Source organism: Prinia subflava (assembly GCF_021018805.1).
Source record: "Prinia subflava isolate CZ2003 ecotype Zambia chromosome W unlocalized genomic scaffold, Cam_Psub_1.2 scaffold_22_NEW, whole genome shotgun sequence".
Classification (NCBI taxonomy): domain Eukaryota; kingdom Metazoa; phylum Chordata; class Aves; order Passeriformes; family Cisticolidae; genus Prinia; species Prinia subflava.
In genome coordinates, this window is record NW_026960606.1 from 6,075,157 (window position 1) to 6,147,245 (window position 72,089).

General features: G+C 44.2%; 1 long non-coding RNA gene across 2 annotated transcripts; it reads right to left on the bottom strand.

Annotated features, from left to right (window-relative positions):
• Positions 1-940: 940 nt before the first annotated feature.
• Positions 941-32,023, bottom strand: LOC134564888 (uncharacterized). 2 transcript variants are annotated; one of them, XR_010083694.1, is made up of 4 exons: positions 31,727-32,023; positions 9,252-9,388; positions 7,974-8,395; positions 941-4,457 (listed from the first exon to the last, which is right to left on the bottom strand). It is a non-coding gene; the product is annotated as an uncharacterized LOC134564888 (long non-coding RNA). The 2 variants fall into 2 exon arrangements; XR_010083693.1 differs by lacking the exon at positions 7,974-8,395.
• Between the last annotated feature and the right edge of the window lie 40,066 nt (positions 32,024-72,089).

Genomic DNA, 72,089 nt, shown 5'->3' on the forward strand with positions numbered 1-72,089 from the left:
GGGAAAGGGAAGGGACGGGACCCCAGGGCCCTGATCACAAGCGACAAAGACCACAATAGATGGTACCTTTAGAATCCCATTTCAGCTCCCTGGCAGGGCTCCTTCCTCAGGCTGCAGAAGGTGGAGGTTGGATCGATAGATCGGGTTGATCAATCTATACCTTCACTTCTAACCCAGAGGCTTTTTATCCATAAGTTACAAATGCATATTCATATCTTTATCTACACACTACCCAATCTAGGTGCAATTTTCTAAGTTCGTAAAACTACGAAAAACTACGAAAAGCAGCATCAAAAACCTACGCATATAGCATATCTATCAGTGCAAAAACTCTATCTTACTAGTGTAAAAGTTCTATCTTATTGTGCATAAAAATTCTATCTTGTTATGTGAAAAACTCTATCTTAACATACGTAAAAAACTTTATCTTATTTGCACAAAATTCATACCAAAAATTATAAACAGTACTCTACTTTTGTTGTGTCTAAACCCTATCACTAGGCCTGAAGCTCTGTACTTCTACACTAACAACTAGGCACTTAGGGCATGTGAAGCTTAAAACTGAGGCTTAGATTTCTACTTTATGTGTGTGTGGCTTTATATATTCTAATTTTTCTAAAGGTTTTAATTCAATCCCTGCACTTCTCACTCTCTGTGAAGGATCCATGGAAACATGGACTCCAACAGGTGGGGAACAACTCAGCTTTCTAGAACATCCCAGAACAAAACCCATTCTAGCTGGGTTTGGCTATTCTAAGATGCTCCCTAAATCACTTGGTAGTGAATTATTACAGCCTTTAGTCCCATATCATAGCACTGAAAATGACTGTCTTTGTAGTTCTAAAAAGTATCTAGATTAGATGCCAGTATTAACTGTCATTAAAACATGTGCTCAAATATGGCAGTTTTTACAGAATGTTTTTCAAGGAAAGGCTAGGTAGGCTTTTTTTTTTTTTTTTTTTTTTTTTTTTTTTTTTTTGCCAGCAGGATCTGATTGAAGATTGGATTTGCTATGGAAATACATTTATCCAATGTTGCATCTGAGGTGGGAAGAATTATAGTGTGACTGAAGAGCAGCACTGAAAGTCTTATCTTTGTTCTATAACCAGAGGAGCCAAGCTACAACTCTTCATTGCCCTTGTTTTCTTATCTTCTCTCATCTGTCACGCATCACAGTTTCTGACTGATTACTCATTTTATTCGTACATTAAGCATGCAAACTAGCACCAATAATTTTTGAATCTCTGTGTTTACAGCTCCTGCTGCCTGTTTATAAGTGTCCCACAGGATATTTCCTGGTCTGCACATCCTCTTGTGATATGTGATAAGAAGGAAGGTACATAAGAGGAAAAATAATTGGCTAAAGTGCAAAACGAGGTAGGAGTGCAAGCTTGTCTTTAACCTTGAGGGAATTTATTAGTAGTTACATAAGGCTTGGAGGCTGGAACTTCGCTGTCCAGCATATTTATAACATCTGGGAAAAGGATTTGAGCTATAAGTTGTTAACATTTCCTGATGATGCTGAGCAGCAGATTATCACACTCGGGCCCTGGCAGTGAAGAATTGTAGATTTGAACAAAAAGTCAGCAAAGTTCAGTAACTGGGCAATAAAAAGACCCCTGAGATTCAATACAGAGAAATGTCAAATTATGCACTGGTAGAATGATGGCCTCTGAGTCATGCCCTGTCATTGTTGATTAGGAATGGCAGAAGTAACAACACACAGACTTCTGATCTCCAAGATGAGAGAGAGATATCTTTATTTTTCAGCATCCTTTATATACAGTTTTGAGAAAGAAACATTATTGGACACTCAGACAACACCCCTTGACTGTTATTTCCAAGTAAATAACAAGTTAGAAAAAACACAACAACACCAACTGCTAACGGTTTTCCACTTTTAACAGTTTTTCACCTTCCAAGGATTGTTTTTGATTCTTCCTTGAAATTTCTCAGTCCAGTGTGAGAAAGTTATGACGTAATTTCACACAGACACAGACTCTGCTGTTGCTGTCTGATCTCTCGCTTTCAGTATCCACAATGCCCAAGAATGAAATCCTGGGTTATGATTATAACCTCATGAAAAGGTAAAATTATGCCCACTCCCCCTTCCAAAAAAAAAATACTAACTCTGGGGATGTTCAACTTCATTTGTTTTGCTGTTGCAGGATTTCCTGATATCTGATTGTGGTCACTGAGAGAAGAATAATATTTGGAGTGTCACCCCAAAGGTTCTCTCCCAGTGGCACCCTGCTCTGCAGTCACTCACTGCTCTGTGGACTCAAATACAAGAACTATGAGCAGGCCAGCATAAAAGAGATGAAAAAGAGTGTCAGGACAAAAGGAAATAAGTGAGTCTTATAATTCTATCTAATTTCAGACTGAATTTATGGAGTGAAAAGAGGAACTCACACCAGATTTCTCTGTGCAGAGCTATTGGTTTAACAACCAAAAAAACCCCTTCAACCAAACACATGTTGAATTCTTGTATAAAAAGGGACCTTGTAGTACTGAAATCCCTGGGTGTAAGCCATGTATATATTATAAATGCACACTCTGGCAAAAAAAAAAAAAATAGATCAAGCATAAGGATTAATGCACTGTTGTAGTTTAAATTTTGGGGGGCTCCCAGGGGGGGTCCCCCGGGAGACCCCCGGGTCCTAAGGTCGTGGGTGTTCCCGTGCTGGCAGGCAAAGAGACTTCAGACGGCTACTGAGGTGCTGATGAGATGAGGGTTTATTCAGTCTCACTCCAGGCAGGGAGCATGGTCCTGTGGGAGAGGGGGAAGGGGGGAGAAGGAAGGGGAGCGTCTCGAGACCTCCAGGGGGAAGAGGGGCAAAGAGGGCGAACCTTCTGCGTTTGCATTCTTAACACAGAGGTTCAAAGTGGGCGCGGTAACATTCTCCAGCCAATAGAGTTACAGATACACGATACTGCAGGGAGAGTACAGACTTGGGATAAACCATACATTTTCCAGGGGTGAGCCAGAGCAAACCATTTCCATAAAGTGCAATTCCACAATGCACAACTGTTGCTATGGTTTTCGGACGGCACAGGAATAACAACATGACTCTCCATGATGGTAAAGATGAGAGCAAACTTTATTCTTCTAAGTTCTACTTTTATAGAGTAGTTCGGTACAAAGAACATGATTGGTTATTCAGCGTCTACACCCTTTAGTACACATTTCTTTCCAGTAAACATGTTGGAAAAACACCACCTGCAGATGGTTTCTCACTTCCCAAGGTTTGTTTGAATTCCTCCTTACGATTTCTCAGGCTAACATGAGAAAGTTGCTTGCTTGCCTTTCACACAGACACTGGCAGAGCCTGAAGCCTAAGTGCAGACCAATGTCAGGCCCACATCTCCCCCTTTTAGGTTTTGCTGAGGGAGGCATCTGTGTCTGTGTCCTCTCCTGCAAGGCCCTTGCAAGAGAAAAAAAGACAAACATGACACCAGAAGTCCCATTAGTAATCAACCAATTACTAAATAGAACTTCCATTGGTCACTGACTTAAATGGTCAGGGAAGTTCTGTGGCCTTTGGTGTTGACCCTTCACAACCATGTCCATGCACCAGCGTCAAGCTTAGCTATTTACTAATTCTAATACAGAAAAAACCAAAACATGATAAGCCTGCTCAAAAATGGCAGTCTAATTTGTCAAGATCCATCACTCTAGGAATCATCCTTTCAGATAACAAGGGCTTTCCCTGCTTTTTAGCAAAAGACGGTGATCCTTGCATCACACCTGCAACAGCAAACTGATTTAATTTTCCAATTATTTGGACAACCTGAGTTGACCCTTTTTTTTTTTTTTTTTTTTTTAATGCAAAAGTGCATGTGATGTTTGAAAGGGCAAAGACCCATTGCAGGATGTGCAGGATTGGACCATCGTTCACTCAATTGGCCTATGATACCTGTAGGATGTCACCTAGAAAGAAAAAAAATTAAGAATAATAAAATTAATAAAAATATCAATAAAAAGATATCTGACTCCAAAAATATCTACGTGATCCCAATGACCAGAAAGGCAAAAACCACAAAGTGAAACAACAGCCCTTAATAACTACAAAACATACACCGAAGGCACATGAAATATTACCTAAAATACAACTACATCTATGTAGGAAACTTAAATGAAACAACATCTACTATAAAATTAAAACACATGAAAAGGGAAAGTCCATTGAGACAAGATGTTGATCCTTAGCATCACTGGATGTCTTCTTGACATCTGAAGCAGGGAGTGACTTGAGGAAGATCGATGAAAACAGGACCATGCTGCTGACACAGGACTTGTGTTGTCTCCATAACTTCCAAGCACATGGTCATCTTTGCAGTCTATGTGACTGTCATGGGTTGATGCTGGACCAAATGCCAGTGCACCCATGAGTGTATATTTTACCCAATGAGTGACTGTGAGATGCAACCAAGAACAGAGCAGAGCAGGCCTAGAACTTGAAATAGAAAAAGACTTTATTAAACTACATAACAGAAAATAGAAAAAGAAAACCCAACCACCTAAAAGCAGAGATGAAAACCTCCCAGAACACTTCTTCTCCTCCCCTCAATTTCTATCCCATACATGCTCACACAGTTGACACCAGCACATTACCCTCATCCACTTGCTTAAACCTTCTACGACCCTGGGTTCCCATCACAATCATCATCCCTTAAAAAAAACAAACAATCTTCATTCCATCCAGGGAGAGAGGAGTCTCTCTCGCACCACAGACCCCCCCCCCCCCCCCCCCAGGAAACACAGGTCCACCATCCCGTGTTCCCACGTCACCCATGGCACCGCCCGGTGGCAGTCTGCCAGGGTGACACCCACTTTTCCATGTCCAGTGCTCTCACCGCCGTCCATGGACCAAAACCGTAATAGGGCTCTTTTAAGGATGTTTGGCCAAATACCAAAAACCAGCCATCTTCTCATATTGGGACTAGCAGTCCCCCCCACATTTACCCCTGGGGCCGAGGGTTTCCAAGAACAGGCCGCAACATCTCTGGTTTTGAGCCAAAAAAGCATCTACCCAAACACAGTCTTATTTATAATCAGGAGGGTCCAGGGTCCGTCTATGGCTAACATTACGCAAGAAAAGTCCAGCCCAAAAGGCCACTCCGCTTCACTCTGGCAATCGAAGGAGGTTCTTTTCATCTCCCGTTACCATCTCGGTCCCAGGCTATCCTCTCTCTTCTAAAACTACCAGCCATGAGAATTCAGTGTCTAGGGATAGCTTTCTTCCGCCTTAGAAAGAGTTAAAAGCTTTGATCTCCCAGCAAGGTCACAGGCTCAGGCAGTCGCAGGCACTGCAGCTCCCACATGCAGCGGCTCATCCACCTTCTCCCGGGGGGGGGGAGAGACGGGATGGGACGGGGGTAACGGGACGGGGGGACAGGACGCACCTCCAAAGTTCTCCACCCCTCCATCCTAAATGGGGGCTGGACCAGCTCCCAGTCCGGCTCCCTCTGTTCCCCCCGGCTGGGGCCCGTGCCTACCCCAGCCAGGCCCACTTGGCTCCCCTCCCCCACCCAGCCTGGCCAGTCCAGGCAGGGGAAAAGAGAAGAAATGCTCCTCTCCGAAAAGCGGAGCCAGGAAGAGAGGAAGTCCCTCTGGGAATCCTTGCCTTTAACCCCTTGTGTCCTCAGAGGCGTGTCCAAACTCTCAGTGGCCACCAAAGGTATCAATATTTGAACCTGCCACTCATTGGTTTGACCTCAGCTTCCAAAAAAAAAAAAAAAATTCACTTCCCCTCAAAACAGGACAGTGACAACCACTAAGGCTATGCAATGTCCCTTTTCACTCCTCAAAGGTGATGGGTAACACGACTCCTGAACCTGCTAATGATAAAACACAGGCACATCTTGTCCTTAAGTTAACAAACTTGTCAGGCTCCATTGTCTAAATTCAACGTCCAGGTTTCATAATTACTTTTTCTACAGGTTCATAACATAAATGTTATATTGTTGCATGTTATCTTTTCGATAATAATTTTGATCAGCCCAGGAACTGCAAAAGCTGAAGTGCTTCTTTTCCAGTGACAACCTGTTCATCCTTCCCGGGCAGGAATTCCAGGTTCACCTCAAAGATCAATTCAGCTATTATATTTAAAGGTCAAATTGTTGAGTCAAATAACTCATATGTAATTTTTTGCTAAAACATCTGGACAAACAGGCAATTCCCATCCAGAGAGAGCCAAGGCATGGCCAGTGCCCAGCTCTAACGGCAGAGGAATCCCTTACACCAATTTTAAAAACAAGCTTCTTTAAAATCTTAAAATAAAAAACTAATATAATAATTGACACCTCCTAAATTTGTCAGGGTAGAGATGCTCTGAGCTCAGCAGGCTCTTGAGATGGTCTGTGACCAGGATTGGAACTGCATCCCAAACCGTCAGGACAGAGGAGGCATTCTTACAAACTCAGATAACCTTGTCTGGAAATCTGAAAATATTTAGAAAATCATGAATGCAAAACTAGCATGGACAGCTAGAAAATGGAAAAATTCTTGGGTGACACGTGTCTTAAAGGCAATTATAGACAAATAGCAAAGTACATGAGAAGAAGAAGCAGAAGCAGCAGCAGTAGCAGCCGGCTGTAGAACTGTGATAACTTTATCATATCAGTGAATTCACATCAAATATCTTAAAAACTGAGATAACACTTAAAACTCATAACTGATGGTTATACTGTAGAATTATTAATAATACTTGTGTTATCTGCGAAAGGCAACAAAGGTTGCTTATTTGTTTTTTGTATTCCTTGTCATTTTTCTTCTATTATGAACAGGCATTTAAGGCTCCAATTCTGTTCACTGGAGACGCCTTGAGAAGAAATGTTTTGGGGGGGGGGGAGGGAAAAAACCCAAACAAAAATCAACCGTCCCTCTAAAAGGAAAAGCTTCTGCTCACTTCAAAGGCAGCGAAGCTATTTGGCTCTCCCTGAGTGGGGCCTTGGGGGCTCAAGGGCCCCAGGGCCACCCCGCGGAGCTGGGGGAAATCCAAACAAACGTGGCCCCCATTTCTCTGTAAAGGAAAAAATTTCAAGCGAAGCAACTTCTACAACATTATGAGCTGTCTAGAGGAACGGCAAGTGCCGCCTCATGCCCTATTCACAAACGCCACTCGGCCCGCAGGTAAGGAGTGGGGAGCGAACCCCGCCGCTCATGGTGGGGGGGAAGGGGGAAAAGGAGCGAGGAGACCGCTCCTCCGTTCCTATGACGACTTGCTGCGCAAATTCACGCGGGAAGGAAATGAAAACAGCGGTGAAGTGTGTGCCGGCGGGGCAGGGGCCACTGCCCCTGCTCTCATCGCCACTGCACACGGCGGGAGAAAACCTCCGCCGGGGGAGAAACGGGGAGGGGACAACGGAGCAGGGCTCGGCGGGGCTCAGCCCGCCTCCGCCCTGCCGCCGCCTGTCTCAAGGGGAGAGCCGGCGGCGCCCCTCACCGCCCTGGGGGGAAGGGGGGAACGAAGAGGCAAAGCCGCTCCAAGCTGCCCGTCTCTGCGGCACCGCGCGGGGAAGGGACCTGCGATCCCCCCCGACCCGCATGCCTGGGGGGAGGGGAGGGAGGCCGAGTACGGAAAAGCGAGCGAGAGAGAGATTTTGCAGCCGCTGCAGCACCCTGGAGCAGGGCGGGAGGAAACCCGGGCGAGAGAGGGAGAAAACAGGGAGGGCGAGAGAGAGAGAAACCGTGGGCCGCCGGTGTCGCCGGCCCGGAGTGCCCGCTAAACCATGGGTGTGGGGAGAGAACTGCCCATATGGAAAACAGAAAAGGGGGGGGGGGGGATGGTCTGATCCCGTTCCACTGCAGGGAGAAAGAGGGACTAGGCACGGCAAGAGACAGAGAGAGAAGGCAGGGAGATAGCATCCGTTCTGCCATGCCTCTGTCTCACCGCACCCCCCACCCCCGCGCAAGGGAAGGAACAAAGTTAAAACAGTGAGAAACAAAGAAAGACAAGCCCAAAACTCACCCAGGCAATAATGAAAACAAGCACAGGTAGCATAAAACACTCATAAAGTGAACTTTTCGCCCTGAACACACAGAAGGATACAGAGGGATCAAAGGTTTTCGATCCCGGTCCCGTCCGCAGGCCAGATGCTGGGCCACGCCGACGAGGAAAGGATCGTTGTGTCACACTCTGGGTCAGAATCTGACCAGATGTATCTTGGACGGGCTGGCATCTTTTAAAGTCACGGTACAGGCCAGTCGCAGTGGGTGATAACGCAGGAACCACTGCCAGCCATCCGTGGTATGAAGAAAGGAGAAGGAAAAGCCAAGGAAGCACCGTCTCTGCTGGCCAGGAGAGGCTTACAGACGCTCGCTTTGATCTTGCCCAGTGTGAAAAAGGCATATTGTATGTGTGGCTCTACGCAGATATTTACTATATGTAATCTGATAGATAGAAAAGTTATACTATATTAACATTAGAATAATGTAGTGAATGTAGTTTTGTAATTAACAATAAGTTATAGTACAATAGAAGCTGTGTATGTGTGTTATATTTTTTTTGCTCAAGAAGAAAAATTCCTCAGCACAGAGATAACATTCACAGAGGCCCCTAAACCTTACAGAGGCCTCTAAACCTTCTAGTGAAGAAGAATTTATGGCCTCTTATCCACAGAACCTAACTTTCTCAAGGACGTATGCTCTCATGCGTTCTTTTAATTAACAGAAAGCTTTTGTGACAAGAAACAGCTGAAAATTACTTGTTTTACGTAAGATATGAATAGTCATAAACTGAAGGCTTAAAAAAGAAGATTTCTCTTTGTTCTGGGCCCTTCTCCTTCACAGCCTTTGTCTGGGAGGGAGGGGGGACAATAAGCCCGGGCTACCTTCTTTGCTCTTATTGTCTCATTATTTGTCCTGTCTCTGAAAACTTTTTAAACTTTTATTATTGTATTAATATTTTTGTAACCAATTTTTTTTCTTTATTAAATTTTCATAAATTTCAAAAAGCGAGTGATTGGCGTTTATCACACCCAGACAGAAGTGAAAGAGATCGGGGGAGTGAAAGAAGCTGTTGGCAGCGAAGAATTCCAGCTGCTCTTGTCAGGAAAGGCACAAGCTGTCCTTTCTCAGGCTGGTTCCCCAGGATTTTTTGGAACCTTTGCCCTGCTGTCTGTTCTAGAAATTAAAGTCCAGCTGTGCTGGGTGCCATCCGACCTGCTGTCTTTTGGCAGGATTGATCTTTTTCCATGGTCAGCAGGACCAGCCTTCTTTAGAAAAAGCGTGGGGATATTTCGCTTACCTCTCTGAGGAGGCAGGTAGCAATTTTCAGGCTTTGCTGCATCAATCAGTCCCGGCTGCGCTGAACTTCTTCGAAAACGTCAGGTCACCAGATGTTGCTATGGTTTTCGGTCGGCACAGGAATAACAACATGACTCTCTATGATGGTAAAGATGAGAGCAAACTTTATTCTTCTAAATTCTACTTTTATAGAGTAGTTCGGTACAAAGAACATGATTGGTTATTCAGCGTCTACACCCTTTAGTAAACATTTCTTTCCAGTAAACATGTTGGAAAAACACCACCTGCGGATGGTTTCTCACTCCCCAAGGTTTGTTTGAATTTCTCCTTAAGATTTCTCAGGCTAACATGAGAAAGTTGCTCGCTTGCCTTTCACACAGACACTAGCAGAGCCTGAAGCCTAAATTCAGACCAATGTCAGGCCCACACACAACTTCAGTAATATAAATTAAAGCAATAAATGAGTAATATGCAACTTAAAACAAAAAAATCACAAAACACAGCAAATATCACAAATTTCTTTATTTTTTTAATAATTTCCTCCTTGACTCCAGAAATAGCCTTTATATTTAATTTTCTAGTTATATTGACATTGTTTCAGCCAACAAACCCAAATGATATAGAAGGATGGCAAATGGAATAGCTTGAAATACTAATGGAAGAATTCCTGTTATTTTTATGCCTTTCAGCTGAGTTCAAAGATTAGTGCTGTAAGCACAGTTAAAATGTATCAGGTGGTAGAAAATTAATTATGAATGTACTTTAAGTAGAGACTGTTAAACTTCAGTTTTGAATATAGAACAAACTGTAATGAAAATTATTATCATTATAGATGCAGACAAAAGAAAGGCCTTTAAAGGACCTGAAAAGAGTCATGGCTGTGACACATTTAAGTGGGTTTATCTGAGAAAATTAGAGCCTTTTGTTGCTTTTCAGGAATAGAAACCCATTGGTCCCCCATGGAGCTAAAAGCAGATAGGATTTTAGAGGCAGTGTTTTCACCCTGAGAGTTTTTGAAGTTAAATTTAGTTTTTAGTTTAGTTTCTTAGCATCATCAGTGGCTTGTATGCTAGTCAGCCTTGGTCAAACCCCTTAGGACTGAGATTTTATTGATCTTCCTGACAGATGTCCTGTACTCTAAGGTAAATTGCTGCTTAAGCAATAAATACTTTCAAAAATATATTCCTCACGGTCAGAGAAGAGTGATTAAGACAAAAAAGCTTGACAGCTATTGTCAGAATTTGCAAGCATTTGTTGCTATGGCTGTAATTAAAATCGTAAATGGAAATCAAGCTTTTAGGCAAACTTGTGCCATCCATTAAAAAAACAAATACCAATTTATTCCCAAAAATTGTCTTCAGCACATTTTGTTGTTTATCAAAACAAATACTTATGTAAATACTGCCTTGATTTGGGTAATTATTTTCCCACCAATACACCAGAGACTGTTCTTTCAGAATATTAACTTCTTTATGTAAATTAGGAAGGAGGGTTAGAAATAATGACGCTGTTGCAAACCATTTATCTGTTCTGTGGTGTAAAGAAATTCAATTCCAGCTGATTGCAGGAGGATAATTGTGGTTACTGTTGTAAATCATTTTTTTAGAAGGGACTAGGGTTTGTAGCTTGTGGCTTGCAGGACTGGTATTTTCAAATGGAATTTTTTTGTATGGACCTTGTTCAAGAAAAACTTAAAATTACCAGTCAGGACCAATTCCCATTCTTGCTTCCAGCAGCCCTGTGCTCATAGGACTCATTATTGTGCTTGTCATGCTGTTTCCCATTCACCAGACACAAAGTTTTTTAGATTTTTTCACACCAAGATGGAGAGGTGACAAAAACATGGTCCAGGGAACAGGTTTTTTGCTGTCTGATAAACAGATTTTATTTTAACACTGAGGCTCTCTGTGGGCATTCATCTCGTGGGCATATGGGCTGGTACTTTTTTAGCTCATCAAATTTGCAACAGTGAGGGAACTATTCCAAGATCAAAGGTGAAGAGTGCACCATAGGTTGTAGAGATGTTTGCCAGGTTTGTACTTTGTTTCAACACAGTGAGACTTGTTGTATAAGATTTTGGTGCAGAGTCTGTTCAATGAAACTTTTTTGTTTGAAGTGTCTATATTACAGGTCAGTGCAATAAGTTCGGGAAGAACTCTATGGAGCTGCTTAGAAAAAATTGGAGGAAGGAGAAAATTCTTCCAAGCAAGAAGGAAGCTGGTGTGGAGGCTTTAGGGAGAAGGAGCTTGGGCAACAATGACTGCAGGAAGCACAAAGAAACATGAGGTGCTGCACAGGGACATGCATCTCTTTGGCTTCCAAAACAGCCCAGGTTGGGAGAGGTACAGAAACCTGTCAGCTCCACGCAGGCAGGAGCTTGTTTTGGGGAAAAGGTCCCCAAGGGACCAGGTGAGGTTTAGGCTGTTGTATTGATGCCTCCTTTGCCAAGGTGAGGGCACAGATGGGTTGTGTTTGCAGCACAAACAGCAGAGCAGCTGAAGGGCTGGGTTTGTGATCCCAGCCAGGAGCTGCTCACATAGCCTGGTGTCTGAGCTCAGCAGAACTGAGGCAGGAATTCTGTGGGATGGCAATGAACTCTCTGAGCAGGGCAGGGATGGGATGAGGGGAACCATGGGACACCCAGTAATGGTTTCACAAATGTGCTGCCATGTCCTGGGTCTGCCTTGTGTGTCACAAAGACATCAATTCTTTTGTTTCTAAACAATCAGTTTGCCAAACCCTTTAAACATAAGTTAGCTCTTTTCCTGTTGCAGCACAATACTAATAACAAACCTGCTGGTACCTCTTAAAATATAGTTATAACATTCATAAATCTATTGTGACTTAACACTTCCCTCAGCAGGAACAGGGCTGGCAGTCAATTAAAATGCTGAGGAGAAATTAAGTGAAGGAGCAGATGAACCAAGCAGATGAAAGACAAGTAATTATTCCTTATTGAGGAAATACTTCTTCAAACAAAACAAATTTGAAAGTAGCATGACTGAGATGTTTACATGGAGAGAAAATGGTTCCTTGACTGACTACTTAATTCGTAGATTCACAAATAAGGCCTCCAACTGTTTGATTCCTTTTGGAAGCTAATTCTCTTTCAGCAATTCAGTAAGGGATACAAGCAAAATCATTTTCAGTGTCTATTTAAGCAATATAGGACTTAAATCTTCTTTATGAAGATGTTTCCAAACACTAAACTAAAACAAGGAAGTAAATTTCATATAAAATCTATTCCTTCTACTTCTGTCTTTTGGTAAATAAGAAAACTCAGTTATATTTTTATCCTTTTTCAATTGCTGTAACTTTTGTCTGACTGAATGCATAAGAGCTGACTTAACAAAACAGTTTTAGGATGTGAATAAGTATCCAGGATCCAGGGATAATTGTTCCTAACTTGCTGTTAAAGCATTTAGTGACTTTAGTGAGTTACATCATGGCATGTCTTATGTATTCAATCCATTGTCTAGGAGGAGATTTTATGTTATTAGGAACAGAAATGGAGACATAGTAGTTTTATTTCCTATGTTTTCCAGTTTTACCAGCTCTGTCCAGTTCGTGTTCTGTCCTTATGTGCAAATCTTGAAGATCTTTGTCGCCAAATAAATGAGCTCCTGTCCTTTGTATAGTTAGAGATCTCAACTTGTGCACAGCTTTTCTGGTGCATTAAAGTCACGTTCAAAAATAATTTGAATTTTGTGTATTAAAAAATATCTGTCATCAAACTATATCAGCAACACTGAATTCATTTCTGTGGCCCTTTTTTCTGACCATCTCAAATAATATTCCAAAATGCATTATGATTTAAAGGAATTCAGCTTTAAGCTTTTTGTGGTCATGTGTTTACTATTTTTAGACAAATATTCAAGTTAGGGTTCAGAACTTAATTTCTGAAATAAGTTATTTGAAGCATGACCTGAGTTTATTTCCATGTATGAATATTATATGTGGCAGTGAGCAAATTAAGTATATTAAGTTTATTGTAATAGTTAGTTTTATATATCCTGTTCAGCCTCATGGGCATTCCTTTGTCTCCCTCAGTTGTGTTAATGCATGCACTTGCTGCTGTTATGTAACGGTCCGTTATTTGTCCATCATCTTTCCCGCCGTTGTAAAACCCACCCCAGTTATCCCTAGTTGGTCCAATTTGATTTTCCCACCTGTGTAACTGCCCCGAAGACACTTTCCATTGGTTGCTGTACTTCACCACTCCCTTTCTCCTATCCGGATAAAATCCCGGGTCGCTGAGTTCTCCCGCCAGATTTGGGAGTCAGTGACCAGGTGCAATAAATCCTGTCACTGCCTCAATGGTCTCCTTCCTCCCTGTCTCTCTCTGCGTCACTTTATCCATTGCTGCTGAGAAGATTCTCTCAGAAACCAAGAACCCCCTACAAGAATCAGCCCAGCCTGCGCTGCTCGCTGGCTGATCTTCTGTCACTGTACACTGTGTCTGGGCTAGTCCGAGGTGCAGAGACGCAGAGGTCTCAAGCAGCACCGTGACAATTATATGAAAGGATTAAGACTAGCCTTTGGAAAGCAATCCTAGTTCTCTCACAAGACACCATTCCTTTTCTCAGGCAGCTTTGATGTGCTATTCTTTAAAACCAGGCAGATTTTCCTTTCTTTAGTAGAGGTTTTGTACTGGATATCTGCTTAGGAAACTAAGTGATATATTCAAATTCTTAATTAACACTTAGTGAAAGACTCTGATCCATACAAGATAAATAAACATCCAAATATTAATAACTTAGAATAACTCATAATAGTAATAACTAACTCAGAATAACTGAGTAAAAGATTAATAAAAGCTGTACTGCAAATGATAAAAATATTGCTGTCAGCAAAGAAATAGAACTTCTGAAAAAGTACTGAAACCATGTTTCAAAAAAGTCTTCAGACATATTCTAGGGTTATGTAAGAATTACTTCTTAATGTCTTTTCTAACTCTGTTCCACTTTAGAGTGGTTCTTCCTCCCAAGACTGTCCCAGTTCACAGCTCATTGCCAATCACTCCTCATTCACTTCAGCCACACCAAATGCTTTACTGTGGTCAGGGGTTTGTAAAACTGCCAAAGGTGCAGAAAATGTGGTGTTTCTGTCCTGGCTCTACTCCTCTGCAAACTGCTTGTCCCCACTGAGGAGCAGCTAGAAAAGAGGAAGGGTTTTGCAGGGCTAATAAAGAGAATGAGGCAGGAAAGCAGAGAAAGGCAGTAAATTGAAAGGTGTGACAGCACCACAGCTGGGTGTGCTTGTGGAAGTGGTGTCCTGAGGGATTTGGGATGGCAAGGTTCTGAGCCAGTGGAGGGGAAAGTTTGTGTAAAGTCTGAATGAAGAGCAGATAGTGGGCCTTGAGTAAAAAGGAAAAAGTTTAAGCAGTTAGGGAAAAAGAAATAAATAGATGCATCCTTATGATTTTCACCCCACAAGGCAATGGAACATGTTTAACCCAAGCCCCACTGAACAGTCATGTATAGAAAATGAAAAAACACTTTGCTGCCTTATTGACAGATGGATCAAGTCAACACTCAAAAGTGGCATATGGAAAAACTTCTAAGTTTTTTTAAAAGATACTTTTTTTATTATGCCTTCCAACGCAAGACTGGAAATCAGGACAAGATCTAATATTTCACATTACTTGCAGAGTTTCTCCTCACAGGTGCAGAAGTTCTGACAGCCGCTACAGATTATTTATTTGCTGGGGGTTATCTGGTCAGCTCTGCACCATTACTTCTGCTTATCAGTGCTCCCTGCTTTCTGACCTCAGCACACAGTTTGCTTGCTGGATTACAGGAGTAGCTTCAATCCTCTCCTGGTATCTCCAGAGACTCACTGTGCGTGATATCAGCTCTCACAAGCTGATAACTGTTGTGGTTTGTTTGCTTTTGTTCTGGCTCATTAAGGTTTTTCCTTTCTATGATGTAATCATTAAGAGTTTGTACCCTCTCCTGTATATGTCAGTCCTTCCTAACCACCTCCCTTCATCCTGAAAGTTCAATGCCAATCCTCATACCCCCTCCTTGATCACTTGTCCGTCACTTGGTGTACCCTTCCCTTCTTCTAGAAGGCTCTAAGAAGGGCGTCGAGTGATAGGCTGGAAAGCAAGGGTCCCTTCCCTAATGTACCCTCACCGCTTATCCTCGTTGTCTGTTATGTACCCTGTTCCCTCCCCAGCCTTCCCCCATTGGCTGATGAGTGGTTCCCTTCCTTGTACCCTCCTCCCTGTAAAAGGGGCCGTTGGCACAAGTCAAGGTCTCTGCACAGTCTGTACCCCCTGGGTCTAGGGGCTTTCCGGAGTCACCAATAAAGACCTGGACTGTTACCACTGTGGAGAGTCCTCTTTCAGCCTTTGCTTTCTCCTGACAACAGCCTTCTCGTGCATGGGGTAATGCCCGTAGCTGCCCCTCAGTACCCCAGGGCACTGAGGAGTGTCTCCAGATGACTGCTGTGCCTGAAGCTAGCTGGGGTCCCTGATCAGGGTGATCAGGAGGCGCAGCATCAGATAACGGTGTCACAAAGTCTTTCCCATTTTGATGTAGTGTAATACAAACTGTTGTACAAGTCTTCATGTCTCAGGCTTTTTGATACAGTACATTTATTTTGTGATTCTAAGAGTTCTCAGACACCAAAATGAACCAGACAAGTGTTGACAGCATGAACAGTAGGCACAGGGGGGAAAAAAAGCAAAAACTGGAACTGAGAGTATTAGAATTGTAATTACAGGTTTTGGTATTTGATTTTTTAAAAAAACATTTTTATAATGTTAAGATCCTTAAATCTCTTAAACTAAAAGCTGAAATATTATCTGCACTGGAGTTTGCTTTTCTCTTTAGGTTTTGCTTGGTTTGGGAGGCATTGGCATTCCTTTGTACCTCACCCTGTCAGACAGCAAAGCCACACCAAATCCTCATGGGCCAGGTTGTCTGTGAGAATCACAAACTGTTTTGCTCCCCAAAATGCATGGCCTGAGGTAGTTCAAAGAACAGGGACAACATTTCCTTCTGCTAGAAACTTCTATCAGTCTTTTCAGCCCACATCCAAAATGTGATATTTTCAATCTGTTTTCTCCATTATTGCTAGACCAGATGGTGGATATTTCTGGATCAGTCACGAACATACACAATTCTCCTTTCCTCATGTGATCCCACATGGCTTCCTCTAGAAGACTGCAGGCCAGGTAGACTATTGGTTCCCAATTCTTATGCTTGGGAAAGTATGAATAAATAGAAAAAAAAATGCTTCAATCTTTTTATAGAAAACATTATTTTCCCTAATATTTGTTAATATGTGCCAATGATTATTCAAAGTTACTAACTGAAAATCTGATATGGAAGTATTTATTGTAGTATCATCTTTCTGTACTTATTTTGTAAGTCTTTGTATATGTGATTTTATTAAAATTTAATTTTAACTATCATTTCATGGTTGACCCTGCCTCTGGCAGGAAAGTTAGGCTAGATGGGTTGAGACCTTCAGAGGATGTCCCCTGTTCTGATGTGTTTTTATATTAAATGGGTTGTTTTGCTGTCCCCTATATTAATAACTTAGTCCTAGTATTGTCTAGATTGCATTCACCTATGTAGCTGTCATTTCTTCCTAAACCCTGCCTTTTCTTCCAGACTTTTCCCTGTCAATCTCCCAAGCTTTGGTGCCTTATTAGTTGTTTAGACTGCTGTGTACCCTTATTGGTTTCAGTATTGTAATCCCCGCCTTGTTCCCTTCTCCCTATTGGATCCTTACCCTGAACCCGGCCCCCAAGAGAGTCCCTTAAAACCCACTGTCCTGCCCTGAGGAGGCACCTTTTTGTTTTCATTTCCTCTTTTAGTTAGATCTTTTGCTTTCACTTTTAGTTTAGAGATTTTAGGTCCTAGCCTCTACTCTGTCTTCGAGTTAGGTTGCGTTTTATGTTATGCTTTTATAATAAACAAATCTCGGAGCAGCAAGCTAGGTCCATCTCGCATCTTTTACACTGACCTGCCGGTGGCTGCCTGGGACACACAGGGCCTCGGGAGAATGTGTCGCACCCCCATAAAGAAAGAAGAGTACCGCAACAGTCCCCAGCCTGAATTATTCTATAATTCTAAATTGTTACATTTGTAATTGCAAACATCCATGAAATAGACTGTGACAGTGCAGGTTTACCCCAAGAGAAAGGCCCCACAGAATTGCTGCAGTTAATAGGGTTTATCCCTTTCTTAGTGACTTTTGAATCCACCTATTTACAAATATTGGTATTGCTTAACAGTAAAATTTACAAAGAGCCTTAACAATGCTGTAACCTTTAATCATGCTTTATTTACTGGTTTTATTTGTATCAATCCAGCTATCTTTAAATGGAGTTGCAGAGTAAAACCATCCCACTGCTCAGTTCAGAGAGTAAGCCAGCTCTCTGAGATTTCCTAGAGTTGCACCAGAACCAAGCAGACAGCCTTGAGATGCTGCCTTTTTTGCTGGTGCATATTTTTGCAGGTTGTTTTTAGTGCAGTTATTTGTGGTGAGCACTCCAGAGTGTTTGGGAGAAGGTGCTAAGCTGCATATGCATTCAGGGAACAGCGACAGCTCTGGCCAGGCTCTGCTGCTGTGGCAGATGTGTGAGATGTGTGTCCATGTCCTGTGGAGGGGAAGGCAGAGGGATTCCACCTTCTGGGTATTTACACTCCAGTCTATGGGCTAAATTTGGGGACATTTCTGTCTAATAATTCTCTGCAGAGGATATACAGTGAGGGAGAGGAAAAAAACCAGCACCAAAACTCCTCCAGGGGATGGTGTTCCTTGATATTATTACTCCTTGGACTTTTTCCATTTAATTTATAGTAGCTTCAGCTAGCTAATGGAACAGAACTGACGCTGTCTTAATATTTGACAAGCTAATTATCCCACATGTAGTAAACAAGGTTTTATGTAAAGATTTCACATTTTCTTAAGTGAAACAGAAGCAGACAGCGCTGTTCCTTTTCTGAACAAAACATTCACGTGTTGCACACTTCACATTATGCAGTTTTATTTTTGATGTTGTAGTCAAGTAATTAAATCCTGCCTTATGTGGTTGACTTGAAGACTCATTGCATCAACCTTTTGAGTATTGCTGCTGAACATGCAGTGGCCATAAGGATTATTTTGTCCAGATATGTTCTGTGGCCAAGTGGGTAATGCAAACTTTTAGAAATAATTTATAAATTTATAATAATTTCCTAACAGCTATATATTCTCACATATGTATGTATTAGATACAGACTACTCACCTTTTCTGGGCCCCACAGTAAGGTGGTTTTTGTTCTCCAAAATGGGCATCTCTGAATTCAGCTGTTTCACATATCCTGGCATCACTGCCTATTTTTATCTTCTGTATTTGCAGAGAGTATATTTGACCCCATATAGCCTGAAATTGATAAATAAACCTCCTTTATATCCCTTAAGGGTCTAAGCTAGCTCAGTCCTTTTCAGGCCTAGGAGGAGTATATCAATAGACAGGAAAAAGGATTCAAAAGAGGCTCTCACCCTTAGCTGCAGTGATGTTTATTTCCAGGTGGTGTCCGAGGAGAGAGAGAGAGGGATCCCAGGGGGACAGGGTCTTTTCTCAGGACTTCTGAGGGAGGGGCAAGCTGGCACACAGCCAATGGGGTCAGAAAGGGAAGGAAGAGTCAGACTACATGACACGAGCTCCAGGGGTCCCTGAGGGGGGAGAAACCATTCCCACAGGGGAATGTAACATGAAATCAATTATGTCTCATCAGAAGAGACAGAGAGTTAAGGAACCTTGCTTTGCACGGCAGTAGCTGTGTTAACAAGCAGTTTCCAAATGGAAAATGGTCAGTATCTCAGAAGTTATTAGTTCATGTTTTCCTGGCCTGGAGTACGCTCCTGTGAGTACAGAATACTTATTAGGCATGGTTTGTAAGAATCCTACTTAAAATGATGCATTATCTTGCTCTATACAGAGTTTTCTGAGAGGTATTTTTTCTTTGGTAAGCTTTTGACAGTGTGAGTGAAGGCAATGTATTCTTGGTGCAGTCTGAAATTGTTCAGATTTTAACAAAAATAGTTAAATCTCTTGATTCTAGGATTAAAAAGCAATAAATATATTGGCTGTTTTTCAGTAGATGGCACAATATATCTACCAACACTTAGCAGAAATCATGAACTGCTTAAAAAAAATTAAAATAACCAGACAGGTTGTTCTACAATTGAATCAAAATCTTCTAGATATCCATGCAATATTTACAGGAAGAGCAAGAGGATTGCAGACTTCCTCCTCCCTGTGATATTCCCACACTTATTCTCCAAATGTGCTCCAATGGGGATCAGCTTAACTGCATAAGCAAATTAGGCAAGAGCAGTGCTTTTTTTGATGCTGCCAGCAAGGTGGTGGAGGTTTTTGGAATGAGCTCTCCTAAAGAAATCTCTCTGAATCTGATCTCTCACTTCATGCAGGCATATGTACAGTCAGCTGTCATCACTACCTACAGAGCTTTAATGTATGCAGTGCTTAAAAAAAAAAAAAAAAAAAAAAAAGGTAGAGCTATCTATTTATACAGAAAAGTCATGAATTTCGGAAGTAATTGGATTGTTTTCTTCATGTATTCAGCTTCTCCCTATTTTAACTCCTTCTTTGCTGCCAAACCACTTGACTTATCTAATAAAAATAAAAAGTGCAGCATGAAAATTGCTTCAGCACCCTTTTCATTCATCCTTTTCATTCACAGCAGAGCTGTGACGTGTTGGCATCACTTGCTGAATCTGAGCTTGAGAGCAGCCCTTGAGGCAGTGTCTGCTCTCCGGTTTTGTGTCTGCATCCTGCTTCCACCCCAGAGGCAACTGTGAGGTGCCCTGCTCCGCTGTGCTCTCAGCTTTCCGTCTAAAGGAAAAGGAGCTGGAGAAGCAGCCAGGGCAGTACTCTGGGCAGCCCCAGTGTGTGCAGTGGGCAGGGTCAGGGCTGGGGGCTCTCAGCTCTGCTCCTGAGCTGCCTCAGGATGTATTCCCAGAGCCAGGAGTGCCCAGCCCAGCACGGAGCATCTGCTCCTGGCAGGATGTCTGCATGCCCAGAACTCCAGCCACACACTGCTGGAACTCCGCCCAGTCCTCTCAGTGTTGCAAAGGGAAGCACAATCAATTACAGAAATAAAAACAAAGCCAAGAATGTCTTTATTGCTGAGAATATCTGAGAATGTCCTTTATGTTTTCTGATGTGATTGCATCTCCCAACTAATCTGTGTCATTTCTTTGTCCTTTTTCAGCTAATCTAAGATGAAATTCCTTCTGCACTTGTGCCCCACTCTTCAATTCTGTTGCATTCTCGCTATTTTGCTGTCAAATTTCTCTGCATCAGCCATGGTCATTTTATCATTCTTATTGTTATCAAGCTTTATGAATGGGATACCTAAAGCCTGTTTTTTTCCTCAGGGGAGATGCTTTGTAAGATCCACTTCCTCTGCTCATTTACAATAAACTAAAGCCTACTTCAGAAATGTGGTAAGCACTGAGGCATGTGAGTACACTATCTAGTGGAATCCTTTTGGATGAAGTAATTTATTTATCTACATTATAAATAAAGGAAGTGGTGAGGAATACATGGTACTGTAGTTTAAAACAAAGTAGTGTGAGGAAAAAATATGGAGAGTTAACAATGGAGACAGGAGACCAGACAAAGACAAGCACCAAGATGAGTGCAAGATTGCAATCATGCTGATTATTTCCCCCCTGTACTTCTTTTTCCTGGCTTGCATTTTTTTTAATGTCCTTTTGGTACTATCCATTGTAGGACATATTCACTTAGCCTGGCTTCATAAGCCTTCCAAGTGACATTCACAACAGAGAGTCTAATTTGCTTGTCCTAAATCACCCTCTGGAGGGGGCTCTCTTTTCTGCTGAAGCACCTAGATAGCACTGTTTCATATTATTGGTATCTGGAATTAGTGCAAATATTCCCTATAATGCACTTCTCTCTCTTTCCTGCTGTGTGTTCAGATAAGCATGGAAAACATCTGTCGAACTTAGTGAAATGACTACAATTTCAGTAATATTTTATTGAATAGGAACTCAAGGATACTGGAATTCAAAGGATAATGCAACACTAATTGCAGCAGTTATGATTTCTAATATTTTCTTTGCCTTTGGGAAAGTTGTTTGGGTTTTTTTTAATCAATGGGGAGAACATAAGATATGGCTGAAGGAAGGATTGTTAGTATATCCCTCTCTGTAAGGACTTACTGTTCTGTTCATTTGAGCAATATTATTATTATAAAAACATCAAAAATCAAACTTTAATAAGCATTTCTTTTTCTTCACTCATACAAGCACCTTTATTACCTGTAATGAAGGCATTCTTGAGATTTAGTGCCTGTATAGTTGAGTATTTCAAGGTTAAAAATGCAGCGTTCAGAACACCATCTCCTTTTCTATCCCTTCATAGCTGCATTTGAGGAGGTTCCTTCCTGCATCAGCTCCCAAAAGCACTGCTCCACCCCTTGTCCCAGCCCTGGCAGACTCAGAGGTGGCACCTCTCCCAGAGTTGTGCTCTGAGATTCCTAAAAGATTTTGGCGGAAGCTTTGGCATTTCTGTGCAGGCTGTAAAAAGCTCCAAAGCCAACAGTTACAGCATTTCTGAGATGTATTGTTTCCGTGATAAGCTCATGACTTTCCTATGAGTTACTCCAAAGGCTCAAATAATAAACATGCAAATTATGTGTCAAGGTAAGACCCAAATTGAGCTTTTTTATCCTACCTTGAAGAAGCTCGAATTGGAAGTAGCCACCTTTTCAGATAACGGCACAATGCTGCAAAAGGATCGTGACTTGTGGAAGGCTTTAAAATAATAGGATGGGCAGCACACAGGGCTGTTTTCTCACATTTCAGTGACAGATTATTTCAGAGAACTCTCTAGCCCATTTCCTATTTCCTTTGCCCTTAGCCTGCTGAGTAGTATTTGCATTTTTCCCTACAACATATCACCTCTCTGGACAGAAGCTTCTGATAAATGTTTTCCCTTGGACTTCCTTCAGCATCCACATTAAACAATGCCTTTGCCAGGGACCATTTCTTGAGGCCTTCACTTTCTGCTGCTGAACAACATCCACATGGTGTCTGCCCACTGCCAGGGTGTGGAACTCGGGATTGCAGGACTTTTCCCAGTCTCTAAATATCATTATCTCAAAAAATTGTGCAGGAAAAATCTCTCCAGAAATCGAAACTCTCCTTGAAATTATAGAAATATTCCCTGCAGGATAACTGCAAAGCTAAGAAGTAAAAATTCTGGAGAGTTAGAGCTAGACTTGGAGGGATTTTTGTGAGCTAAGGATGTCCTTTGAGGAGCAAGATAAAGGTACAACATTATGTATTTTATGCCCTGGTGTTGGTAGGTGATTAGAATCATAGGAGACCAGAGACCACACCAAGATGAATTATAGTGAGACTGATAGCAGCCTTCATTTATTTTACAGAATAATGTTCAGCAATATACCCCTTCCAGCCTGCTAAAACCTTTTTCTGTTTAGGCCCATTTTCCTCTGAGTCAAAGGTTTTAATAACTTTTCAGTTATTAACAACAGTTAAGATTCAAGTATTTCTGTACACATTTAAGTGTCAGCTTAAGCATTCATCAGTTTTACTACAGTGAAAATAAAGTTGCTAAGTGAGCTACATTCATCTTGCAATTAACTTTAAATTTAAAAATCTCTTAAAGCAATCCTTTCAAGATGGCATATAAAAGGTTACCCTTTAAGCTGGAACATAAAAATTTATCTTTAATTTCTCTTCAAAACATACTTTATAAAAAATCCTAAGGTAGATCTGGCCTGTACTATAACATTCACCCAAAAGGCCTATCTTGAAAATTTTTTTTCTAAAAATGAAGTAATGCCTACAGAGTAACTTTTTTCTTGTCCTAAATTTCTCTTTTGCTAAAAACTGCAAGTAAATCTGTTAAATGTATTTCTCCATGTATTGCACAAGTATTGGAGTGTCTCAATGAATTTGATTCTAAAACTTGCACCATTTTTCCCTACAGAAAAAAACCCCACCATATTCACTTTTAAATGTGTTCTTTGAATGCATTTTTCATTGAAGAGTTTTACAAAAAATAACCCCCAATATAATGGATTTTAGCTCATGTACAGATGCCCATATTCCCTCAAAGTCTTGTGAAAAGTGATAAAAAATATGTAGTGCTGGCTTACCAAGAATAATTTTTAAATCTTAGTAATTTATCTTGAGAGACTCCATGATCAATATCATACAGCACTGTGAGCCTGCTGCTTTATTATCCTTTTTATCCAAGTGTGGAGAGATAAAGCACTGATTTTTGTTTGCTGTGTGTGCTGTAAAAACAAAGGATAAATGTCATTTTTGAATGTCAAGGTTATATGAGTATCTTTTTATTGATTTTAAATTAAATAAAAGTTATGTAAGGAAATAGTTGACATTGCTTTGGGGAAAAAATAAATGCCATTGAAATAAAATTCTAAAAAGCCAGACAATACCTTTGAAAATAATTTATGGCAAGTTCATCTCCCCAGCTGAGCTTTCAAAAATTATTTTGCCATTGGATTCAGAGTAGTGTAGTTTAGATAATACTGCACAAACTTTAAATAAGTAAGGATTGACAATACGCAAAAAAAAAGAACAGTACTATTCTTTATTTTGGTGATTTCTTATTTTTGGGGTTTTTTATGGTGATGACCCAGTGCATTACAACTGACTTCTCTAAGAAAAAACCAGAGTTTTCATATTTTCTCTACTCTGTTTTCTGCTATTATTAATAACTTATTCAAATCTTTTTTATTTGATCTTAAAAATAAATTTTATTCATTCAGAAAGGCCATTTCTTTAAATCTGTGGTGTCTTGTAGGACTAAGCTGTTGAATTTTAACACAGGAATGTTGCAGTGTGCTTTTCAAGTCATATTTATTAGTTTTTTTCATTTTATGGATTAAGCCAGCACACCACTGTTGTTTCATCAGTTTTTAGTCCAACCCAGGTGTTGCAATCCTTCCCTTGTCCAATTCATTAGCATATACCCATGTTGTTTCCCCTAATTCCCCTCTCATGCTTTGCTCTCATTGGGTAATCACCCTGACCCTGACCCCTTCCATTTTCTGTGTGCATAAAAGCCCTCTGCACGTGGGTGATAGCGTCTTGGACCCACCATGTGTTGAATAAACCACCTCTGTTCAACCTCCAGGACCCATGCTGCTGTTCCATCTGTCCCTGCGCCTAAAGCATCGATAACCGGGACTGCAGAGCTCGTGGGGGTATGTCGCACCCCATTCAGTGCCGCCTCACCTGAAGCACCCCTGGGGTACGGTGGTACCCAGGGGAAACACTTCACAGGAGGAAGGAAGCCACCTGCTGCTGAGAGATAGAGTTCTGCTGGAAAGGCTGTATGGCAGGGGCAGCCTTTCATTAGAAATAATATACGGGGAGAAATTCCATATTTAAATGCATTTGGAATTGAATTTGTTATACCTGTGCTAAAGGAACCATGGGGTTTGATGTGCTCTCCAAGCACAACCATGCAGTGAACTGCACTGTTGTGGTGTGGGTTTTTGCTTTGAGTTTTCAGGCTAGCTTTCTATTTCATTTGGTGTTATGATTTAAATTATACATGCCGTTATGTGTCAATTCTCTGTATCCCTGCCTCTGTTGCTAGAATTTTCCTTGCCAATCTTCCCTCGCTCGATATATAATTTGCTGTTTTGTATCATTACACTGCTTCTGCTATTCTCATTGGATTTAGTTCTGTATCACCCGCCTTGGACTCCTCCCTGAGTGCATTCTCATTGGTTGTTTGCTTTGTATTGCCCTGTCTATAAAATCCACGGTGGGACATGTGCTCCCGGTCCTTGGGGTTCAGTTTTAGTTTTTATTCTTCAGTTGTACCTTTAATAAATCTCCTCAGTTTACCCCAAGACCCGTCTCGCCTCTGCTTCATCTCTGCGCCCCAAAAGCAACTGCCAAGACCATCGGAGTTCCTGAGCGGGGAGAAAGAGTCTCCCCGGGGGGAATGTGTCGCACCCCAATGCTGGTGTGCGCATCCTGGGAAACGCACGCTGCAACACTGCACTAAGACCTTAACCTTTAAAATACAGGAATGATTATTAGGGACCTTTAGTTCTGAATTTATATTTTCCTCCCTTTCTCTTTAACTGTACACTCCAGAAATGTCACACACATTTAAATGACTATGGGGAGATTCTGTAATCCCAAAATGCCATGAATTTAGCTGCTTTTAATATGAAAGTGCTGTAAAACTTCAAGAATTGGAAATGAGGGTGGAAATGATAAAAGATATCATTATATATATATAGTTTCCATAGATAGGGATATGTATAGATACTGTTTAGAGATCCTCAAATTCTCAGTTTCTTGCGTATTTTTATAAATGTATTGATGTGGTTTGTTTGCCTTTGTTCTGGCTTGTTAAGTTTTTTCCTTTCTATGATGTAATCATTAAGAGTTTATATCCTCCCCTTTATATGTCAATCCTCATACCCCCCTCCCTGATCACTTGTCCGTCACTTGGTGTACCCTTCCCTTCTTCTAGAAGGCTCTAAGAAGGGCGTCAAGTGATAGGCTGGAAAGCAAGGGTCCCTTCCCTAATGTACCCTCACCGCTTATCCTCGTTGTCTGTTATGTACCCTGTTCCCTCCCCAGCCTTCCCCCATTGGCTGATGAGTGGTTCCCTCCCTTGTACCTTCCTCCCTGTAAAAGCGGCTGTGGGCTCCGAGCCTGGAGTCAGAGCCTCTCTGCACAGCCTCTGCACAGTCTGTACCCCCTGGGTCTAGGGGCTTTCCGGAGTCACCAATAAAGACCTGGACTGTTACCACTGTGCAGAGTCCTCTTTCAGCCTTTGCTTTCTCCTGACGACAGCCTTCCCATGCACGGGATAATACCCGTAGCTGCCCCTCAGTACCCCAGGGCACTGAGGAGTGTCTCCAGCTGACTGCTGTGCCTAGAGCTAGCCAGGGTCCCTCATCAGGGTGATCGGGAGGCACAGTCTCAATGTATGAAGAAACCTTTGTAGAAATGCCACAACAGACTGTCAAATAGGCAGATCTGAGAACTCAGATAAAATAATCCCAAACCTGTTCATTTCTTTCAAGCTTTGCTGACCATATGCTTTCTGCCCAGAAAATTCTGATCATCTACTGAGTTTTTTCAAACTAACTTACAAGTTTTTGTGTTCCTTGCCTACATGGTGATCAAAACCCCTCAGTGTGTCAGCTGGGTAGGAATTAGCATCTGCTATCTGTCTTCAGTGGGATCCTTATCAGCACATGGGGGAAAGAATTCATGTGTGTTCTTTGGCAAATACAATAGGATTTCATTCCTTTTTAGCAGTTCTTGGGAACACCAGAACCCAAAAGGTATCAGCAATGTGGAAAAGAGAGCTCAAAATAATCAGTGAATAGAGAAGAGGGTGTATTTTTAATGTTTAGGTTGTCTGTTTTGTTGAAACACTAAATGAAAATTTTATCTTGGCAAATTATCAGAACTGTCCTATCATAAAATAATTGTCTGCAAATTGTTTCCTGTTATTTCCCATGTTGCTATTCTGATACATTTATAAATTTCTCCATCACCTTGGCATAGATGATCAGAAACTTATTTCCCTGAGTGGTTTTTTTAACTCTAGGTAAATTTTTACGTGTCCATCAAAAATGATGAAAATTTGAAAACAGAATCCCTTTCTGCTGACAATCACTTTATTCTGAAAGGCCATGCAAGTGTAAGAATTTTTGAAGGAGGACTTGAGTTATTAAGATGACATAAGGGAATGGGAGAGAATTGCAGGAGGCGAAGAAAGGAAGTTTCAAAACAGTCTGAAGAGGAAGGAGATGAATTTTTAGACAAAGGGCACAGTGAAAGTATTATGTTGTGTGCAGGAAATGGCTTCCTTGTGCCTTTTTATTGTTATGATATCACTCTTATATTGATAGAAATTAATCTTTTTGTATCATAATTAATAAATAGATTCAAAGGTACACCTGCCATCAGTTTTCTGTGCAATCAGTGACTTACTGGATTGTAAATTATGTCTGTCTGTGAAAGAGGCACATCTGTAAAGGTGAGGGGTTTACAGATTCCACGTTATCTTTTTCTCTGTAAATAAGATCACTTATGAAACATTATTAGTAATTAGAAAAAAAAAGGTATTTTTCCTCAAAGCTCTTTTGGGTCTCCAAACCTTACTGAGTTACACATTTGAGAGACAAAACCAGGTTAAATCTGTAGTGGTTGGAACCTGATTTGCTTGTCATTCTCAATGTAAAGGAGAGCTGTGTGATGGCCCATGTTGCCTTTTACATGTAATCAATGTTTTAGAACATTGTAAACCACTGTGAAGGAGCACAATGAGATCTTTTCTGCATCTGCATTTCCAGAATTTCATAGTTTACAATTATTTTTTTTACAATAAATGTTCTGGAAGTGTGAAGGCTGTAACATTGCAGTGTGAATGAGCATTGGTTATAAAGGTGCTACTACTTTTGACTAGAAATAAAATTCTGGGAGTTCACAGAATCAAAGAATAAAAAGCAGAAAGTTATAAAATACCAAGTTCCTGCAATGTGAAAAATTATTGTTTCTACAGCATCATGTCTGGCTAAGCTGCCATGGCAACAGTAGCAAAAGACACTCCCTGATCAAATTTCCCCTCCAATTAAAGATGCAGTTCAGAAGTGTTTGCTGCAAAACCACACTTTCTAAATAGATATATTGCAGCACCACTCATCCACAGGCTCCAGCTGCAGCATTGTAGGATGCTTTCTGCAATCAGACATTCTCTGAAGCTTGGGATTGTTTTCATGTGCTCACATTCCCATAGACATCCTGTTTAATCCTGAGGAAGGCAGCGGTTTAAAGAAGTAAGGGGCAGTTTGGGAGATAAGGTTCTGCTCCTGCCACAGCCCTGTTTACTATTTACTCTCAGGGAACAACATAAAATGCAACCTGATAATTTTCTTTGCTCTAATCCTGACACTGTGGTATTTAGAAAATAGGTTGCAGTCATCCTCAGTATCATGCAATTGAATGGTAATTTAAACCGTCACATTTTTTTATTGGACATGTACAAACACAAAAAGAGAATTTCTTCTTTTGTTTGAAACCTCACTGTCTTTTATCAGAAAGTTGCTACTTTTTTGTGCTTTTGCTACTTTAGACACTATATGGGCCTGTGGGTTTCGATTCAAGAGTTGAGTTTTGGATGATTTCTAATTTTTAACTGAAAGGGTCCCTCTGCTGGCTCCTTCCAAACTTCCTTTCTGTGGTGGTGTGTTGCCCTGAGTTTTCCTAGTTTGCTGAGCGTTCATACTAAAGCAGAAGTGTGCAGCTTCTCACGCTCGTAAATGTAAACAGTAGACCATGTTTTTTAAATACTGCCTTTGTTATGGATTCCTTCTCCAAGAGAAGGGGACGTTGAATGACAGCCTCCTTGACCAATGTGGGTGAGAGGTGGAATAACCACCCTCCAATCCATGGTCACCTTGTGAGAGGTATATAATAGGAATAATAAAGGCAGGGCTCTCTCTCCTGCCTGCTGCTCTGTTTGAACCCAGACCTCTGTCTCCTGAGTGTCCTTATCTAGCTAGGCTCGCAGTGATAGTGGTGGGTTTTTGTTAAGCTGTTTTGAGTTCTCTATCTCAAAGGTTCTTCCCTGTTTCTCCCCGCCCGATGGGTCGGGTGCTGTCCAGGCATGTCCCCCCTTTTGTCTCTTTGTCTACTTCTCCTACCCCTGCCCTGTCCCTAGAAGCTTTGGTCAGCTGTCCATCTTTCCCCTGACCCTGCCCTATGTTATGGAAAAACCCCTGTCCATCTGTCCTGAGACCAATCACCTGCTTGTTCCACACCCCCCACCCCTCGGTTTTAAAAGCGGGTGCGGACTCTGTGTACTGCTCCTTTTCGTACCCCCGTCTTGGAGAATAAAGGTCTCTGGGAATTTGTACAGAATAGAGTCTTCTCTAGTCCTTGCTCCGAAGTCTAGACACTGCAACACCTGTTGCCGTGGAAGAACAACCTTGTTCTGCACCGTCACCTGAATCTGCTGGCAGATTTGGGATCGGCCCTTGGCACAGCCGGGAATCAGAGCTAGCTGGGTTTCTACTGGCTCGTGTCAACTGGCATCCAACATGGGGCAATAAAACCCCAGACAAAATAAAAAAAACTGCTTCAGAAAGCCACTCACCACAGCAAGAGAGCTAAGAGATCGTGGCATCAGCAAAGCCACGCCACCCTGGCCACGTGCACCGTCCCCCAGCTGGGAGAGAGACTGCACAGAGCCGCTTCTGCTGCCACCGCAGCCAGCCTGTGCGGACTCGCTCCTCCTCTGCTGACTGCCGAGGCCAGCCCGCGCCAAGCCATTGCCACAGCCCACACTGCGCTCCGCTCCAAGTGACTGCCGGGGCACCTGCCGAGCAAGCAGACATCACCAGGCGCATCCTCGCCCATGCAGCCTCCTGCTGCCGCAAGCGCAGACTCACCGCACCATCCACGCTGTGCTGTTTGAGCCCGCTGCCAGCCACGTCCTCGCCTGTGCCACCCACCCCCTGTGCCAGATGATCACCGCTGGTCTCTCGTCGCTTGCCACGGACCGTGACACAGATGACTTGCAGTTTGTGGAACGTCACTGCCTCTGTGGAGCAAGCCCGCTTTTTGGTCACAGCAGCTGACAGGGGAAGGAGAGGCAGTCCTGCAGCAGCTCCCACAGGATCTCTTCCAGCTTCGAGGACCTAACTTGCAGCTTTTATTTCCAAGACTATCAGTTGGTGAGTTGCATGACTGCGCGGCAGGCAGGAATACGGGTGTTTTCCCCCAGGGGAAGGAGAGGCACAGGGCAAATGTGGCAAATGTGCTGCGGGCTGCCAAGAAAGCTGCAGAGTCAGCTGCATACCCCAGATGGGATCCCTCAGCTTTCCTTTTGCTTTTGTTTTCTCATTTTACTGCAAGGGAGGGAGGATCAGTGATTTTGCAGACCCAATGGGACCTAAACAGTCTGCAGAATCCAGAAAAGTGTTTGTCCAAGTTAAAGATTCCCTGGTGGTAGGAAAAATGCATTTTTCACAGGCTTTGTTAAAAAAGTTTATTTGCTGGTTGTTTCTTCATTTTCCAGGTGTGTCTCCTAAAGATATTAAAAGTGCAGCTTTTTGCAATGTTGTGAATTCAAAAATGATTGATTTAACCAAAAAAGGGGACCCTTATGGGGATGATTTCTATTCTTTGCTTGTTAAAATCCAAGCTGTAGTGAGTGAACAGGAAAGGGAAAAAGACCCAAAGAAAATGAAAAAACAACCAACCCAGTGTATCACTGCGAGCCTAGCCAGAAGGACACTCGGGGAGCCGGAATTCTGAGTTTATGAGAGCAGCAGGGCAGAAGACCGTGCCCTTTGTTTATTCTTCCTATTATATACTTCTAACAATATGCCCATGGATTGGACTGTTAACAGTCCCACCTCTCGACCCATTGGTCAAGGGGACTGTCACAAAGTCTTGTTTGTCCCAGCATGGAATGTTGTAACCGATTTTCTCAGAAATCGTGGGGATGATATGCTGGGGGATGGGATTTGAACTATTCCAAACCAGGCCGAACTAGGCCTCAGGCCTGGGCCTAGTACGCCTCAAACGTCCAACATACGTAGTACCAGATAAACTTATCTGGTACTGGGGATGTGTTAAGGTATGGACATTTACAGAATAGAAGTAATTACACTGAAACTCTGTAGCTGCCTTAACTCTAGATTGTTTGCATATTTCTCTACTCTCACTGCCCATCAGAATGCACCTGTTCTTGTAAACCATTCTGTCTGTATTTAACCCGCCATCTCAAGGAATAAAGCGAAGAACATGTGATATACCCACATTGGGTCAGACTCCGTTCTTTAGTCCCCAATCTTTATCTGTTCCCAGCAACATACTGGCGCCTGAACCTGGGACAGTGTTTTCTCTTAAATGAGGTGTTTTTTCTCTTAAATGAGGTTTTTGGTTTTTTTTCTCTTAAATGAGGTTTTTTGTCGCTTGAATGCGGAGTTTTTGCTTAGATGCAGAAAAGTCCTTGTGCTTGGAAAGTGATTCGTGTGCTTGCGTACACCTGTTCTGAGCTGGCAAGGCAGATCAGGGAGCGATTGCTGACTGGATTTGCATGAAAGGTCTGCGGTGTCTCTCACCGGTGACGGAAAGGAGGTAAGCAGCGATCGCGGAAGGAAACAAAGGACTAAGAAAAATGGAGCTTGACTTTCAGGCTGCTGTGCAGCTGCTAGCCTCCATTGTCTCGAAACGGGGTGAAAAAATTAAGGATTCTGATAAAAATCTGCTGACCCAATGGGCTCAGAAGAAAGGGAAATTACATCAGCCCTTAGTTTTGTTTAGTGAGACGGAGTGGAAGGAGATCAGTGATTTGCTATGGGACTCTGTGGTTTTGCAAGGGAAAGAAGCGAAAATCTGCTTGGAATTAGGTGCAATTTGGAAGAAAATCATAAATACCTTGCAAACTTTTGCTGCAGAATGCAGAGCTGCCCAAGCCGCGATTTTCGCATTGGAGAGAACGACTCTTTGTCCTTCAGACCCAGGAGTCGTTCCTCCCGAAGACAAAGAACAAAAAAAAGTATCCAAGGTAGCGAGAGTCTTTGGAATCAATTCCACGCATCCTGTTAAGGGGAATTCAGCCCCCCTTTGTTCGTCCCTCCGCGATGTGGTGGATGAGGCAGACCACGCGGTCCGGCCACCAGAAATGCTTTCGTCGCGGTCCCGGGAGAATGAAAAAGGGGAGGGGGCGGCCCTGCCGCCAGATCCCAGAGGCGTGGTGAAAGATGAGGAGACAGGCGGGGCCGACAGCGACGCGGGGCGGGCACAGGTGACGCAGCAAGGGGGCGGACTTCGAGGCGGTACCACCAGCGGAGCAGTGTCAAACCCCCCCCCACCGGAACGGGAGCTGACGTCAGCAGCCCACCTGACCAAAACAAAAACAGCAGACATGGCGGTGCCCATGCCCGGATCTGACAACGCGAATTCAACTCAATCCGAGACCCCTGCGCCCCCGCAGCCTGCATCGGTGGGACCCGCCACCCATCCACAAGCGTCCTGCTGTCCCTTGCCGGAATCTGACTCTGACGAAGAGGTTTTAGAGTCTGACGACCGCTGCACGGCTCGATCACCAAAAAAGCCGCAGAGATCAGTGGAATTACAGCAAATAATAGCTGAACTTGCTAAGCTGTCAAATTGTCAGAGTCAATTAGAACAAAGAACACTCGAAATGTCTAAAACGTTTCCACAAAAAAAGCACGATTTGCAAACTTTGTCATCTTTGCACAACAAGCAGACACTGCCGTCCATTGACCAGCAGATGGCGCTGCCTGTCAACCAAACAGATCCAATTCTAAACCGCTGGTCTGAAGCTAACAAAAATGCCATTCTGGATCAGGACTTTGCAGCAGCAAATCTCATGGCTTGCCCTGTGATAATTGAACAAAACACCGCGAAATGGCAACCGCATGAGTGAAAGGTATTACAGTCTGCTAAATAAACGGTCAGCCAGCACGGAATTCGTTCGGAGGCAGCCAAGAACATCATACAATATATTTTTACAGCCGACCTCCTTTGCCCTGCTGACTCGTCCAATGTCGCTGCTCTTCTGCTCACGCCGTCTCAGTTTCTTATCTTTGAAAGGGAATGGAGGCGTCTTGCGACCGAAGAAGCCAACAAGCACCAAACTGTGGGAGATCCTTTTTATGGAATTCAGCCAGACATGCTGACGGGCCAAGGGGCCTACACCACGACAAATGTACAGTTAACCTTTCCAATTGAAATTCATCAGCTATCCCAGGCACTGGCCCACAGGGCTTTGCTGTTAGTGCCAGATAAGAAAAAGCCTCCATCATATGCTAACATCAAGCAGGGAGCCACAGAATCATATGGCCAATTCATCGATCGTCTCTCCACAGCTTTAAAAGATGCTCCAGACTTACCTACAGATGTGCAAGATCATCTGTTTCGTTCTCTCGCATTTGAAAATGCCAATGCACGTACCAAAACCATATTAGCCTCCCTCCCTCAGGGTTGCAGAGTTGATGAAATGCTAGTGAGAGCAGCCAGAGCAGAACAAACTAATCAAACAGCAGCTTTTACAGCAGCAATGCAGGATGCAATGCAGCAACAGGGACATATCGCAGCTGCATTGACAGGGAAAAGCTTCAGCCATTCCAACAGCAGCAAGAAAGCCCCAGCAGACACCCTTTGCTTCCACTACGGTGAGACAGGTCATTTTAGGCGAACCTGCCAAAAGACTGTGTGGTGTCACAAATGTAATGCAGACACCCATGCCACTGAAATTTGCAGAAAACAGGGAAACTTCAAAGCCAGCGCGCTAAGGCAGCGCACCAAGACACAAATCAATGCCTTGACCCACAAGATTCCAAAAATGGCTTCTTAAATAAGAACAGACCTGCCACATGGGGGAGTCTTGGTGTAGATATAACAACCGCAGAAGAAGTCACCCTGCAAGACAAGGAAGTGACCCTGATTCCCAGAGATGTTTATGGACCAATGTACAGTACAATTTCCTTAGTTGGAGGTTTGCTGTTGGGAAGATCCTCCACAGGTAAACAAGGTATCATTGTAATTCCAGGAGTCATTGATGCAGACTATACAGGACAAGTAAAAATAATGGCTTATGCTTTACAGCCGCCAGTGACTATTCCGAAAGGGAGCAGAATTGCTCAAATTATTCCATTTGAAAACATTCTGCCAAATCGTCGATTCCCGAGACAGCCAACTGAGCCAGAAAGAGGAAATAAAAACTTTGGATCAACTGGCCACAATGTTTTTCTTACAGTGAGCCTGAAGGAGCGCCCATGGATTACAGTAAAACTCCAGCGAGGTGATGAGATCATTGAGCGATCGCCACTTCTCGACACCGGTGCAGATATTTCTATAATAAATCAGCTACATTGGCCAACTAATTGGCCGTTGCAGTCACCCTACACCCACGTAGTGGGGGTAGGCGGCACGAGTGTCCCTTCAATGAGTGCAGACCCTATTGGCATTATCTTTAATGATAATCGAGTCATTGTAGCTCATCCTTACGTCATACAAATGCCAGAGAAAATTCCAGGACTTTTGGGCAGAGATGTGCTTTCCCAGATGGGGATGGTCCTGACCACTGATCAGCATTTTCCTTAATGGCCACTGCAAAGCAGCCACCCATTTTAAAAATCACTTGGTTGACTGAAACTCCTGTATGGGTCGAGCAGTGGCCAATGACAGAAAAGAAGCTGCAAATTACTAAACAGCTGGTGCAAGAACAACTAGAAGCAGGTCACATTCAGCCCTCAGTGAGTCCATGGAACACGCCAAATTTTGTAATCCCCAAAAAATCAGGGAAATGGAGATTGCTGCATGATCTTCGCAAGGTCAATGAGCAAATGCAAGCAATGGGTGCCTTGCAGCCAGGCTTGCCAGCACCAACTATGATCCCTCAAGGGTGGAACATTGTGATCATCGATTTAAAAGACTGCTTTTTCACCATTCCACTCCATCCACAAGACAGCGCTTTGCCTTCACTGTGCCATCTATCAACAGAGCAGCCCCAGCACAACGATATGAATGGGTTACCCTCCCCCAGGGAGGTCGTAACTCACCTACCATGTGTCAGTTGTTTGTTAGTTGGGCCTTGCAACCTATTCGTCAGCACTTTTCTAGCGCAATCATTTACCATTATGTTGATGACATTCTCGTTGCCACCAAAGCGCCATTGACAGAGACAGAATTAAACTGGTTGATAGCACAATTGAAACATCGTGGACTGACTGTAGCCCCAGAGAAAATACAGCAATCAGCTCCTTGGAAATATTAAGGGTGGGTGATCACAAGTTCACAGGTTCGCCCACAAAAAATTACATGCTGATATTTCTACTTTACATGACGCTCAGAGACTCTTTGGAGACTTACAGTGGGTTCGTACCATTGTAGGAATCACAAATGATGATTTGCAGCCATTCCTACCGTGGCTTCATGGTAGTGATGCCAGCAGTCCTCGAACGTGCACCCCTGAACAACAACAGGCTTTGGATCAAGTGTCCAAAAAGTTACAACGTGGTTGGAGTGCTGGTCGAAGAGCACCTTCCACTGTCACTTTTCCTTTCCAACGCTGATGCTTGTCCATTTGCCATTGTTTTTCAGTGGCAAAAGAAAAAGGGGGAACGCCTGTCCAAGTTTAAGTCAACAGCAAGTGTAATAGAATGGGTGTTTCTACCTATGCAGCCAAAGAGTCGTGTCCTGACCAGAACAGACGCTCTTGCTGCACTGATAAAAAAGGGCAGAGACAGAATTATAGTAATGGACGGGAAAGAACCAGCAGATATCAGTGTTCCTGTTAGAAGTGAAGATTTAGAGTGGAAGCTGAGACATTCTGTTGCTTTGCAAGAAGCGTTGCTAGGTTTTACAGGTGTGGTTCACAACCAGCAGCCAAAAGGCCCAATGTGGACTCTAATTACACGTTATCAATGGCTGGAAAGACCTTTGTGTTCCTTGACACCAGTAAAAGGCAGAACAGTGTTTACAGATGCTGGTCGAAAAACAAAAAGAGCTGTGTGTGTATGGCAACAGCAAGGAGAATGGATGCGACATTTTCTTCAGAGCAAAGCAGGAGACAGCCTGCAAACCCTTGAACTGAGAGCAGTGTGTTGGGTTTTGCAAACTTGGAACAAAGAACCTCTCAGTGTTGTTTCAGACTCGTTATATGTAGCTGGAGTTGTACAAAGAATCGAGGATGCGCTCATCAGAACCACTCAAAACCAGCACCTTGGAGAATTGTTTCTGCAGCTGAGAAGTATACTGAGACAGCGTCAACATGCCTTTTGTGTTATGCACATTCGTAGTCATCAGTGCAACAGTGGCTTGGGAGAAGGCAACGCACAAGCAGATGCTGCAGTCAGTTGCATTGCTCATGTCCCTCCTGAAAATAGTTTTGTGCGAGCTCGTGAGAGCCATGACAATTTTCATCAGAATGCTAGGGCTTTGCGTCGTCAGTTTCAAATATCTATGAACGATGCACAAGGGATCGTGCGTGCCTGCCCTCAATGTAGTCATCATGGGCCTGGCCTTGGTCTAGGCGCGAACCCAAGGGGAATGAAAGCTTTAGAATTGTGGCAGATCGATGTAACTCACGTTCCAGAATTTGGAAGGCTGAAATATGTCCATGTCACCGTTGATACCTATTCTAAATTTATCTGGGCCACAGCGCAACCGGGAGAAAGAGCTTTGCATGTTGAAAGACACTTAACTGTTTGTTTTGCAGTAATGGGAGTTCCTGCAGAAATTAAGACCGACAATGGTCCAGCCTATGCTGGTCAGCGAGTTGCTAGATTTCTGCAGAAGTGGGGAGTCAAGCATACCACCGGAATTCCTCACTCTCCTACTGGTCAAGCCATTGTAGAAAGGGCAAATCAGACGCTGAAAGAATATTTAGCAAGGCAGAAGCAGAATGACGAAACAGACATAACTAGCCGACTATCAAAAGTGTTGTTTACATTAAACTATTTGTGTTTGGCAGAAGGAAGAGAAGAGCCTGTGGTTGTTATCCACCATCAGGCAGTGAAAGAAGGAAGACCACAAGCAATTCCAGGGCTTTATGTATGTCATAAAAATATGCAAACGGGTGAATGGCAGGGACCAAGTCCTGTGTTATTTAATGGTCGCGGCTATATGTGTGTTTCCGCAGGAGAAGCAGGACCTGTTTGGGTGCCGAGCCGATTTACCCGTGCGTGTCTGCAGTCAGAGATACCAACTAACAGTGATAACCACGGTGACAGCAGTGAATCGCCTGAAGCACCTCAAGAAGACTCAGAGACTGTGGAAGATTAATCGCTATAGCAATAATAAATAGTTGTACTGTTACAGTTATATGATTAGAATAGCGATAAGCTATTGTTAAGATTTAATTTTAAGTAATACACGAGTGTTATTTAGTTTTTATAAGAGACAACTAAAACAATGAGCAGAATGTTAGGTGTCAGAATGTCTGTTTTGATTGGTATTTTAATAGAAATGGGATCAGGAATGCTTGACATCGACCCAAGGCAAAATATGTGGGTCACATGGGCCAACCGAAACAAGCAAGATTCCTTTTGTTTGTCTTTAGCCACACCATCTAATCCTTTTCGAACTTGTTTGATTGGAGTCTCAGTGAGCTCCATGACAGAGTTCAGAGCCTGGTCTCGAATTCAAATTAATTCAAAAAGTGTTTTAGGAGCACAAGCTGCTGTCATTGCGCAAAATCTTAAAGTTGCTAGTGCAGAGCCTCAGGAGCTTGATCTTCTGGGCTCTGTGCCAGGAAATTACTGTTTGATATTTGGACATTTTATGATAAATTCCAGTTTGTTAATCATAAACAAGCAACAGCTGAAGGATGACAGCACTTGGTTATCTCCCCATTCCTCATTGTACTACAATTACACTGAATATTGCAACAAGTGGACCAAGTCTGTGACACCATTAACAGGTGTTGCTAAGAAATTGCCACCAGGAGTCTTTCTCATCTGTGGAGATAGAGCCTGGTCTGCAATGCCCCAAAAGGGTATAGGAGGACCATGTTATTTCGGTAAATTGACATTATTTGCTCCTACCATTCATCAGGTTTTAGGATTGTCTCAACCAACCCGACGAGTCAAACGAAGTATGTCTCAACTAAGTCCTGATTGTAAAGATCAAGTTACCCTATGGCAGCCTGCAGCTGTAATCTCAGCATCCGTTTTTGCCCCAGGAGTTGCTTCAGGGCAAGCTCTCACACAATTGAAACATTTGGCCTGCTGGACGGGAAAACAAATTAATATAACATCCAATTTGCTGAGTGAGCTTGCCAAAGATGTTAATGACATTCGTCATGCCGTGCTCCAAAACAGAGCCGCTATTGACTTCCTCCTTTTATCTCAGGGGCATGGATGTGAAGAATTTGAAGGCATGCGCTGCATGAATTTGTCAGATCATTTGCGATCAATTTATCAGCAGTTATCGCAGTTGAGAGACAACATGAAAAATCTTGTAGTTGTAGACACACCATTTGACAAATGGCTTGGATCATGGGGTTTCACTGGGTGGATTAAGGATTTCAATCTTTTTTGCATAATAGTACTTATTGTTATCATAGTTATCTTAATTATAGTGCCTTGCTTAATACGATGCATGCAAAAATTAACCAGCCGTGCCTTAGCATCAGTTTGGATAGCTCAAAAAGAAAAAGAGAGAACTGTAACTGAGTTTCTCAGAAATCGTGGGGATGATATGCTGGGGGATGGGATTTGAACTATTCCAAACCAGGCCGAACTAGGCCTCAGGCCTGGGTCTAGTAGGCCTCAAACATCTAACATACGTAGTATCAGATAAGGTTATCTGGTACTGGGGATGTGTTAAGGTATGGACATTTACAGAATAGAAGTAATTACACTGAAACTCTGTAGCTGCCTTAACTCTAGATTGTTTGCATATTTCTCTACTCTCACTGCCTATCAGAATGCACCTGTTCTTGTAAACCATTCTGTCTGTATTTAACCTGCCATCTCAAGGAATAAAGGGAAGAACGTGTGATATACCCACATTGGGTCAGACCCCGTTCTTTAGTCCCCAATCTTTATCTGTTCCCAGCAACAGAATGTGAAAACAATGGCTATGTTTATAGAACATAGCTGGTGTTTACATTAAAAGAGCGTGAGAAGGTACAAACTTCTACTTAGTATGAAACACTCAGCTAGCTAGGAGAATCTTATGGCAACATCTCACCCTTTTAACTATTACAAAAAGAAAACAAAAAAAAGAAAAATGAACAATTGTACAACAGGAAAAAAGAAAGAAAGAAAAAAAACAAACCTGTGCAGAGTTCACCGACCTTCATTTTGGTCATGGTGTGAGAGTTGCTTGTTGGCCTGATTCTGCCTTTGCTGTGCAGGGTTTTACCCTGAATCCCCTTGCAGTAACCTGCTCAAAATACCTCGAGCATATTCTACCATGATTTGACCAAACAACCCTCATTTTTCAAATTTCTGTATGATGCAAAGGGAATATGGTGCAAAGGCAGGAGCATTCCAAGAAAAAAAAAATTACTCAAATCAAAGTTCTGTCCATCCAAAGTTCTGTCCCAAACCACAACCCCAAACCACGTGCACATTCCCCACAAAGGTCACAATGGCTACAGTACATAAAACTGAACCATTGCAAACAGTTCCTCTGAGTCCGTGATTAACAGTCCACTGGCTCTCACAGCATCACGCTGCTCCACCCCATCCTGCAACAGGCAGCTCCACAGGATTCAAAACCACTATGGAGGCCATACAGGAAAGGAGAGGATGGCCAAATCCGTGTCCATGTCAATCAGATCTCGAAGAGGCTTCTCTGACGGGTGGCACCAGGGTGGCACAGAGTACACAAGGTTTCAGGATCAGACAGGATCAGTCCAGTGCACCTGAGGCAGCTCAGCAGACTTGCAGCGGCCACCTTCATGGCATGGATCCCCAAACCTGTGGACAGAAAACTTAGGAAACACAAATTGAGCAATTGAATTTTTCTCAAAGAATGCAACATAGGAGGTGGATGTGGAAACCACTGCACAAGTGTGCACTTTGCAAAAGTCCAAAGAAAAAATGGCCATTGCTACTGTGGCAACATCAACACCTCCTAAACCTCAGATTCTGGCTGCAAACCAGCCAAAGAATTTTGCTCTTGCTCCAGAGCTTGGGAAATTGTTTCATTCCCCAGATGTCTTTGGCGCTTTCTCCACTTGCGACTTTTCAGGCTTGGCAAGGGCTCGCCATCATGAACAACTGCTTTGCATATCTCTGCAGTATGTTCTGGGCTGCCACATCGTGCACAGAAGAACAAGGGGGTCACTTTCTGTGCCTCCTTTCCCTGTTTTCCCCTGGCCTGAACATTCGCCTGTGTCTTATGTTCACTTTTCAGCCCCTTATCAGACGGCTGTGGGGCATCAGCCGGGGCAGACACTGTAATATCAAAAGTGTCCAGAACTGCACAGTCCTGGACCATTTCCAGGACATTAGAAGTCTCAGGAATGGTTCCCAGGAGCCTCTGGCAAGCAGAATTAGCGTTGCTCCTTGCAAATTGTTCTAGCAATATAATTTTCAAAGTGCTATCCTTAACTTGCTTCTCTAAAGAATGTCTCAGACGCACTAGAAATTGACCAAAAGTTTCGTCTGGCTTCTGTACTATATCCGAGAAGTCTTGCTTTAGAGAGGAGGATAACATAGTTTTTATCAGTGCAGATATACCTATGTGTCTGCACAGATTCAGGACAGTCTGAGAAAGGCCAAATTGCACATCAGGGTAAGCATATTCACCTCTCCCGGTAAGCAAATCAGCTCCGACCCCAAACAAGGGATCTTCTTGAGACTATTGACTATTTTGGACAGCCACTTCTGTGGCCAGTCGTTCCCAATTGTCTTCAAAGGTAGAAACCTGAATAGATTCAAATAACGCCAACGCTAGGCGTCTAATTTCATATGGAAGGATCAGATTCTCAAATTCAGCACTGATCCATTGAATTACTTCAGAAAAACCTACATCACTTTTTGCCACGTCCCTTTGGAAGGGAAACGGGACTGCCCAGGACAGGGCATCATGGCCGTGAGGCTGTGGAACCACGCCCACAGCTCTCTGGACCAGCTGGAGCACTGCTGCACATTTGGACAATGGCTCTGTCAGCTCAGCAGCCATGCTCTGCTGCGATGCACGATCAGTAATTACATCCCAATTCAGGGCAGGGCAAGCGTGCACAGATAACAACGCTTCAGAGTCACTTGGCCCCCCCCACAGCCGGCTCGGGCTGGCTGGGCGAGCAGGGGGGTGACAGAGACCCCACTTCACTCTGCCTCTGCTCCGTGTGGGGGCGTGTATGTTGTGCTGGGCAGGGGAGCGTGGCAGTTTGGCCACAGCTCTTGGCCCCTCCTCGGTCGGTGAGGGGCTGGGGGGCCAGTGGCAACAGCGGCCGCCAGCCCCTCTGTCTTGGCTCAGCAGGGGCCTGCCTTCGCAGCCCACCGGCGCCCCCCGCGCACAATGACCCAGCAAAAAGACCCAAAAAAGCCTCGCAGCCCTTCCATAACACGCGCTGGCCACGCCCAACCCCTGATATGGGGGTGGGGATCTCCTGCGATGGCTCGACCCCTGCTTCAAAGCATTCATCGTCGAAAGCGACGGAGCTGGTGGGAGAGCGCACTCTGCTTCCTGTCATAAACCCAGAATCTGTTTCTGAATCTTCCCCAGTCTCTTTTAGAAACAAAAAGACTGTCGCCCAAGTCCCTAAGAGAATGCCTGCATTAGAAACTCTGTCAAGGACGGATGAAAAAAGTCTTTTCCCTTGGGTTTTCCATGGGGCGATTGAGAGTGCTTTCTGAGCACTATAAAAACTTCCATGTGTCCTTCCCCAAGTGTACATTTCTCTTACTTGTTCATTGGTTATGTTGGCTTCACGGGACATCAGGAATGATCGAAGAAATTCCATCATCAATCGTTCTTCCGAGAACATCGTGGGTTTCTTATGCAGCCGTGGAAGACAGATTTTTTTCTTCTTTTTTCTTGTCTCACAAGCTTGCAACTTGACCACATGGGGCCCCAGATATCACTGCGAGCCTAGCCAGAAGGACACTTGGGGAGCCAGAGTTCTGAGTTCATTAGAGCAGCAGGGCAGAAGACCGTGCCCTTTGTTTATACTTCCTATTATATACTTCTAACAAGATGCCCATGGATTGGACTGTTAACAGTCCAACCTCTCGACCCATTGGTCAAGGGGACTGTCACACAGTCTTGTTTGTCCCAGCATGGAATGTGAAAACAATGGCTATGTTTATAGAACATAGCTGGTGTTTACATTAAAAGAGCGTGAGAAGGTACAAACTTCTACTTAGTATGAAACACTCAGCTAGCTAGGAGAATCTCATGGCAACATCCGGTGTTCCCCAGTTCCTCCTAATACCCCTCTTTCCCAAACCCCTTGTCCCAATCCCTCATCCCCAAAGCCTTCTCAACACCACTGTGTTGCCATGAATTTTCCTGGTTTGCTGAGCGTTCATATTAAAGGAGAAACGTGCAGTTTCTCACGCTGGTGAATTGTAAACACAGGACCATGTTTTGTAAATATTGGCAATGTTATGAATACTTTCTCCAAGAGAAGGGGAGGCTGAATGACAGCCTCCTGGACCAATGTGACAGGAGAGGTGGCGATACCCTTCTCCAATCCATGGTCACCTTGACACAGATATATAATGGAAAAATAAACTAAGGGCAGGGTCTTCTGCCCTGCTGCTCTGATGCACCCAGATCTGTGTCCCCAGTCTGTGTTCCTGGTTGGGCCTCCACGGTGATAACTGGCGCCTACGTGGTCAAGTTGCAAGCTAGTGAGGAAAGAAAAAAGAAGAAAAAAAAAAATCTGCCTTCTACAGCTGCAAAAAGAAGAAACCCACGATGTTCTCAGAGGAACGATTGATGATGGAACTGCTCCACTCCTTTTTGTTGTCCTGTGACGCTGACTTGACCAGGAAACACGTGAGAGAACTGCTTAGCTGGGGAAAGAAACTTGGAATTTTTTATACTGCTGAAAAGGCACTTAATATTGGCCCATGGAGAACCCTGGGAAAAAGCCTTTTCTCTGCCGTCCTTGACGGAAACTCTAAGGCAGGCACTCTTTTACGGGCATGGACAACAGTCTTCCCACTTCTAAAAGAGGCTGGAGAGGACTTTGAAGTTGATTCTGGGCTTTCGACAGGAAGCAGGACTGGCTCCCCTGTGAGCTCCGTCGCTTCTGACGAGGATTGCTCTGATGCAGGGTTGGAGCCGATGCAGGAGACCCCCACCCCCATGTCGGGGGTTGGGCGCGCCCAGCGGGGTTTTTGGAAGGGCGGGGAAGCTTTTTTCGGTCCGCTCCCCGCGCGGTTTGCCGGGCGGGGAGCTGGGGTGCCGAGGGGGCGGAGCGCTCGGCATCGGGTCCCACGCCGAGCGCGGGGGATCGCCCGCGCCGCCCCGGGCCGCCGTGTCGCGGCGACCCCCCCGCTGCCCGCCACCGCTGCGGGGTCCGCCCTGCAGCTGCCGCGCGGAGCCGCGCCGCCTCGGGCCCCCTGCGGGGAGCCGGGGGGGCCGCCGTGCACGGCGTGCACGGCGCCGCCCCCTGCCGCCGCCTCCCCGGCCCGCCCCGCCCCGCCGCGACCTGCTCCGCGCAGGATTCGGCAGGCAAGAGCGGCGGGGACGGCCTCTCCTTGCCCCGTCCCCCCGCCGCGCCAAATGCTGTGCGCGGGGTCGCCGCCGCCGGCGGTCCGTGCGGTGCCCGCAGCGGAGCCGCCGCCGCCGCCCACCGCGCCGCGCCCCGCCCCACGCGTCCGGTGCCGGTCCGGCGCCACGGGGGGAGGGCTGGGCGCAACGCTGCCCGCTGCTGCGGGGCCCCCCGCGATGGACAGCCCCCCCGCGCCGCCGCGCGGCCCCGCCGCATGCCCCCTCCATTCAGAGGGGACGGGGCCGAGCGCTGGAGCCGCAGAGCTGCTGCCGGCTCTGGCCCCGGCCACCGACCCATCGGCTGATGGAACAGGAGCTGAAAGCTGTGGCCGATCGGCCACGCCTCCCTGCCCAGCGCGACAATCGCCCCCCCCGCTCAGAGAGGAGTCTGAGCGAGTCACTGTCCCCCGCCCACCCCCCCTACGGGGCCGGGTCGGCTGTGGGAGATGATAACGGGGCAAAAGCGTTGTCTGATGTGCACGCTTTCCCTGTCGTGAAATCGGATGAGGCTTTTAGTCCGGCATCCCAGGTGAACCAGGCTGCTGACCTAAGAGAGCTGCTGCCTGAAGATGCAGCTTTGCCCGAGCCAGTTCAGGGAGCTGTGGACGTGGTTCCACAGCATCATAGCCATGATGACCCATCATGGGCAGTCCCGTTTCCCTTATCAAGGGACGTGGCAGAAGATAATACAAGCTTCACTGAGGCAATTCAATGGATCAGTGCAGAATTTGAGAATCTGATCTTTCCTTATGTAATAAGAGGTCTTGCAACAATGATGCTTGAACCTCAACAGGTTTTTACCTTTGAAAGAAATTGGAAATTCCTAGCTGGACAAATGGCTGTCGAAAATAGCCACCTGCCTCGAGACGATCCCTTGTTTGGGGTCGGAGTTGACCTACTTATGGGGAGGAGTCAATATGCTTGCCCTGATGTGCAAGCTGGCCTTTCTTTCATGGTTTTAGATTCGTGCAGATACATAGGGATATCTGCATTGATAAAAACCAAGTTATCCTTCTCCCCAAAGGAAGACTTCTCAGATATAGCACAGAAGCCAGGTGAACCTTTTCATCGACTTATAGTGCGTCTGATGAATTTTATAGAGGTGAGAGTTGAGGATAGCACCTTAAGAATGATACTATTGGAGCAATTGGCAAGAAACCATGCTAATTTGGCTTGCCAGAGGCTCCTGGAAACCATTCCAGAGACTTCTAATGTCCTGGAGATGGTCCAGACCTGTGCAGTTCTGAACACCTGTGATTCTATGGTGATGACCCCAACGGCTGCTTCACAGCCGGCAGAACAGAGGCAGAATGATGGACATGAGACAGAGGCAGATATTCAGCCTAGTGGAGAACAGGAAAAGGAGGCACAGAAAGTGACTCCCTTGTTTTTCTGCGCACAAGGTGTGGGTCCAGACCATACTGCAGAAACATGCGAGGCAGTGGGTCATGCTGAGCCCACGCCAAGCCCGAAAACTCGGAGGCGAAGAAAAAGACGAAGACGTCAGGGGGACGAAACAGTTTCCCAAGCTCTAGAACAAGAGCAAAATTCTCTGGCTGGTGTACAGCCATCATCTCAAGTGTAGGAAGTGTTGATGTTGCCACATAGCTATGGTCAGTTTTCCTTGGACCTTGCAGTGGGTTTCTACGTCCACATCCTATGTTGCATGCATTCTTTGAGAAAAAGTCAATTGCTCAATTTGTGTTTTTTAAGTTCTCTATCCTCAGGTTCTGGGATCTTTGCCATGGAGGTGGCCGCTGAAACACTCTGCTGAGCTGCCTCAGGTGCATTGGACTGATCCTGTTTGATCCTGAAACCTTGTGCACCCTGTGCCACCCTAGTGCCACCCATCACAGAAGCCTCTTCGAGATCTAATTGACATGGACATGGACTAGCATCCTCTCTTTTCCTATATGGCCTCCATAGAGACTTTGGATCCTGTGGAGCTGCTGGACAAGGACTGACTGAAGCAGTGTGATGCTGAGAGCCAGCGGACTGTTAATCATGGACTCAGAGGAATTGTTTGCTATGGCTCAGTTTTATGTATGGTAGCCATTGTGATCTCTGTGGGGAAAGTTCACGTTGTTTGGGGGTTGTGGTTTTGGGACAGAACTTTTGGGGTTCAGAATTTTGAATTGAGTGATTAATTTTTCTTGGAATGCTCCTGCCTTTTGCACCGTATATTCCCTTGTATCTTATAAAAATTTAAAAATATGAGGGTGTTGGTTGAATTATGTTAGACTATGCTCGAGATATTTTGAGCAAGTTATTGCAAGGGGTTCAGGGTGAAACCCTGGGTAGCAAAGGCAGAATCAGACCAACATGTAGCCCTCACACCGTCACCTAAATGAAGGTCGGTGAACTTTATACAGGTTTTTTTTTCTTTCTTTTTTCCTGTCATAGAATTGTTCATTTTTCTTTTTCTGTTTTCTTTTTAATATACTTAAAAGGGTGAGATGTTGCCATGAATTTTCCTGGTTTGCTGAGCGTTCATATTAAAGGAGAAACGTGCAGTTTCTCACGCTGGTGAATTGTAAACACAGGACCATGTTTTGTAAATATTGGCAATGTTATGAATACTTTCTCCAAGAGAAGGGGAGGCTGAATGACAGCCTCCTGGACCAATGTGACAGGAGAGGTGGCGATACCCTTCTCCAATCCATGGTCACCTTGACACAGATATATAATGGAAAAATAAACTAAGGGCAGGGTCTTCTGCCCTGCTGCTCTGATGCACCCAGATCTGTGTCCCCAGTCTGTGTTCCTGGTTGGGCCTCCACGGTGATACCACTGCCCCTGCAGCAAAGTGCCTGCTGCTGAACAAATTTCCCTAAACCCTCTACCTATCCCCTTTGTCCCAGTTCAAAAGCCCCAAATGGAATCTAGTTTGCCTTCCACCCTCCAAAATAGCTCCCAAAGGGAACTAAATGGCTGAGGCCTCATGGCTTGGTCTCGACCATGTGCTCCTTCTTCCCACAATCCCTTTCTCCTTGTCTCCTCCCCTCCAACCAACCCCTTCCTGTCACCTAACCCCTCCTACCCTCCGGGTACCACCCCTTCCTTTAAGTCAGCCCCTTCAGCTCCTCCCCCTCTGTCAGTCAACCTGACTCCACTGGCTCCACCCAGGGTTCCACCCCCAATGACATCACTGGGAATCTCCGCCCCCTTTGGTAATGCCACTCATGTTTCTACCCCCTTTTCATGTAGCTCTGCCCATGCACTTTCTATTTCCGGTTCCCATGGTCCCACATCCAGTTCCCACAGTCCAGTACCCAGAAGTGACTGGCCCAAAAGCCTAAACCCACAACAAGAATTAGAAGCCATTCCTTTTGCTGCCCCTGTTACATACAGTCAAAGTGCAAACCATCCAAGATGGGAACCTTTCTCTTACCAAAGCAAAAAAGAGCTTTGCAAAGCTCAAATAGAATTTGGTTGAAAAAGTGTTTTTAAAAGCTTAATAAAAGCCACTTTTTCATCAAATGTGTTAGTTCCTAGTGACCTCAAAGATTTATTTTCATGCCTCCTTTCCCCCACAGAATATATTCTGTGGGAAAGGACATGGAAGAGGTTGTTAAAGGACCTCCTTTCTGAGCTTTTGCAAATCCTCAAATGTGCAGTTGATGCACAAAACCATCCAATTACAATAGACCGTATAAGTGGTGAAGGAGATTGGGGTCAAGCATGCAAGCAAGCTGGAGGTATACCTCAGCCTGTTCTCCAACACGTGAAAGGTGCTATCGAAAAGGCTTTTCAAATTATGCCTACTAAAGATGCTAGACAAAGTTAGATTTCTGTTAAACAGTATCTTTCTGAGCCTTTCCTAGATTTTATAGACAGGCTTCGTGCTGTGGTGGAGAGTCAAAAAGAAGACCTAGAGCTACAACAGAAGATGATCCCAGAAGTGGCACAAACCAATGCCAATGTGGTTTGCAAGAGAGTCATCCTAGAACTCCCTGTTCATCCACCACCGACCCTGGACCTCCTCATTGAGACATGCACGAAGTGAACCATCATAGACCCAGAAGAATTGCGAAAAGGACCAGGGCTCAGAAGCAAGACTGTGGCACCAGCCATCATCCCACCTCAACCACCAGTGGCTTGGAGAGTGTCGTGGTTGGGGGGGAAGTGAATTTTTCCAGAGAGATGTAGGCAGTCTAATCAGTGATCAGCTTTTCTGCTAGCACCTGGATTGGTCACTCGGAGGTTTAGACATGCCTCTGAGGACACAAAGAGTTAAAAGCAGGAGTCTAGGGGGTTCGGCCTCTTTCAGGTTCCAGTTTCAGCAGTAGAAACATCTCTTCTCCCCTGCTCAGCTCTGGGCTGAGAGGGGGAGGGGGAAGCCACGTGGCCAGGCTCAGGACAACCACGCGGTAGAACTAAAGTAAGCTAGGCCCCGGGGGGGGAGAAGAGAATAGACAGGACTGGAACTGAGCTGCCCCGTCCAGGATGGAGAAGTAAAAAACTGTAGAAGTGCCTTCTGTGTGTTCTCACCCCCCCTCCTCCCCCCCAAACTCCAGGAGAAGGTGCCCAGCCACGTGGGAAGCCTGGGAGTGCCTGAGTCTGCACCCTGCCGAAGAAAAAACTGTTAAGCCTTGCTTGGCAGAAAGAAACTTTTCTTAGACATTGATTCTCATGACTAGTAGTTTTCGGAGAGAGGGAAGCGGCCTGGGACCGAAATGATAAAGCATGATTAGAAGGAGCCTGATAGAAGAATGAGAAGAGTAGCCTTCTGAGCTAGAATTCTCTTGCATAATGTCAGCCATAGACTGAACTTAAGTCTCTTTTGAACATAAACTGCATTTTTGAGTAGATGCAGCTGCCCTTGCTTTTGCTACAGTGACTGGCACTTGGAAGAGTGGAGCGAGCAGAGAAAAGAGGGGGAGGGTAAAGTGGCGCCCTCTGCCCTCATGGCAGACCTGCTCCTAGAACTCTGGCCCCTGGGTAAAAAGGGGGAGAGCTCAGCATGCAGCATCCTTAAAAAAAGCCCTGTATGTAGTTTTGGCCTATGAGACAGCGGTGAGAGCGCTAGACATAAGAAAAAGAGAGTGTCACCTTAGCAGACTTCTCCGGGCGGTGCTATGAGTGACATAGAAACACATAAGGGGTGGACCCCTGTTTTCTGAAGAACAGTTTGTGGTGCGAGAGAGACTCCTCTCTCCCTTGCTGAATTGAAGATTAGTTTTTTTTGAGTAGTGATTGTTTGATCTAAAACCCAAAAGTTGGTCTGTGAAAAGTGATGAGTGGAGACTTTTAAAAACTAGGAGAAAAAATGTTCTAAGAAGTTTTTATTTCTGTCTCTGTGTGTGTTTAAGAGTATTTCTGTCCCTGTTCTTGTGTAATTAATAAAGTTTTGGTAGTTTTTTTTTGTTTTCAAGATTTAAGCCTGCTCTGCTCTGTTCCTAATCACATCCCACAGGAGTTGTTAGAGAAAAAACATATATTCATAGGTGCACTAACATCTGGCCAGTGCTAACCCATGACAGAGAGTCACATGTCACCGGTGTGGGTGGGAGGGACACATAATGTAGTTCTGTCCTTTCAAAAACAAAACATCACACACACCAAGGGGGGAGAGGGGAGGAGAAGGGGAGCCTGCTCCAACGTCAAAAAACTAAAAGGGGAGCGTGAACCTGTCCCGCATGATGAAAAAAATGGGACGGGTTGCCAGGTTGTGGAGGTTGAAAAAGAGAGTGATTCTTTCAGTGTGCAAGATCCTCAAAAACTTTTGAGTTTCATTACCACAAAAAGTAGGTATGAGCCTTTTAGGCTCAAACTTGCTACGCCCATAGTCTTTTTTTCACCTGGCACACAATAACATTTGACCTTGAACAAGTTTCAACCTTACACCAGGCTGACAGTATCTTGTTGTTGGAGACACAAAACACAAACCCTCTGAGATCGAGATTGTTCCTGGCATTTTACCATCACAGCCAGAGCAAATTGTTCTCTGGGCACGTTGTGTCCATCCTCCCTTTTTCCTTCCTAAAGGTCAAGTAATAGAGCAAGAGATTCCAATTCCCAATTTACTGCCATCAGCACCAAAACCTCATGATGATATTGATCTTTCTACTAGGCTGAAGTTGTAGGTGAACAAAAGCCTTTAATCCGGTGTGCCCTCAGAAAGGAAGGCGACCTTGTTCGGATGTGAAGAATGATGGAAACAGAGTCAGATGTAATTCTTATTCCACCACACAAATAGCCATCACACTGAGCTGCAACCCGCGGCTAGCAAGGTTTCAAGGGTTGGGGGGACAAAATTGGACAAGAGATCAAAGAGCATTGCACAAATTGAAGGACCAGACGGAAAATTGGATTCCTTACGTTCACTTGTTGTTGATTCTTGTTATACCCTCTGGGGAAGAGATGCCATCTCCCAATGAGGGAATGAATTACAGATTCCATAAAACCCCCAGAATTTTTAGTTGTGGCCACTGAAGAGTGCCCCATCCAGAAACTAAATTGGCTGACAGATACTCCAGTTTGGCTGGACCAGTGGCCGCTGAACAAGAAAAAACTGAAGGTACTCAGCGAGCTCATGGAGGAGCAACTAGCTAAAGGCCACATTGTCAAAACTAACAGCCCATGGAATTCTCCAGTGTTTGTCATCAAAAAAACAGGGAAAGACAAGTGGCGACTCCTCCATGTTTTGCAAAAAATCAATAAAGTCATGGAGGATATGGGGTCCCTTCAACCAGGTATGCCATCCCCTTCCCTGCTCCCCCAAAACTGAGATCTAGTCATCCTCAATATAAAAGATTGTTTTATCCAAATTCCCCTAGACCCAGCCGATGCTCCGCAGTTTACTTTCTTTGTTCCTTCCATCAATAGGGAAGCTCCCTGGAAGCGCTACCACTGGAAGGTTTTACTGCAAGGGATGCAAAACAGTCACACGATTTGTCAGTGGTACGTTGCCAAAATACTGTCCCCAGCGCGTGCCAAAGCAGAAGAAGGTGTCATTCTTCACTATATGGATGACGTGTGCTAGCGTGTGCCCCTAATAGTGACATGCTCACATAAGTACTAGATGGAACTATTACTGCTCTGACCACTGCGGGATTTGAGTTGCAGCAAGAACAGGTGCAGAGGCTGCTACCTTGGAAGTACTTAGGGCTTGAGATTGCCAACCGAACAATAACACCCCAAAAGTTGGTGATGAATGATAGGCCTAAGACTTTGAGAGACCTCCAACAGCTGTGTGGGTCCTTGAATTGGGTCAGGCCCTGGCTAGGCCTCACTGCAGAAGACTTAGCCCCCCTCTTTAATTTGTTAAAGGGGGGGGTGGGGGGGAAGAGCTAGATTCTCCGAGGGCTCTGACTCAGGAGGCCCAGCAGGCATTAGAGAAGGTACAGTCAGTAATGTCAAGTCGGCAAGCCCATCATTGCTGGCCAGACCTCCCATTCAATTTCATCATTTTGGGAAAATTGCTACACCTCCATGGGCCCATCTTTCAGTGGGACAAGGACCAGAAGGACCCTCTCTTGATCATAGAGTGGGTGTTCCTTAGTCACCAAACGTCCAAAATATCACCAAACCACAAAAGTTGCTGGCCCAGCTGATCAGCAAAGCTAGGCTCAAAATGTGACTGCTAGTGTTAGCGTAGGAAAACATATAACTACACGAAGGCGATCATATGCAGTTCTTTATTCAAGCGCGCGGGACACAGGGGTGATGATACACTTAAATCTGATGTCCAAAGAATACAGAGTAGATTCGTGATTTTTATAGTTTAAATTATACACATGTTAACTAACTTCCCACCCCTAGATACTGATTATCTTATTCCTTAGTTACTATCTTAAATCATACCTACGCTTCTACTTTGATCTACACTTGATTTGGTTAAAACAATGCTTCTCAATTATCCCCTGAGTTGCAGTCACACTTGATTCGGTCATTACAATAGCATGGAGCTGTTTGCAGAAGCTGACGCTTGTTCTGAGCTAGCTGCGTCAAGTTCTAGTTGTACGTTCTCTACTTTCTTCCCCCTACACATACTTCAACTTAACCCAGAAATTATATTTTTAACTCTCTACCAACATTCCCCCCTTTGAAAGTATTTTTACTCTAATATACTAAGTGTAAATGTTTTCACTTAATACAGTCTATTAGGCTTCAGAGTTTATACTGGATGTTCATCTTCAAATCTTCTGTTGTCATAGGCTTTGTCCGGGATGTTGTTGCGGATTGAAGGTGCTGGGTTCTGTGCCAATGCCTTCATTATGGTTTTGTTCTAAGATGCCTTTTTCTGTATCTCTCTCTTCAGGATTTTGTAAACTAACTAAATTACTAAAAATATAATCAGTAAAATTATCAGATTTTCAAGGATAGACTTTATCTATGAACTTACATTCTATCTTAATCTTTCAAAGATTTTACCTAACCAGCTAGTAGCTAAATCTTTTTGTTCTTTTTGTGCCTCATGCTCTATTTGTTTTAACTGACTGATGTCATGTTCTACATCTGCAGTTACATTTGGGATGTGGATGTAGCAATGGTCGATTTGTCTCTTTAAATATCTACACACTCCGTGTTCTTTCAAAAGTAACATATCTAAAGCCAAACGATTTTGCAGGGTCATTTTGGTGGTGGCCTGTAATTGCACATTGAGTTCTTTAAATCCTTCTCGTGTGATTCTTGCTAATCTGTCTACTTGACTTGTGAGTCTATATAGCATTTCTTTATTTCGATAATTTGCAATGGGACTAAACAAGGATTCTAGGGCTCACCCAATCTTTACTAGAGGGTTCTTTCTAAGTGTCATCTGGGTTCTTGTCTTCTGAGACGTCTCGTTTTGCTTTTATTTGCAAGGATTCACTGCTCTTGTTAAATGGGGATTTCTTCTAAATTGGACATAAAGTGGGAAGGCCTAGGGTGATTTCTCTTACTTCCCCGTCTATAGGCAAGTGTGTTGTCCATGTGCCATCACTCATTGCTCATACAAATGGTCTTGGACTTCGAATTGTACTCTTGCTACATCTTACTATAATCTTAAAATCTATTTTGTCTTGTTTGTGTTTAATTTTCTTGCAGGCACAACTAATTCGTAAGGCTATTGCCAATGGTGACCACTGTTTCATTTCTAGATTATTAGAGGTGCAATCATAAATTTTCTTACATACCCACCAACTTACCTTATTTGGCTCTTTCTGACTGCTAGTATCAGTATTCGTCACTGTGGGATCTGTCTCATTTTCAGAGCTTTTCTATTTAATGCACCAGGGTGTGCTTTCTATATATTGGAATTTCTGGAGGATGCTCACAGACCATGCACTGTCCCAAGGTTCTAGTCTTTTCTAATATTTCTCTTCACATTTCTACACCACAACACTTTCTGTAGCATTGTCTCTGATTTTTTGATAGTGTAGAAACTAACATTGCCATTTTGCAAGGTCTTGGTCTTTAACTTACCACTCTATGATTTGTCCCAATTTGCCATTACTAAGAATGCACTCTGACTTTCTCATGGGTTGCATATAGGAATTCTCTGTTATCTTCTAGTATTCTCTGACTACTACCTTTGACTCTGGTACTTGTTTACAGTTAATTGTTTTGTTCTCTCTTATTTCAGGTAATTTTGACGTTATTATTCTCCAGCTTACTGGGTCTCCTGCTGCCTTTGGTATTGGCAGACAGGCCGTTATTCTGCTGGTATTATGCATTTTGGCAAAGTCTCTGACCAATCTAATCATTACATTCTCAGCCCGAATTTCATTAGAAATTTCTATTGCTTGTGTTTTTGCCTGTATCTCTCTCTTCATTCTAGAATGAAGAGTTGTTAGTTGACTCTTCTGTATTCCATATCTAAAGTAACAGCAATCTCTACTGGTGACATTAGTATACATGAAATTAACATTACTTACAGGAAGAGCATGAGCACAGTTACTAATACTATTTGAACAGTTACAGACGTTTCAGCCTCAGCTTTGTTGGTCTAAAAGTTTCTACAGCCCACGACTGGACTCCATGAGGGACCTTCTTCACACGCGTGTAGTGTATCTAGGGTTCTACTCTAGCTACTTTGACTGCTGTAAAGGTGGTTAGCAGTACCTGATGGGGACCAGTCTACTTCTCTTTTAGTGGTTCTTCGTTCTAGGTTTTGATGTATACCTCATGTCCTGGTTCGATATTGTGGACTGGATTCTCTAGGGCCAGTGGTCTGTTCCACACGAGAACACTTAGAAGCCGAGCTAGAGTTTTCCTGAGGGACAGAACATAATTATACACATCTTGTTTTCCTGTGACATGAACATTTGGATTGGGGTTAGGAGATTCATATGGTTTCTTATACAATATTTCGAAAGGACTAACTGACATCTCACTCTTAGGTTTTATCTGAACTCTCAGCAATGCGATCGGCAAAGGCTGTGGCCACTGCAGTTTGGCTTCTTGGCATATTTTACTGATCTGCCTCTTTAGTGTCTGGTTCATTCTTTTTACTTGCCTACTTGACTGGGGTTTCTATGGTGTGTGGAGGTCTCAAGATATTCCTAATAACTTGCTTACTTCTTGTACTACCGTGGCTATGAAGTGTGGGCCTCTGTCTGATGATATCCCTAGGGGCACCCTAAACCTGGGAATGATCTCTTGTAATAACTACTTAACTGTTTCTTTTGCTTGGTTTGTGCGACAGGGAAGGGCTTCTGGCTATCTAGAAAACGTGTCAACCCCTACTAACAGGTATTTGTATCCCCGAGTTTTTGGCAGTTCTGCAAAATCTACTTGCCAATAGTCTCCTGGTTCTATTCTTATCCGAATTCTGCCTAACTGTGCCTGTCGTCTAGCTACGGGATTGTTTTTCAGACAGATTTCACATTTAGACAGTACTGATTTGGCCATTGTTTGCATCCGTACTGAGATTAGGTATTGTCTTAACCACTTTACTAACGCCTCTGCACCCCAGTGACACTCATTATGTTTTACCTGTAAAATTTCTCTCATTACTAGAGGAGGTACCACTATTTGCCCTTGTGCGGTTACATACTACCCTTCTGCGTTCTTCTGTGCCTTCAGCAGTTGTGCTAGTCTGTCATCTTCGATTGTATAGTTTGGCTTCGGAGGCAAATTAAATTGAGAGATATTAAGTCTTGATGGTATCAACGCCATTGTTTTCTGCACCTCTCGCGCTACCTGACGGGCTGCTTAATCTGCTTTTCGATTTCTTTCACAAATTTTGGAGTTGCCTGATTGATGTGCCTTGCAGTGCATGATTGTTACTTGTTCAGGTTTTTGTACTGCATCTATCAATTGTAGGACTGCATCTTGATGTTTAATATTTGTCCCTTGGGAGGACAGCAGTCTTCTTTCTTTCTATAAAGCTCCGTGTACATGCACTACTCCGAAGGCATATTTGGAGTCAGTCTAGATATTCACTGTCTTTTCTTCACTCAGCTCGAGTGCTCTGGTTAATGCGATTAGTTCTGCCCTTTGTGTAGACGTGTTAGGTGGTAGTGATTTTGCCTCTATTACTACATCAATTGTAGTTACCGCATATCTCGCGTATCTGGCTCCGTTCTCTATGAAGCTGCTTCTATTTGTAAAGAGTTCTCACTCTGGTTGCTCCAGGGGGACATCTTTCAGATCTGTTCTTGCTGAATAAGTGTGCTCGATGACTTCTAGACAGTTATGCTCTAATGGACCTTCCTTATCTGTGGCACCTAGAAATAGAGCTGGATTTAAGAGGTTAGTTGTTTTTAGTGCAACATCATCTTGCTTAGTCAGGGTTACCTGAAACTTCATCATCCGGCTTGGAGAGAGCTAATGGCTCCTCTTTTGTTCCAGGACTGTAGTTACCATGTGTGGCACATAGACATCTATGTGTCTTCCCATTGTGAGCTTCCTGGCTTCTTGTATCAGCAGCACGGTAGCTGCCACTGCCCGCAGACATGAAGGCCATCTGGCACTTACGTTGTCGAGTTGTTTGGAAAAGTAACCCACCGGCCTTTTCCAGCTTCTCAGTCGTTGGGTCAGGACTCCTAGTGCCAGTCGCTGCCTTTCATGCACGTACAGCTGAAAGTCTTTAGACAGATCAGGTAACTCCAAAGCAGGAGCAGTTGTCAGTGCTTCCTTTAACTTCTGGAAGGCCTCTTTCTGTGGTTTGCTCTAGGTGAACGGCTGCGTCTTCTGAGCTTCGTACAAGGGTTTTGCAATCAGTCCATAGTCTATGATCCACAGGCGACACCACCCTGTCATTCTGAAGAAGATCCGCAGCTCATGTAGATTCTGGGGCTCTGGAATAGCACAGATAGCTTGAATACGATTAGTACCCAGTTTTCTCTGCCCTTGTGAGATTTCACATCTCAGGTAAATCACAGTCTGTTGGGCAATTTGTGCTTTTTCTCTGGATACCTTATACCCTCCCATTCCTAATGAATTTAAGATCTCAATGGTTACTTTTATGCAGGTCATTTCTTCCTCTGTTGCAATCAAAATGTCATCTACATACTGGAGTAATAAATATTGGTCTCTTGGTACTTGCCCTTCTCTGGTCCAGATTTCAAGTTCTTTTGCCAGTTGACTTCTAAAGAGAGTGGGGGAGCCCTTGTACCCCATAGGTAATCGAGTCTAGGTGAGCTGAGTTTTTCTTCTACTTTCTGGGTGTTCTCACTCAAAGGCAAATAGTTTCCTACTTTCTTGGTCAAGGGGTATACAGAAGAAAGCATCTTTTAAGTCAATTACAGTAAACCATTTATATATCTCTTTTACGGATGCTAACAATGTATAGGGATTGGCAGCTACTGGATGAATGTCTTTTGTGATTTCATTTATACCTCTTAAATCCTGTACAAGTCTATACTCACCATTGGGTTTCTTCACTGGGAAAATTGGGGTGTTGTATTCTGATTTACATTCCTCTAGAATTTGATATTTTAAAAATTTATCAATGGTCTTTGCTATTCTCTGTCGTGCTTCTGGTTTTATAGGGTATTGTTTGATTCGTACAGCCTTCGCTCTTTCTTTTAACTCTACATGTACCGGTTGTGCCAATTTAGATTTTCCAGGTACATCTGTTTCTCAGACAGAGGGAATTACTGCATCTTTTACTTCTTTAGGAATATTAGAAATTGGTTTTTCTTTTATCATCAAAATCTTTCCTGTCTTAGACTCCGGAATTTTCATTACGAGTTCACTATTCTCAAAAGTAATTACTGCCTCCAGTGCTGCCAGTAGATCGCGCTCTAAGAGCGGAGTTGGGCAGTCTGGCATGTATAAGAATTCATGGGTCAAGATCTTATCTTCAAAGCTCAATTCTAGGGGTTGCAAGAATGGCCGTACTTCTTCTTTCCCTGTGGCTCCAATGACTGCTGCTGACTTGTTCCCGATTTTCTCCTCAAGATAATTTAGTACAGAATGTGTGGCCCCCGTGTCAATGAGAAAATCTACGTCTTTTCCTTCTAAATGCAAAGTCACTATGGGCTCCCTTGATCCTGGCTCTCTCTCATGTAAAACTATGACCCTGGCTACACCATCTAGCTGATGCTCACTACTTTGATTAAACACACTCTAACTGAGGCTGACCATTCTGGCTAAACTGGTTTGGATACTCCCTTTTCTAGTGTCCTTCTATCCGACAATATGCACACTGATTCAGACTTAATCTACTATGACCAGAACCTCTGCCAAAGCCACTTCTATTAACGCCACGACTACCTCTACCACGTCCCCGCCCCTGTCTCTGTAAAACTGCCAAAAGGCTTTGCCCTTGTTTCTTGACAATTTCTCTGTCCCTATTATTATAAACTTTCTAGGCAACCTCTAGGAGTTTATCTAAGTTTCTTAACTCTTCACCTTCCAATTTCTGTAGCTTTTTCTTAATATCTTCTTGTGCCTGACCCAGAAAAATAAAGGCAAGCTGAGTTCTTCCTTGCTCACTGTCTACTTGAAGATCAGTATATCTTCTAGCTGCTTCTTTAAGTCTTTCTAGAAAGGCAGTGGAAGATTCTTTCTTTTCCTGTCGAATTTCATACAACTTAGACTAGTTCATACTCTTAGGTATTGCCTGTTGAACACCAACTGAAATCTACTCCTGATATCTCTTTAGCTTTAACATATCCACTCCAGAGGGGTCATTAGCATCCCACTCTGGGTCTGCAGTGGGAAAATTATAATCTAGTGTCCCTGTCACTAAACCATTTTGTATGCCTTCTCTAGCTCTTTCTCTTGCTGCTCGAAGAACCATATCTCTCTCCGTCTCATCCATCAGAGTGTCTAATATCACATGAATATCTTCTCAATCAGGGTTCTGAGTTTTCATTATCATCTTAACCACACGAGCTACCTTATCTGGGTTTTCTCTATACGTTCCGGCTGATTGTTTCCATATAACTAAATCAGCAGGTGAAAAGGGTACTTTTACAAAGACGGGTCTATTAGTTCCCACCCTTTGCCTTAGTGGTGCAATAATCGTTCTCTTTTGTTTGCCTGATTTTAATATACCCTTTCTTGCCTGAGGCCACTCCAGGGCTAGTCTTCCTCGTGTTCGGTGAGCTACTGGGGCGTCTAGTTCATCTGCTTCACTGTCACTACTTTCCATTCTGTCTTCTTCACATTCCCCCTTTGCTTCCGCTTCACAATCACATCCTGGACAGGTGAATCTGGCAGGGGGGCAGACGGGACAGAAGCTGGTGAAGGAGGTGTAGGTGGGAGCGGCTCCGATGGGCTCCCCGAGAAATCACCCGGTGCCGGCTGGAGCGTGATCGGGTCGCGGGGTCCTGGCTGCGCCCAAAAGGTCCCATCTGGGTCGCCAAAAATGTTAGCGTAGGAAAACATATAACTACACGAAGGCGATCATATGCGGTTCTTTATTCAAGCGCGCGGGACGCAGGGGTGATGATACACCCAAATCTGATGTCCAAAGAATACAGAGTCGATTCGTGATTTTTATAGTTTAAATTATACACATGTTAACTAACCTCCACCCCTAGATACTGATTATCCTGTTCCTTAGTTACTATCTTAAATCATACCTACGCTTCTACCCTGATCCACACTTGATTTGGTTAAAACAATGCTTCTCAATTATCCCCTGAGTTGCAGTCACACTTGATTCGGTCATTACAATAGCATGGAGCTGTTTGCAGAAGCTGACGCTTGTTCCGAGCTAGCTGCGTCAAGTTCCAGTTGTACGTTCTCTACTTTCCTCCCCCTACACATACCTCAACTTAACCCAGAAATTATATTTTTAACCCTCCACCAACACTAGCAGGGTGTGAGTTTACATGCATTCATGTACCAATTAAATTATCAACTGGAACATTCACAAATGAGGCTTTAGAGCACTTGCTCTGTGAAAATGAAATGTTACAGTTTGCTCTAGACAGCTACCCAGGGAAAATTTCAATTCATTGTCCTGGCCACAAATTGTTGAACTCTGAATTTAATTTGATCCCAAAAGAAAAACAAAGTGGCAAGCCTCTCAAAGCCTTGACAGTTTTCACAGACTTGTCTGGAAGGTCCCACAAGTCCGTAATGACTTGGAAAGATCTTCAAACTCAGCAGTAGGGAACAGATGTAGAGATAGCTGAGGGTTCCCCTCAGAGTGCTGAGTTGCCACAGTAGTCACAGTCTTTGAGAAGTTCTCTGAACCAATTAATATGGTCACTGATTCAGCCTATGTAGCAAGAGTAGTGTCAAGAGCTGAAAATGCAGTTCTCAAAGAAGTTTCAAATCCAGTCATTTTTAGTTTGCTCTCAAAACGAATCCATCTAGTCTCCCATCGAGCAACTGTATTACATAATGCATGTAAGATCACACACAGATCTTGCAGGTTTTGTCGCAGAGGGCAACCACAGAGTGGATGCCCTAGACACTCCTGTGCAGCTAGTTGGCCTTCCTAACATCTTCCAACAAGCCAAGTTAAGCCATCAACAGTTCCATCAAAATGTTCCAGGTCTGATCCACCAATTCTAAGGTGAGATCAAGCCAAAGCAATCATAGATACTTGTCCAAACTGACAGAAGTTCTCCCTGCCATTGTTAGGATCAGGAGTTATTCCGAGAGGGCTTGGCAGTTGTGAAGTGTGGCAAACAGATGTCACCCACATATCCCAGTTTGGAATGTTTAAATACATCCATGTTTCAGTTGATACCTTCTCTGGTGCAGTTTATGCCTCAGCCCACACAGGAGAGAAGACCACAGATGCACAGAAACACCTTGTGCAGGCCTTCTCCACTTTGGGGATCCCCAAAGTGATCAAAAATTATAATGGTCCTGTTGTATTTCTCTGGGGAATGGTTTCTCCCTCCCCAGAGATCTCTGGAGTCTGTAACCATGTAGTTCAACCCTTCCTCTCCTTTCTGACTCTATTGGCTGTGTTCCAACTACCTCTTCCTTAGCAGGAGCCTAGATAAGGCCCTGTTCTTCCTCATTCGTCCTCTTTCCCCCCTGGAAACCATCTAGAATAAACGTCTCTGACTACATCAGGGGAGTAGAGCCTCTTTTGGAATCTTCTGCCTTGTCCCTGAAATATTCCTCCAAAGCCCTCTAGGATCTGAGCTAGCCTAGGAACTCTGGGGGGCTGCAGGGGGGAGTATTTCATGGTCTGACTTATGCCTTCAAGGAGTTCAGTAATTTCCTGCAAGAGTGGGGGGTTGAGCATTGCAAGGGTATCCCTTACTCCCCCACCAGTCAGGCAGTAATAGAAAGAATCCATCACACTCTAAAAAAACCCTAGAACAACAGAGAGGAGATGTCAAGATCAACAGTCCACACCAACAACTTTGTAAAGCTCTTTTTACAATGAACTTTCTCAACTGTTCATTTGAAAATCTCAACCCTCCTGTTGTCAGGCATTTCAACCAGAGTCAGTGGTTGCAGTTTGAAGAGACACCACCAGTTTTGGTGAAAGATCCTGAAACCTAGAATGTCCAGGGGCCCTTTGATTTAGTCACTTGGTGTTGAAGATATGCCTGCATGTCCACACCCTCAGGTTTGAAATGGGTCTGGCAAAAATGGGTCAAACCTTATGTTCCACCTAAAGGAAAAGACACCCTAAATGCAGATCCACCTTCACCTTCCCTACCCAATGATGTAGCTGTTGTTTCCTCTCAAAGACCATGCAAAGGAAGTAGACAACCCGAATCCTGTGTTTTCCCTGATCCAGGGTGTTTAATAAGTTCTGATGAGTGTTAAATGTTATTTTCCTACTTATATGTGTATGTTGTTTTCAGACATCCTTCTGTTCCCCAAAATGAAGCCAGAACTCCTGTGGTTTTTGTTCCTTCTATCGCTGTCAGCAGAGCATGAACAAGAGCATGATGATTTCAGAGTGATGCCTTGCCTCAATTTATCCAGCGGAGGCCAAAGCATCTTCGATTCCATCCAAGAAATGAAGAACATGATTGAAGAAATTAAGCGAGAACCAGGAGACTGGCTGAAAAACATCTTTAGAGACTGGGGGTTGCCAGGGTGGATGTTATCAGTTGTAAAAGATATTTTAATTGTTTTTCTCATTATCCTTTTAATTTCCCTAACCTTTAAAGTGCTAAAGGGAGTTCTAGCTAAATGAGTCAAAAAATCGGCTCCTTCCAAATTCACAGTGGCTGCCATTGAAAGATAGTGAGAAGAGCCACAGACAGGAGTTTGAAGAGTTAGTTCTCTCTCCTTTCATTTCAAATTAAAGAAAAAAGGAGGAATTGTGGTGGTGGGTTTTTGTTAAGCTGTTTGGAGTTGTGTATCTCAATAGTTCCTCCCTGTTTTCCCCCCTCTCGATGCATCGGGTGCTGTCCAGGCATGTCCCCCTTTTTGTGTACTCCCCCTACCCCTGCCCTGTCCCTAGAAGCTTCGGTCAGCTGTCCATCTTTCCCCTGACCCTGCCCTATGTTATGGAAAAACCCCTGTCCATCTGTCCTGGGACCAATCACCTGCTTGTTTCACACCCCCCACCCCTTGGTTTTAAAAGCAGGCTTGGGCTTTGTGTCCTGCGATTTTTCAGCCCCCCCTCTTGGGGAATAAAGATCTCTGGGAATTTGTACAGAATACAGTCTTCTCTAGTCCTTGCTCCAAAGTCTAGACATAGCAACACCTGTTGCCATAGAAGAACAGCCTTGTTCTGCATCGTCACCTGAATCTGCTGGCAGATTTGGGAACAGCCCTTGGCACAGCTGGGAATCAGAGCTAGCTGGGGTTCTACCGGCTCTTGTCACCCTTACCCAGGTTTGGAAGGCTTGGAGTTGATACCCTCGAGACACAAGTGCACCATTAGTAACATAAAGCATTTTCATGATGAAAATAAGCAAATATTACATAGTGAATACAGCTGTCTTCACATGATTTTAGAAATTAGTTTTACAAAGACATTTGCAAGAAAAAAGAATTATTTTTTCCTAATGATATTTTAATGATAAATAAATACACCATATTTGAAAAAAATTATGAGAATAATACCCCTCAAGTTTTTAGGGCGGGGTTGAACTTTTTTTTAAAAAAAGAAAATCTGTATTTGAAGCAGAATCCTAAAGATATTTACCTGGGTCAAGTAATGTCCCTGTCTTTCTTTAGATACTAATTCCATTTATGTGTTAGATTGCCTATACATCTTTCAAAGATATTTAGAAGAGAATCACGGTAAATTTTTGTGTTTATTCATATCATTCAGATTTTAAATGAATATGAGAAATCTGGTTTAAATATGAATATCAGCCCTGGGCTGGGATTTTGAAGATGTAGATTCAGTTTTCAGTTGTTTTGATCAGAATTTCTGTAAAAAGCATTGAAACATCAATAATAATGCTTGTAATGCAGAGATAATTAGGTAATGCTTCAATTACACAAGGAATTCTGTGATTTCTGTATCACAGAAATCATATTAAGAATTTGAGTGCAACTGCTTACAGTGGAAACTTACCTTTGAAGAATGCCTTTTATTGAAATACAAGATTATGGAATTTTGAATGAATCATATTGAAGTTTCATACTATGCCTGAGATATAGTCAAGTAAAAAAAAGTTTTTTCTATTTAGCTTAGCAAACTGAGCCCTAATTGATGTACTCATAGATGTTCGGCCAGGAATGAAAGTACTGCGGTTCTAAAAAAATATATTTTGGCTCCATCCACTGAATTCATTGGGACAATTACATACTGTCCTCCTGTAAAGACTTCTCTTGCTGCAGCCAGGTCCTGTAATCCCCTTGCCTCATGCCTGGCAGCCATGGAGTTACAAACCTGCCAGCCCTGATGGAGTTGCCTTTCACACCTGAATCCTGACTCCTCCATGGCATCTGCAGCTGGGAATTTGTGCATTTCCCTGCCAGAACCACTGCCACTCTCCTGTGGTGGTGTGGAATTAAGTTCATAATAAGTTTGTTAGGTTTGTGCAGGTTGATTGTACAATGGTATGTTCCTTGTACCCCATTTTCCCCTGTTGGTATCATCCTGGAATTCCCCAAGTCATATAACTCTTCAGTTATTTGTCAATCTTTCCTCATGGTCTGTGTAAACCCCTCCCTGTTGTCCCTGATTGGTTTCTGTAATGTCACCCCATGTTCGTACCACCTCTTTGGTTGAAGCCCATTGGTTGTAACCTCCTTACCACGCCCCATTTCACTGCTGTATAACATGGCAGGTCAGAAGAGCCTAGGGGGCGCAGTTTGAGGATCCGGCAGATGGTAAGGAGGTCCCGTGGGACCCCCAAATAAATCTGTCATTTTTACTGGACTGGCTCCTCCCTTCTTCTTCTCTGTTGTTGTCAGCATTCTCCACCGCCTCACAAAGCCTCTCAGGACAAGAACTCACAGGGATCAGCAGGCTTGTGTGATTTGCCTGGCTGTACCTTTTAGCCTGCTGCGGTGTCTGAGCTAGCCGAGGCAGGCAGAGAGACTGAGTTCTCTTAAAGGCACCGCGACAGCGCTGGCGTCCAACATGGGAGCCTGAGAAGCTTGACGGACCCTGCGGTGAGGACTGGCAAGCCGCAGTGTGAAGCTCTGGGCTTGAGAAGATCGTCCTTGAACGTCACGCTACCACCGGTCGTAGCAGCTCCGATAATCGGGGTGTGCTCCTGGTGGACGAGAAAGGCAGCCTCTCCAGGCACTCGGGAGAGGTCTTCCTCAGATGGAGACCCCAGGATCAAGTGTTGCACCTGAGCCGGGTAGTGGTGAGTACCCTCCGTTCCTCTGTGAGGACGCAGGTGGGTGTGTGTTAGGGATCGAGTTTCTCTCCTTCCGTGGGCGATTCATGCGGTGTGTCACCCGAATTGTCAGCTGTGCAGCCCCAGGGGTTGGGTTTTGGCCCCTCTCCCTGGTTTTGACTCCCCAGCATCTTCAGTTCTTTTTGTGTTTTTTTTGTGCTTTTAGTTTGTGCAGAGTGACTCGAGTGGCTGTCAGCTCCAACGGGAGCGGATTGCTGTCAGCCAGTTTAAGTTAAGCACAGCGCCCCGGTCTGGCTTTTGGTGAGCGCTTGGGTTTTTGAATACTGGATTTTGAAGCGCACTGTGGTTTCTAATTTCAGTTTCTAGCTTTATTTAGTCTTGATCCTGTGTGTGTGAGCTGTACTTAACATCAAGAGCAGAATGGGTGGGGGTCTCTCCACAGCTCAGAAGGGGGTGTTTTATGTTTCAGTTGAAGTTTTAAACTTAGAGAAAGTTAAATTCTCTAAGAGTTGCTTGAAGAGGTTGGTCCGATGGATTTTCCTATATTTCCCTCAAGTATCCCCAGCACTCGTCCACAGTGCCCGGTTTTGGTGAACTGTGAAGAAGAAAATTTTAGAATTGGCTAATGCAGGGGACAAAACAGTTCAAAATTACTCATTCCTGGTCCTGCAGCTTAAGGCTGCCACACTGAAAAGCAGGGAAATGGAGGAAAAGCCAGGTTCAGGACAACCTTCCCCAGTTTCTCCTCACCCCAGTCCCAACCCCTCTTTCCCCAGAAAAGGGATTCTAAAGGGAGCGACAGCCCCAAGGTCTGTCAGCTCAGGCTCCCCACAGGTCCCTCTATCCCCCCGCCCGAGCAGTCGAGGGCAGACTGCCTGGGATTCCTCTGAAGGCCCTGGCCAGGCAGTCCGAGGATCATGCCCTCCCCAGACTTTCTGAGTTGAAAAACCTAAAGTTCATTTTAATTTTGCTGCTCCACAATCGTTTCAAAATGGCGGCGACCGCGTGGCACAGTCGTCGTCTCAAAATGGCAGCGACCACATGGCGCAGTTGTCGTCCTCTTTGTCCCTTTCTTCTTCCCACAATCCCTTCCGTCCCTCCAACCCCTTCAGGTCCCCAACTCCTTCCACTTCCCCAAAGATCCCACCCACCTGCCCTGCCAACAGACACACCCCTGACTCTGAATCCCTACCTCCCTCAGCCTCACCCCTTCCCGGAAGTCGGCCATCTTGGAATTCTGGTTTTCACGCCCCCAATTGCGGTTCCCATGATTGGAACCCGGAAGTCTGCAGCCGGGAACCCAGAAGTCCCCATGCCTTTCACTGATGCTCCGGTGACTTTCAGAAGATCTCAAGGAGGCAATGCCACCAATCCTAATTGGCATCCCTTCTCCCAATCCATCATTAGGGATCTGTGTAAGGCACATAAGGAGTATGGCAGAGAAAGTCCATACTTCAGAGGTCTCCTTGCTGCTGACCTTTCAGGAATTGTTGCTGTTCCAGCAGATCTCTGACAACTGTTCTCATGCCTCATGAATATGACAGAATTTAAACTCTGGGAAGGGGCATGGAAACAGTTGCTCAGAGATTCACTTCCACATCTCCTGCAGCAACCAGACACAGCAGTTGATGAGCACGGCGATGCTCTCACCCCTGAGTTGCTCTGTGGTGAGGGACAGTGGATGTCTGCCACCACTCAGGCTTCCCTCATCCCTGCTCCTGCCCTTGATGTTGTCAAAGAGCTCGCATGTAAGGCATTCTTTAGTCTGCAGCCTCAGGGTCCCCTGCCTCCATACATTCAAATTAAACAAGGGTCAGCAGAACCTTTCATAGACTTTGTTGAAAAATTGACAGGAGCTATCGAGCTCCAAGTTAAGAATGAGCAAAATAGGGAAGGGATCTTAGAGGAAATTGCCTTTGTGAATGCTAACGAGTGTTGTCGTGCAGCAATTTTAAGTCTTCCTCTAGACCCATGTAGAACTCTTCAAAGTATGCTACAAGTCTGCCAGATAAAGGTTCCATTCCTGACCCCAAGGCATCTGACACGACTGACCCAACCGCATCGTACTTCGCGTGAAGTCAACCTTGTTGTTGCGACCGCTGCAGACTCTTCACATCCCACGCCTTTGCAGCGCAAGTTGTCCTTTCGCCAGATCCCGACAAAGCCTTGTCTTCTGTGCGAGGAGGGTGGTCATTGGGCAACTGAATGTCCAGTCAAAGCTCAATTCCAGGCATTCAGACAGCAGACTCAGGGCAAGGAGGGGAATTCACAACACGTAGCGCCACAGGGAACGCCACACCCCAACGGCCGTTTCCAAAAAAACTAAAGGGGGAGCGCGGGTCCACCCAGCGCGATGACACCAATGGGGTGGACCGGGCAGGGGAAAAAGGGGGAGAACAACCGGACTGTGACACAAAATTACCTGACATGACTCAATCTTTAGAACATGACTTGGCAAAACCGATTTTAACAACTCATTCTACCTTTGAACCATACAGGTTGCTGCTGACAGAATCTTTGATCCTCAGTGACCGCGATTGGCATTTTGTCGTCATCAATCCCGACGAGATAGAGAACTGGCCTCTAATTGAAGGTGAGTATCTAATCATTGGGGATTGAAAATTTACTCCGCATGAGATTGAGGTTCTCCCTGGGAGACTTTCCAACAATCCCAGGCGCCTCATTCTCTTGCTGCGATGCATCCACCCACCAACTTTCCTACCTAAAGGACAAATTATCGCACAGGCAATTCCTTTTGGGAATCCATCTCTGAAAAACACTCCATCAGTCAACACAGTTCAAAAGGTAACAGTTCACAAGCCAAAGATCAAATGTACGTTTATGGTGGAAAATGAATCATTTGACGCAGACACACTTTTGGACACGGGGGCATATGTGACGATCGTTCCCACCAAGGACTGACCGTCACATTGGGCCTTGGAAAACGTTGCTGGACAGGTCAGAGGTGTAGGGGGACTCCAATTGGCGAAACAATCCAAGAGCGTGATGCAAATTAAGGGGCCGAAGGGACAATTGGCGAGTCTGCGTCCTTTTGTTTTAGATTATGAGGAACCTTTGCTTGGTAGAGACCTCATTGCCCGGGGGGGGGGTCATAACTGACATTCCCGACCCCTCTCCAAATTTTTGGGCTGCGGCCACTGAGAAGCGCCCTACCCAAAGGCTGAATTGGAAGACTGATACACCAGTCTGGGTAGAGCAGTGGCCGCTCGCCACTGAAAAATTGAAGGCGCTTCAGGAGCTCGTAGAGGAGCAATTGAAAAAAGGACACATAGAGGAGACCAACTCTCCTTGGAATTCCCCAGTCTTCGTCATCTGCAAGGCTGACAAGACTCGGTGGTGGCTCCTCCACGACCTCTGCCAAATTAACAACGTCATAGAAGATATGGGGTCTCTCCAGCCTGGGGTGCCTTCCCCAACCATGCTCCCATGAAATTGGCAATTGGCTATAATAGACAATGAAAATGAAAAATTCTCCAGTGATTTGTCAACAATACGTCGCTTCCTTGCTGTCCTGTGTTCGCGCAGTGGCTGAGGGAGTAATCATCATTATATGGATGACATACTCGTTTGCTCCCCAACTGATGATCTGCTGGCCTACATGCTTGACCTCACAACGAATTCATTGGTTGCTGCAGGTTTTGAGTTGCAGGACAGCAAGATTCAGAAGATGCCACCTTGGAAGTACCTGGGCCTGGAAATCGGTAGGAGGTCCATTGTACCCCAAAAATTGGACATCAAAACCAAAGTCAGGACTCTTGCAGATGTCCATCAGCTGTGTGGTGCCTTGAACTGGGTAAGACCTTGGCTAGGTCTGACCACCGAGGACCTAGCCCCTCTTTTCAATTTATTGAAAGGGGGAGAGGAGCTTAGTTCTCCTAGGGCACTTACCCCGGAGGCGAGGGCAGCCCTGGTGAAGGTAGAGGAGGCAATGTCAACAAGACAGGCAAGCAGGTGTGACCCTGGTCTGCCATTCAATTTCATCATCATGGAAAAGCTGCCACACCTGCATGGTGTGATTTTCCAGTAGGACTCATCACACAAGTCACCAAAACAAGGTAGGAAGGGCCAAGGCAGAGGAGACCCTCTTCTTATCATAGAGTGGGTCTTTCTCAGTCACCACCGGTCCAAGAGAATGACACAGCCACAAGAATTGATGGCTGAGCTAATCCGCAAAGCGAGAACACTGATCAAAGAATTGGCCGGATGCGATTTTGCATGCATTCACATGCCAATTGGTTTGCAAACGGGCCAAATCACGAAAACCATGTTGGAGCACCTGCTTCAGGAGAATGAAGCACTTCAATTCACCCTAGACTCCTGTACGGGCCAAATTTCAATTCATCGGCCAGCCCACAAATTGTTTAATTCGAATGTAGAGTTTACATTGGCCTTGAAAAGTGTCCACAGTAAAAAACCTCTAGAGGCTCTGACAGTTTTTACAGACGTGTCAGGGAGGTCTCACAAGTCAGTCTTGACTTGGCAGGATCCCTTAACTCAGCAGTGGGAGACAGATATTGAGGAGGTGATAGGATCACCCCAAATTGCTGAGTTGGCCGCAGTCGTCAGAGCTTTCGGAAGGTTCCCCGGACCATTCAATTTAGTCACTGATTCTGTGTACGTTGCAGGGGTGGTTTCTAGGGCAGATCAGGCTGTTCTACAAGAGGTGTCCAACACAGCTCTTTTTGAGTTGCTCTGGCAGCTAGTGAAGCTAGTCTCCCACTGAGAGCATCCATTTTATGTGATGCATATGCGATCACACACCGATTTGCCAAGGTATATTGCTGAAGGGAACAGGAGGGCAGACGCTCTCTCTGCTCCTGCAGCAATTGCCCTACTGCTGAACATTTTCGAGCAGGCAAAGCTCAGCCACCAATTGTTTCATCAAAATGCGCCAAGCCTCCTTGGGCGTTTTCACCTCACGCGCCAGCAGGCAAAGGCCATTGTGGCTTCATGTCCATCCTGCCAATCACACACAGTTCCCACTCTGCACACAGGAGTCAATCCTCGCGGCCTGGAGAGCTGCGAGGTTTGGCAAATGGACGTCACACATATCCCACAGTTTGGCAGACAAAAGTACGTGCATGTCTCTGTCGATACCTTCTTAGGTGCAGTCTTTGCCTCTGCCCACACAGGAGAGAAAGCACAAGATGTAATCAAACACCTGATATAGGCGTTCTCTTTCATGGGCATGCCCAAGAGTCTGAAAACAGATAACAGCTCAGCATACAAATCCAAGGAATTCTGCGACTTTCTGCAGCAATGGGGAGTGGAACACAAAACTGGCATCCCCCACTTCCCTACGGGCCAAGCAGTCGTAGAAAGGACCCATCGGGAGATTAAAAGGGTCCTTGCTCAGCAGCAACGGGTTCTAAAGATCGAACCTCCTTCAATTAGACTGGTCAGGGCTTTATATACCATCAATTTTTTAAATTGTACTTTTGAGGTTTTGAACCCACCAATCGTGAGACACTTTGGATCAAATTCTGAGTTCGACCTCAAAGAAAAGCTGCCGGTTTTGCTAAGGTCACCAGAGTCAGGTCAGGTAGAGGGCCCATACGACCTTGTGACGTGAGGTCATGGGTTTGCCTGCGTCTCTACACCCTGGGCTTGCGGTGGGTCCCTGCCAAACGGGTAAGACCATTTGTGAAGAAACAATCAGAAAGAAATAATGATGTGCACAGGTTGCATCAGCGGCATTTCGCCGCAAGAAAAAGAAATTTAACCCATTGACTCTCCTAATTCTGTGGGAATGGGAAGACCCCCTGCCCTTCTCATATTATTTGTATTAAAGCTAATCGTATTTCATTTTAAGTCTGTTTTTCAGTTTGTGAGGATCCAGTCCAGCTCCGGACCTTCACCATCATGGTCAGCTCCCTGGTCCTGTTGACTGGTTCAATGGACTTTTTCAGAGCTGGAGACTTTCGGGCTGGGTTGGGTCAATTATAAAAACTTGTCTGTTAATTTTATTCATTATTATAGTTGCCTTAATTACCTTAGGTTTAGTTAGACACACGTTAAGTAGATTGATTTCGAATGCTACATCTACCCCCCATCCATCCGTGAATCAAGTCGGCCTCCCCGAAGATCTGGAGGAGATGGAAATGATGGACCTCCGAGATGTCGATGGGCAAGAATATCCACCCAACAAGCAGTGGCTGATCACACAGACAAGATTCGATGAACTGTACCTGGAGTCAGAATATCTGCCGCCTCCACACCAATTCTCATCATTTTAATAAAAACAAAAGGGGGACATGTGGTGGTGTGGAATTAAGTTCATAATAAGTTTGTTAGGTTTGTGCAGGTTGATTGTACAATGGTATGTTCCTTGTACCCCATTTTCCCCTGTTGGTATCATCCTGGAATTCCCCAAGTCATATAACTCTTCAGTTATTTGTCAATCTTTCCTCATGGTCTGTGTAAACCCCTCCCTGTTGTCCCTGATTGGTTTCTGTAATGTCACCCCATGTTCGTACCACCTCTTTGGTTGAAGCCCATTGGTTGTAACCTCCTTACCACGCCCCATTTCACTGCTGTATAAAATGGCAGGTCAGAAGAGCCTAGGGGGTGCAGTTTGAGGATCCGGCAGATGGTAAGGAGGTCCCGTGGGACCCCCAAATAAATCTGTCATTTTTACTGGACTGGCTCCTCCCTTCTTCTTCTCTGTCGTTGTCAGCATTCTCCACCGCCTCACACAGCCTCTCAGGACAAGAACTCACAGGGATCAGCAGGCTTGCGTGACTTGCCTAGCTGTACCCTTTAGCTTGCTGCGGTGTCTGAGCTAGCCGAGGCAGGCAGAGACTGAGTTCTCTTAAAGGCACTGCGACACAGACTCATCTCACCAGCACTGAACCTGTCTACAGGATCATCTCTACTTCAACAGAACCACATCTGTCGCTCCAGGAGGAGTTTTTTGGACTGCTTCCAACACCCTGGCCAACAGGGTGTCAGGTCGTATTCTTGACTCTGTCAGGGTTTTCTAGGACTTTGTTTGCTTTTTTTTTTGGAATTACTGCATTTGCATTTTTATTATTCCTAGTAAAGAACTGTTATTCCTATTCCCATATTTTTGCCTGAAAGCTCCTAATTGCAAAATTTTTATAATTTGGAGGGAGGATTTTTTACATTCTCTATTCCAAGGGAAACTCCAGTTTTCCCTGACAGATACCTGTCTTTCTAAACCAAGACAATACCTTTGTAGTAATAGCCAGAAAAATGGAACACCCCTATTTAAAGACACACTCCCAAATCAGTCTTCTGACAATGAAACTCAGGGTGCACAGACACCCAGGAACCTAAATATAGGTAGAATGTAGATTTTTGGAAAAGGCAGTTTGGAAGGGTCATGGTCAGAGCATATTCCTCTTCAGTGTTGAAGAAAGAGCATATTTATCATAGAGAGACAGTATTTGGGGATAATATCAGCAACAGCAGCCCAGTATAGAAAAGTTTGCTTTTATTTTTATAATCAGGTCATGGGAACTGACACCTGCCCATGCCAATGCATCTCTTTCAATGCCCTTATGCCAACACCAAAGATTTTCCCTCATGGAAATCTTAAACATTTGATCATCAGCTCTGGCCTCTTTTCTTGCCTCTAAATGACTACAATTTCCTATACCCAAGGGCAGGAAAGAGAGATCTAAGAACAAAAGTGGAAAAAATCCTTATGACTTATAAAATCTGGAGATGGCGAGCTGGGTACTGTGCAAATCACCTTTTTAAAAATAGATACATGTTTTAACAGAAGTTCAAACATTAAAAGCAAAATTTAAAAATAAAAATAAAAGGAAGAGAAGAAGTTGAAAATATTTTACTGCCCTCCAGTGGTGAAATGCGAGATGGTCAAGAACTGGCAGAGTTTTCAGAGAGTAAATATTTTATTTCTTCATTTCTCCTCGAGTGTCCCCAAAATATTGCAGATATTAGAAATCTAAAAGCTCAAGAGAAGATAATACATATATGTGTCAAAACCACAACAAGTATATAAACGCATGAACCTCACTGAACTTCTGCAAATCTTTCTGTCCCTCCTCCAATTCAGGCAATGAGTTCCTAGAATGGAGATATTTATATTATTAGAATTCTATTTGTAGGGATTAAATTTTAGCATGATCTTGAGAGATTTAACCGGTCTTAGTGGGGGTTTTAATTTTTTTTTAATAGGTGAATAGAGGGGAGCCTCAAAAACTTCTTTTGATTTAACATGAAAGGCTGAAAACAATGAACCTTATTGATGTCAATTAACTGAATCAGTACACCCAACATCAAAGCATCTCCATCACCATCTCCAAGCACACCAACATTGTATTCTCATGCCAATGATCACCCAGAAGGGTCCAGGGAACTGTTTTTCTAAATGGTTGCATGTTGCCCTGTTTTTTCTGAGATTTTTTAAAGCCTTCTACTTGCTTATAAGATGGAGTCAGTTCTTTAGTTACTGTACAATATTAAGGGTCAGTTTTTCACTTTCTCACACTTTGGAA